Source organism: Quercus robur, chromosome 12 (assembly GCF_932294415.1).
Source record: "Quercus robur chromosome 12, dhQueRobu3.1, whole genome shotgun sequence".
In the NCBI taxonomy this organism is placed as follows: domain Eukaryota; kingdom Viridiplantae; phylum Streptophyta; class Magnoliopsida; order Fagales; family Fagaceae; genus Quercus; species Quercus robur.
Window position 1 is genome coordinate 49,905 of NC_065545.1, and position 72,089 is coordinate 121,993.

At 37.2% G+C, this 72,089-nt stretch overlaps 6 protein-coding genes across 6 annotated transcripts; 5 read left to right on the plus strand and 1 right to left on the minus strand.

Moving 5' to 3' along the window:
• Window positions 1-6,499: 6,499 nt before the first annotated feature.
• LOC126710114 (zinc finger BED domain-containing protein RICESLEEPER 2-like) lies at window positions 6,500-12,666 on the plus strand. The gene is made up of 6 exons (XM_050410489.1): window positions 6,500-6,612; window positions 10,029-10,223; window positions 10,390-10,464; window positions 11,170-11,966; window positions 12,042-12,458; window positions 12,566-12,666. The coding sequence occupies exons 1-6, from the start codon at window positions 6,500-6,502 to the stop codon at window positions 12,664-12,666; spliced, it is 1,698 nt and encodes a 565-aa protein (XP_050266446.1).
• Window positions 12,667-17,278: 4,612 nt separating this feature from the next.
• On the plus strand, window positions 17,279-17,827 carry LOC126710115 (uncharacterized). Its single transcript, XM_050410490.1, has 2 exons — window positions 17,279-17,391; window positions 17,474-17,827. Exons 1-2 carry the CDS (start codon window positions 17,350-17,352, stop codon window positions 17,825-17,827), a joined length of 396 nt encoding a protein of 131 aa, XP_050266447.1. The 5' UTR covers window positions 17,279-17,349.
• A 323-nt stretch (window positions 17,828-18,150) lies between these two features.
• On the plus strand, window positions 18,151-23,550 carry LOC126708698 (F-box/kelch-repeat protein OR23). Its single transcript, XM_050408565.1, has 2 exons — window positions 18,151-19,323; window positions 22,956-23,550. Exons 1-2 carry the CDS (start codon window positions 18,341-18,343, stop codon window positions 23,245-23,247), a joined length of 1,275 nt encoding a protein of 424 aa, XP_050264522.1. The 5' UTR covers window positions 18,151-18,340; the 3' UTR covers window positions 23,248-23,550.
• Window positions 23,551-27,615: 4,065 nt separating this feature from the next.
• LOC126710116 (uncharacterized) lies at window positions 27,616-31,425 on the plus strand. The gene has a single exon (XM_050410491.1). The coding sequence runs from the start codon at window positions 27,616-27,618 to the stop codon at window positions 31,423-31,425; it is 3,810 nt and encodes a 1,269-aa protein (XP_050266448.1).
• A 17,340-nt stretch (window positions 31,426-48,765) lies between these two features.
• LOC126708718 (transcription factor bHLH3) lies at window positions 48,766-51,378 on the minus strand. Its single transcript, XM_050408596.1, has 2 exons — window positions 51,230-51,378; window positions 48,766-51,115 (listed from the first exon to the last, which is right to left on the minus strand). Exon 2 carries the CDS (start codon window positions 50,663-50,665, stop codon window positions 49,145-49,147), a length of 1,521 nt encoding a protein of 506 aa, XP_050264553.1. The 5' UTR covers window positions 50,666-51,115; window positions 51,230-51,378; the 3' UTR covers window positions 48,766-49,144.
• Window positions 51,379-54,046: 2,668 nt separating this feature from the next.
• On the plus strand, window positions 54,047-54,580 carry LOC126710119 (uncharacterized). Its single transcript, XM_050410495.1, has one exon. It carries the CDS (start codon window positions 54,047-54,049, stop codon window positions 54,578-54,580), a length of 534 nt encoding a protein of 177 aa, XP_050266452.1.
• The last annotated feature ends 17,509 nt before the right edge of the window (window positions 54,581-72,089 follow it).

A 72,089-nucleotide genomic window follows, 5' to 3' on the forward strand; every position in this document is an offset into this window, starting at 1 on the left:
TAATATTGGACATCATTTAATATATATATATATATATATATATATAATAATAATAATGTTCAACTCATCATTTAATCAAAGCTATTATGCTAAACATTTTATTTATTTATTTCAACTATTATCACGATTCTTAGACTTTGGGCTTTGTCTATTTGTAGGCTTAAAAATGCACTGAAAGCCATTAGTTTATGCAGTCCAATGTCGAGTTCCAGATTGAACTCCTAAAAATAAATCTGGGTCTAGCAAAGTCACCCCTCCAACGAAAAACATGTGTCTACGCAAAAAAAAAAAGGGCCCATCGACACCCCTAAATCTCAAACCTCTAAATACAGTATCTCTTAAACCTCGTAACCCTTAAATCCAAATCAGGTCTTGGAAAAGTCTACACTCCACCTTATTTAAAATATCTGACTTGCCCCTTGTCATTAGGTATAATAAGACTTTAGATAGTAGAATCGATCACCTTGTCAATGAATCTCCTCCGCTGATTGATAAACTTTGTTATTTTATGTCAAACAAGAGTGACTATGTGCCCAAAAATATGCTATTATCACTTACGAATAAGAGAATGACCTTAACATGTTATTTGAATATATGTTTTTTTGAATGATTGGATAAAAAAAGATTCATCATGCGATGTTAAAGAGGCCACTTTCAAACCGAGTCTATTTTTAGAACTAAATTCTATCAATTCTTCACCCCTACAAATAACGCATAAATGTTTAAGAGAACTAATTTTTTAAATGGGTCTTGGAACGGTCTCCAGTCTTCCTTATGTCGAGGATTTGACTTGCCCATTGCCATTAGGTACAATAAGATTTTGGATGGTAGAATCGATCGTCCTATGAAACTCCTCCTCTGATTGATAAACTTTGTTATTATTATGTCTAATAAGTGTGGTTCCGTGCACAAAAATATGCTGTTATCACTTGGGTGTATAGGAGAATAACCCTAACTTATTATTTACATATATAAAGAAAAATTTCATCAAGCAATGTTGAAGAAACATTTTCAAACCAAATCAATTTTCAGAATTGAATTCTATCAATTCTTCACCCTATTCAACAAAAGTCCAAATTTTCTGTCTCACAAATTGTTCTCTATTCCATACTTCACTAATAAAAACGTGGCATTTGGCTTCTTTTATTAAGTGAGATAATGTGCCATTTTGACATTAACATTAATGCAGTTGAAGTAAATCTCACGTGGCTCCCTTAGTTCTACCTCACACGATTAACCTTTTGTTAAAGGTACAATTTTTTCACTCATGCCACGTGCCTCAATCCTATTTAATCACATTTATTTATTCAAAAAAAAAAAACTAAAATATCAGCCATAAATTATTTTGGGCCTCCATGAATATTTCTCATCCTATTGGCCCACAAATATTTCATATCTCATTATCTAAATTGGGCCACAATATAAACCATCACAAAAAGCCCAAAAAACTCATATCTTATCCAATTTCATTATCATTATCATTATCTAACTAAGCCCAATGCACACATCCCATTCTTTTTAAAGCCCAAGACTACTTATGCTTGGCAATATTTCAAAAGCCCATGATTCAAGTCCATGGCAAGGCAATTTTATCAATGAAATTCAAATCTATAATCAAAACCCATGGCAATTTATTTATCAAAAACTCAATTCTCATTGACAATATTAAAAGCCCAATTCTCATTGGTAATATCAAAAACCCAATTTATATTGGCAACATCAAAAACCCAATTCACATTGACAATATAAAAAGCCCAATTCACATTGGCGCTATCAAAAGCCCAATTTACATTGGTGCTATTAAAAGCCCAAGCTAACTACTTGACACTATTTTATCAAAAACCCAAGGTTATTAATACTTGGCAAAATACTATATCATAATTATTTCACTTAAAGTCTAATGATGAACAATGCTTTAAGTTCTTAAATCTATTACTATAATATTACAAACTAATGAAATCTATAACAATTATCTATTCTCAAAACCCATGGCAAACATATATATATCAAGCCCGTGGAGAATTATGAATTTGTGTTACTAATATAAAAGACCATGGAAAGTTATGATTATTTATTTTAGACCTATAACATTTATTTAATTCATACTATATTATAAACTCATTAAATTTACATAATAAGAACCCATGATCACTATTTATCTTATATCACAACATTCATAAATATTTATTTCCAAAACTCATGATAATTATTTATCTTACAAGCCTATTATGATTATCTATAAAAATTAAAAATTAAAAAAATTAAAAAAAAAAAAAAAACTCATGAGAATATCACATTATTCTATTATAGTGGTTGTTACCATATTTTATTTGTAACACATGGATATTGCCTCTATTAAAACCCATGGTAAATATTATTCACAAGAAACAATTAAGGTTAATATTTAAAAGTCCCAAAGAAAATATCATTTACAAAATAATCTATGGCAAAAATTATGAGAAACTATACAAATTGATATTTAAATCCCATAGAAATTAATACCCAAAACCTATCATAAATACTTATTAAAGCTAAAGCCCATGTGGAATAAAAATCCTTGGCAATATATGGTAGTTTTGTCCATTTTGTAGGGCTCACAATAAGAAAGCAAAAAGATAGGCCCAAATGGAGAGAACCACTAAGTCAAAGGCTCACCAAAGTACTCAGCCCTCATGACTAAGCCTAACATGAAGTCTCATCCAAAACAGCCCATGTGTGCAAACTAACCCAACTAGAGAACTCCCTTTAGTTTCGTCTTCCGCTGGAGAGCATCTCAAGAAGTAACCATGCTCCTAAACCAAATTAGGAGTTGGCCACCTGTCCCATCAGCCTCTCTGCCACTACCAACTTTGATGTGAACAATACCAGAGGCTGGGCTGATACCTAAAAGCTAATGGGCAATAAATACCCTTCTTCTCTAAGTTTTGGTCACAAGTCAGGGAAGCCATAACAAGACCTCCAAGCTCATGAAATCCTTAACTAAATAGTTTATTTTATTACTAAAAACGTGTGTAATTGATTCATGAACCAAGCCCATGAATCCCAAAAGGGGAAAATTAGGAAAAAGTGGTTTGGATGGCATAAGGGAATGTCTAGCAGAGGCATCAATGGTTGACACCTGGCTTGGAGTGTCAACCAACCCTCTTGAACTTTGATCCTAGTTATAGCAAGCAAGATCTCTAGTCCTCATACTTGCTCTAATCCTATTGGATGAAATTAATCTCCAAATCCCAACATTTAATGCCTAGATTAGGAGCATCTCCACCTCTAGCTACATTACCCAAATAAGCAAAACACTCTAAAAGCAAGTCTCACCATTTTTGGCCAAATCTCAGAGGAGATATTCTGAGATTTTGCTGTTGTCTGACCTGGTCCCTTCTAAATTTTGCTAATTAATCCCTTAAGCTTCACTATAAAAGGAACTACCATAAACTCATCAAAGGGACAAGATCTCCTCATAAAATTCCTCACCCATCATGCTATTTTCAACTTATAAATTAGTTATTTAGTTCATACATTAGCTTTTGATCCATAAATACCCATGTATGCTTACCCATAAACATCCCATTCCATCTCCTTAGAAAATCTCAGCACATTAAAAAAGTCATAAACAGCCCCTCTTTACACCATACCCGAAAATGGCTAAACACCCCTTCATCTCTCTTCATATTTCCATATATTCACTCATACTTTCTATAAGTCATTCTCATCATTTACAATACACATATATTCATCATTATGGGCATGATATGGCACATAAAGATCTTATTCAAACATTTGCTGCACTAGATGGACACTCTTTCTCTCCCTTCATTCCATCCTAATTTTTCATCATTTACTTGTAATTATGAAGCCTGTAATCCTTATTTATTGCTATTATAATGAAGGCCATAATGTCTCCTATGGAAGTTTTCCCTAATGTTGACTTAATAATAATGAGGAAAATATATGATTTTTATCATGTAAACACATTTATTGACTAATCAGATGTTACCATTAGACGTCTGTCATATTCACTGCTGGACCATTTTCCTCTTGTGTACTTGTTATAATGGCCCCACTTTTATATTAACTGACTATGGAGGAAATGCATAATTTTTACTATGTGAATACATTTATTAATTTTCTAAACATCTATCGTTGGACATTTCTCGTGTTTATTCCTGGACTATATTTAAGTACTTATTGTGGTGGGCCATCCTTTGTGTTAGATTATCTTTGCAAGAGGTATTTTTGGGGCCTTATTATAATCTTTGTTGAATGCAACCCAAACTTTGAGCAAAAATGGACTTTTCACACTTCATCGATAGCCTTTGGGCCATATTCCAAGCCTAAAGTCAAGTCTCGATCTTGGCTTCCCAAATATCATATTGGCAACAAAATAAAACGCCCCTGACACCTTTTTTCTCTCAACTCTCTTCAACTACCTTTGTTTTTGGTTTATTTTTTCTCTAGCCTCAACTTTTCATCTTCTTCCTTGATCCTTGCTATGCATAGGTCATCAAAAGTTTTATTGTTCGTTGTCACATATTTTTGTTTTGTCTTATAGCTCTAGTTTTTTACTTTTTCTAAGAGATTATGGCTCAAGTTGAGAGAAATAAGCAAGCAAGCAAGTTTGATAAAATAATAATAGTTCTGGCATTCTTAGTAGATAACAATCAACCAAGTCATTCCTTATCAGATAAAGTTTGATAAAATAAATTAATCTAAAACTCAAATCAAATGTTATCTATATATTCAAATTAGATTGTAATCTTTGCATATACAAGAGAACAAGCTCCCAAATTAATGTTAATGGAAACCAATTATTTTCTATCTGTATCGATTGTTTTAAAAATCTATACATGTTGTGGCACATGACACATTAACTAATCATAAGAGATTCTCCTTCTGATTAGTTCACTTTTGATTAAAATGCCTCTATAGTTCTATGGAGGAGCTTCCCTTCCTTAAACTCATTCAAGAATTTCAACAAAAATCTAAAATATTTAGCAACCCCAAATATTTACTGAATACAACCTTTATTGAACATAGAAACTTTTTTCTCTCCACACTTTTCCTAATGGAACAAAAATCAAATACCATCATCACCATAGACAAGTCACTTTTTTTCTCTCCACACTTTTCTTCAACAACTTTGAATTTTCCACAGCCTAGAGAATAGGATTTCAAGAAAATTTCATATCATAAACCTAAATCTCAACTTTCAAAAATCATTACTCCCACATCAAACCCTGAAAACACTTGGTAATGAAAAAACACACTATTTCCTTTCCACAAACCAACAACGTAGAATTGGTTTTCGAAAGAAGCCGAACTTGGATTTGTTGGTTGTGGCGGCAGTGGAGTGAGGCGTTTGTGGAAGAACAAGAAAAAGATTTGAAGAAAGGGAGAGTTGGTGATTGGTGGTTGGTAGAGAGAGGTGTGTCTTGAATTTCCAATCAATACACAATAAAATCCACCATAATGAGAAAATATTTAAAGTCCTAAATACAATACTATTGCAACTCCCTAAAAAAAAAAGGACAGATGTGGAAAATAAATAGCTTATTTAAGTGGGATATACAAGAAAAAAAACAATAGCCACAATAATTATAGAGAATTAATGATCAATTGATAAAATAAAAAAAAAAATACTCCTAATATAATGAACGTTATTAAAAGTATAATACCATAATTATGGGTTGATTATCTAATACCATAATTAAATTACTCCTAAAATAGCTCTTTAAACATGCAAACATTCAAAGGTTAGTGCTTCTTCTCATTCTTTTTTCTCCACTCATCTAATAATATGTTTCTTAGTAAATAATAGAATATTATTATAGAGATATAGTTATACACTTATTAGTAGACCTTTGGATTTTATAATATTTTCTATTATTGCCTATTATTAAGTACAATAAGTACAAAATTAAATTGCATGTCTTTTCGTATATTGGAAGTTACCTTTAGAGAAACAAAAACATAAATGAGCAATGAAGTAACATGTAGGGGAGAGCTCTATTTAAGTTTGTGGAATGTTTTGGCTAACATCCCTTGAGAGATATGCAATAAAGAATTGAAGTCTATAACTCATGCACTATTTTACTGCCCATACATGATGGAGGTGTGGATGGCAAGCAGACTAGACATAAGAGCATTAGCATTAGGAGTTCTAAAACTCCCAATTTGCTATTTTATAGCATCAAACCACACAAAAAAACACGCTTTATCTCGCCTATATCTCTTCTCAATCGTTGGTATCTTTTCTCTTTTTCTCTGTCCTTTCTCCTCATCCTTAGCCTTGAGTCTCTCTTTCTCTCTCTCTCATCTGCCCCTTTAATGTTGGTGTTAGGCCTCTAAGGTAACAATAGAGAAGTAGCAAAGATCAATAGGGATTAGAAGCAAAGATGGTTTGAGGGTTTTAATTTGGTCTCCATCAATTTGTTGGTTGCTGGGTGGTGGTTGTGGTGCAGTTTTGGGTTTGGATTTTGATTTGGTGGTGGTTTTAGATTTAATGGGTTTTGGTGGTGGCATGGTGGTGCTGACTATGTTTGTTGTGGTGTTAGTGGTGGTTTCAGTTTCTATTGGTGGTGGTGGTTGGGATGATATGGGTTTGGATGTTGGGTGGTAGATGGGCTGATTTGAGTATGCATTTAGGTGGTCGGTGGATGAGTTGGTTTTTTTTTTTTTTGGTGTTGGGTGGTTGAGAGAGACAGATAAAGGGGAAGACAGACAATTGGAGAAGAGAACAGAAAGATGGAGAGAAGAGAAAGAGATGAAATATATTATTTTATGGAATAGTGAATTTTATTTTAATGGGTTATATGTGAAAATAGAGTTTGGTATGTTGGGTGTATTGTAAAGTGATATGATATAATAGATAAAATAACTTTTTAGATAATAAAATAGAAACTATTAAGTGAACCGAAGAAGTTTGTGGTTATTAATACCCGATATGTTCTTGGCGGAGTTGAAATTTTTTTTATAGTATTTTTGCATTCTTTATTTTTTTTTTTAACTATTTTTAGTAATTTTTACATGTTTATTATATTGACTTTAACATGGATGGTGAACCGCATATAAACCCATGCAAGACCTAGGCATACAAACTAGTATAAGTTTATGATTAAAACCATGTAAAACTTAGGGCTTTAAACTGAAGAAAATAACTATGATAAAAAAACAAAAATAGTGAAAATAATAATCATTTACATTATATTTTAATTTCCAATTGAATAAAGGAAAAAAAAAAAGTAAAGAAGTTTTGGGCAATACAAGGGGTGTTTGGTAAGGTATTTTAAACAACGATTTTCAATATTTAAACAACATTACACGTATTTTTACACACTTTTTTACCCACACATATTTTCAAAAAAAATACAAACAACGTTACTAGAACAACATTACCAAACTCTCCTAGTTTAGTGAAAAATGGGATTGGCTTAGCACTTATGGTCCGTTTGGTTGGAAGGGTGGAAAAATGGGAGGATAGAAAATGGTGAGAGGATGGAAAAATGAGAGGATAGAAAAATATTTTAATTTCTCTTCTTTTTGTTTGATTGGGAGTGGAAAAGTGGAAAGATGGAAAAAAATGAGTTTATATAAATTTAACTTATACACCCTTGTTAAAAAATGATGTTTAATTAAAATAAAAAAAAGTGAAAAGCAAAAAAAAAAAAAAAAAAAAAAAAGCAATCACCCAATTTATTAAAAAATAAAAATCATGTTCCAAAAAAAAATCATGTCTAGTTAAACACAAAAAAAAAAAAAAAAAAAAAAAAAAAAAAAAAAAACCCAAAACAAAACAAAAAAAAACAAAAAAAAAAAAGAGAGATAAGATCTAAATATGGGTATTTTTGTCCATTAAGCAGTTTCATTTTCTCTTTTCAGTTTTCTCTTCATTTTAGAGAATGGAATGGAAAGGAATGAAAAGAATCATTTTAGAATATTCTTCCCTTCTCTTGTTTGGGAGTTTTAATGGAGGGAATGGAAAGTTCATTCCCTTGTTTGGGAGTTTAAGTGAGAGGGAATGGAATGGGTAGGAGGGAACATTCATTCATCTCTATTCCTTTAAAATCTCAAAATTTATTCCTCCCGAAATTGGGAGAAATGGGAGGGAATGAAATTAGATTTAATGATTTTTTTATTAAAACTCCCAAAATACCCATATATATTCAACCCTTTATTTTAAAATAGGGGTTTAATAGTAATATTGTCATAAAATGATTCCATTCCATTCTCTCCATATTGCTCCCAAACAAGATTACTTAAATTCCATTCATTTTCATTCCTTTATTTTAAAACATCTAATCAAGGTTACTTAATTCCATTACATTCTATTCTTTTCCATTCCTTTCCCTTACTTAAATACAATCCATTCCATTCCTAGGGATGACAATTTTTGCCTGACCCACAGGTACCCGGCTCGGCCCAACCCTAATGGACCGAGTTTTACCCGGTCCAATTAGGAATAGGGTCGGGTATGGGTTTTAAAAAAAAAACCCGAAGCGGGTCCGGGTCGGGTCCAGGTTTTATCAAAAAAACCCGAGACCCGACCCAAAACCAGCCTCGTTTAAAAACCCAGTACCCTAAATTACAAAAATACCCTATATATATATAACACCTATAATCTAACCCTAATCCGGTAATCCCTTATTTCTTCAACCTCATTTCCTCAGCTTAGTCCTACACTCCCCTCCCTCAGCTCAGTCCGTCCGACACTCCCCTCCCTTAGCTTAGTCCGACCCTTCCTCAGCTCAGTTCGACACTCCCCTCCCTCAGCTCAGTCCCCTCACTCCGACCAACACTCCCTCACTCCGATACTTCGACACTCCCTCATTTTGCTTTGTTCTGATATCCTTGGAAGACCCGTCTGGTTTGTGCTCTCACCATCTTCTTCTTTCATTTTCCTTTCTTTTTTTTGTCTTTTTGTGTGTGTGTGTGTGGGGGGGGGGGGTTTAAAGCTTTGTTTGGTTTGAGTTTTTTGGGTATTTCCTTTGTATGAGCTCGATCTGTGACTATTTTCTCGGTTTCTGCTTCTGGAAAGAATCTTCCTTGTTGTGATTTTTTTCATTTTCTTCTTCAAATTAGAAAAAAAAAAGTATTCTTTTTAGGCCTGATAAGAAAGTTTCAGTGACAGAAAGTTTCGTTTAGCTCAGACTTTTTTGTTTTCTGAAAGAAATTAATTTTTTTTTTCTATTTTTTGATCTTGGTTGCAGTAATATTGTTGTGGTCTTATGTTTGTGTCTATTGAAAAATAATGGGTTTTTTTTTTTAAAAGGTTTATTTTGTGGTTTATGGGTTCAATCTGCGCTTATTTGCTCTATTTTGGGTTTTGCTTGCAAAGTTTACTATGGAATCTCCAAGACTTGGGCTTTGAAAAGCCGTTTGTTTTAGCTTTTTTAGGTAATATGTTGTTGTGAATGTACGATATTATTAATGTTCTTGCTTGCATGTCTGTTTGGGGTTATTGTGTTAGCATTTTCGTTATATATTATGTGTTTGGGTAACTCTGTAATTAACAGTGTTTTCGTAAAAAAAAATTTCCCTTACTGGTTTGAGTTTGCTTGCTTTTTCTGTGTTGAGTAAATTTAAGATTGATTCTTGTTATCCTGGGGTTCAGTTAAGGACTATGTTGAAGTTTCTTTTTTGGGTCTTCTTTAATGTTTCAGTTTGGTTTATAATTTTGTAGGCTTAATATGTTATTTTTTTTATTTGTTTATTAGTTCAATATTAATGCTTTTGCATGTTTTATGGTATTTAAAATTTATTTCTTTTAGGAAAAATTATTCCTTTAGGAAAAATTGAAAGTGTGAGGTGTATGTGAATAAACATGGAACAGAGTATATACCTGTTTCTTAATGCATATAATCTTCAAGGAAACAACAGAGTATATACCTGTTTCTTAATGCATATAATAGTGAATTTTTGTACACATATCTTTCACCTGATTCAAGTCTCAAAGCATTCTATTCCCCTGTTTGTTCCCTCATTTCTGCATAGTTTGTTTAATGGAAGAAATTGTTTGTTTTTGTGTTTGTTAGGAATGCAGATCCTAAAACGGAGATGAAAGATACAAACACAGACACAAACAAATCTGGTTCTTCCTCGCCAAGTGGCTCTCCCTTGAGAACCGGACGTTGTCTCTTACCAACTATGCGGTCTCCTTCGCCATTTTCACGATCACCCTCGCCATTGTCGCCTGGCAGCTCACCTTCAGGATCACCATTAAACAACGAGTAAGTGTTTGAATTTGTAGTTAATCATGTTTAATTATGATTGCGTTGATAGAATTTGTGAATCTGTGTAATTATGAATTTGTGCCTATTAATCAATGAGTATGTGTAATAATAAATTTGTGATAATTTGTTTTGATTCTAACTCCCAAACTTTTGAACCAATTAGGAATCCGAAATCCCCAACAGTGGACTTAGTGGGAGAAGACTTAGAGGTAGAGGAACAAGAAGGGACAGAGGGAGAGTAAGAGCCTACAAATGAGGACTTGGATACAAGTAAAAAAAGAAAGACTACCCCAGATGTTTAGTATCATTTTACAAGGAAGAAAGTTGATGGAAAAGTTAAAGCCCAATGCCATCATTGTAACAAACTTTACTTGGGTGAGTCTAACCAAGGTACAACTCATTTACGTAATCATTTAGTAAGATGTCCACGGATGAAGTTTAAAGATATAAGGGATATGTGACAACAAGTCTTAATTAAACAACAGAATAAGGTGGATGGAACTATGAATTTGAATACTTACCAATTTGATCAGGTTAGAGTGAAGAATAAGCTTGCTCGTATGGTCATCCTACATGAATATCTCCTTTCAATGGTTGACCATATTGGGTTTAAAGAATTTGTGGCTGATCTTCAACCTATGTTTAAACTTGTCACAATAAATACTTTGAAGAGTGACATTCTTAAAATCTATGATAATGAGAGAGAGAAAGCTTTGAAGATGACGGACAAGAATGGAAGTAGGATAGCAATTACAACTGATATGTGAACTTCAAGTAACAAAAGGAGAGGGTTTATGGTCATTACCACTCATTTTATTGATCATACTTGGACGTTGCAAAGTTGGGTTTTAAGGTAATTTTTTATCTATAAATTGAATGTTAAAGACTTTACATTTAGAATGTTTATTGAGTTATGTTATAATTATTCATATTATTTTTCTAGATTTGTTTATGTTCCTTCTCCACACACGAAAGATGTCCTTGCTGAAGTCTTTGTTGATTGTTTTTTAGAGTGGAACATTGATAGGAAGTTGTTCACAATAACTGTTGATAATTGTAGTACTAATGATGCCATGATAAGACTTCTCTTGAATAAGCTTGATACTAGTTCTCTTATGTTGGGTAGGTCTATGTTGCATATGAGGTGTGCTGCACATATTTTGAATTTGATTGATCAAGATGGGTTATCTCTTATTGGTGATGGTATTGAAAGGATTCGTGATAATGTGATTTATTGGACTGGATCACCAAAAAGGAGGCAGAAATTTGAAAAAAATGCATGTCAATTGCGTGTTCAATGCACTAAAGAGTTAGTTTTAGATTGTAAAACTCGTTGGAATTTAACTTACTTAATGCTTTCTACTGCATTGATTTATAAAGATGTTTTCTCACGTTTGGCTAAACGTGAAATATCTTATACTTGTTTACCATATGATTATGATTGGGAGTTAGCCAAAGATATTTGTGGGAGGCTGGAGTTGTTTCATAGTGCAACTGAGTTTTTCTCTAGTCGTAAGTACCCCACAACTAATATGTATTTTACTTTGGTGTGTGAGTTGAAAATTGCATTGAATGAATGGAGTTTGTCTTCAAATGAGATGATAAGTACGATGGCAGAAAGCATGCTTGCTAAATTTAATTCTTATTGGGCTAATGTTAGTGTTGTTATGGCTATTGCTGCTATCTTAGATCCAAGATATAAGATGAAATTATTAGAGTTTTATTATCCTAACATTTATGGTGATAATTCTGATTTGAAGATTGAAAAAATTAAGAATCTTTGTTATGATTTGCTTGATGAGTATGGAGATATAGATGAGTCCCCTGTAGATAATGAAGGAAGTTCTCATATTCCTGCAAGTACTTCAAGCCTTGTGGCACAAATGAAGTTTAGGTTGTGTTGGGCAATGTCATCTTTTGATTTGTTTGTGAACAATAGCTCAAAGAAACATGGGAGTGCTAGAATGGAATTTGATCATTTCATTGATGAGGGAGTGTTGAAGAGGAGTGAAGATTTTGATATTTTGGGATGGTGGAAAAGTAATGATCTCAAGTATCCTACTTTACAAAGGATTGTAAGAGATATTTTAGCCATTCCTGTCACAATTGTTGCTTCAGGATCTGCTTTTAGCACTAATGGGAGAATTTTAAGTCCACACCGGAGTAGGCTACATCCCAAGACTATAAAGGCAATGATGTGTGCTCAGAATTGGTTATGGAGTGAAATCAACGGTTAGCAATTGTCTAATTTCTATTTTTAAAATCAAAATTGTATTTGTATATTTGCTAGTTACAATTTAATGAAATTTATTCCATTTTTTAATTCATTGTTGTTGTAGGTTCTTCAACTATGTCTAGAGAGTGTACACTTCAATCAATTCTTGATAATGGGGAGCCTAATGAAGAGAATGGGAGTTGTGTCACAATTGTGGATAATTAGACATTTTGTATTAATTTAGTAGCCTTTTTAATTTCTTAGACTTGTTGGATTAATTTGTTGGTTTGTAATTATTCTAAGCCTTTTTAGCCTTTTGTAATTTCTTAGTCTTTTTAATTTGTTGGTTTGTGGAGGATAAGACATTTTGTAATTTCTTAGCCTTTTTAATTTCTTAGACTTGTGGGATTTGTTTTGTAACTTTTTAATTTCTTGAACTTGTTGGACTTGTGATACTTAGTTCTTGGACTTGTTGGATTTATTTTATTTTTATGTTTAGCTGGTGATTTTAGTTATGATTTATTGATTTAGAGATGTATAATTAACAGATAATTTATTGATTTATGATTAACCTATTATTTGGATTGATTTGGCTGCCATATAACGTGGCCCAAATGCCAAAAATCTTAATACAAAAAATGCCAAAAATCTTAATGGGCTTGAATTGGCTGTCCAAATAATGCCCTGAATGGACTTGAATCTGGCAAAAAATCTTAATGGGTTTAAAACAATAATAAAAATTGGTTGGGCCAGATTTGGGCCCAAGCGGCTAAACGGGGCCCGACGGGGCGAGTCTGGGCCCCAAAAAAAAAAAACCAATTAATAATCGGGCCGGTCCGAGTCGTGGGCCTTGGCCCACGGGTCGGGTCTGGGTATGCAAAAACCCGGCCCGAACCCGACCCGTTACCATTCCTATCCATTCCATTCCCTTATGACCATTTCATTTCATTCCATTCCATTCTCTTATAAACTCCCAAGCGGAGCCTTAGGCTCCGTTTGGGAGGAGGGAATGGAATGGATTAAAAGGAATATTTTTAGACTATTCTTCCCTCCTCTTGTTTGGGAGTTTTAACGGAGGGAATGGAATGTCCATTCCCTTGTTTGGGAGTTTAAGTGGGAGGGAATGGAATGGTTAGGAGGGAATGCTCATTCCTCCCTTTTCCCTCAAAATCTCAAATTTTTGTTCCCCTCAAAATTGGAAGGAATGAGAGGGAATGGATTTAGGTTTAATGAAATTTTTGTTAAAATCCCTAAAATACCCCTTCAATATCAGCCCTTTTTTTCTCATTCAGCCGTAAAAAAATATAGCTATCATTCTATTGTCCGTTCTCTGTAGAGTGAAGCTGCTGCCATTGGTCTTGCTTTTTCTTTTGTCTGCTACAATTTTCGGTTATTGCTCAAACCAAGTATGTGTATCTTTTTCTTTTTCTTGTCCGTTGTTTGCTAGGCTTTTTTTTTTTTTTTTTTAATTTTTATGAACTGTTTGATATGAGAGTGATATGTAGTGTTTTTGTTTGATCAGCCTCCCTCTGTTGAATTTCTCCCTGTATTGTATTCGGATATGAATGATTTGTCCTTTTGTAGGCTGATGAGCGTGTTTGTAAATAGTTAGTTGTTTTATAATATATATCCCTTTTAACCCAAAATATATATATATATATATATATATATGTGTGTGTGTGTATAGTGTTTTTGTACACCTAAAAACCAAAACAAACTAGCATTCTATACACCTAAAAATCTTGAAAGTGAAAAGAAACAAAAATTGCTGTTAGAGTTACCTGTACAACTAAGATTTGAACTTGTATTTAGAAATTTGAAAGTGAGAATTGCTAGAAAAATGCTGTAGAACTACTATAAATTTGAAAGTGAGAACTGCCGGAGAACTCAACTGATTTGTTTTTTACTTTGTTTCCTCTCTGCTTCCTCCGTTATTTACGATCTCTGCTTCCTCTGTTAAGCAAGTGGTGTGTTGAACTTCCAGTTTTAATTCAACCATCCAATGCTAATAATATCTCCAAGGCTTCACCACGTGTATGGTTAAGAGGAAATATCTACAAAAGTTAGTGTACAAGTTTAGACATCAGACAAGTGTGCGGTTAAGAAAAAAACAAGAATAAAAAAATTTTAAAATGAAAAGAAAGTAAAATGAAAAGTATGTTAATTAAAATAATAGTAATTTAGTACTTTCCTTGCAGACAGAGGCACATGCAGCTTATTAAAGCATGTGACCATAACCTTCCAGAAGCAAGCATGGATGCCTTCTAATATAAAGCACTATTGAATACTTCCATAATTTGACGTGTGGTGGCATGTAGTAAATAATTATACTACCAAACTTCCATTAATAGAGTATCTCTCTCTCTCACTCACTCTCTGCTAATTAAACAAGTTCTACCGGTTTCAAAACAAAGCATAACATGAACTACAAAAACTCACACTCATATTTAAAATTGAAAAGGGCCCTTTTAAAGCAACCCCTTTCATTTTGAGCCAATATTTATCTAAAATCTATAAGATTTTTTTGACCATATAGCCTTATACCATACTTTTGTAGACACTATATATGTAACAATGCTTAATAGAGGTTAATTATGGCTAGGGATGGTTAATAACGAAATTGCCTTACAATTGCCATGGTTATTTTACTATTTTTTTTGAGTAGGGTTATTTTACTATTATTCTCTTACAATTGACTTGCTAAAATGCTAGGCACACAAGCAACTATTACAAATAAGGATTTAGTGGTTTTGTCTAAAACCATGGTCTACTAGGATATGGTTTTGTAAATAGGTGGTTTTACGATTATCACATTCTTAAAAAAAAAAAAGAAAAAGAAATTAAAGGATTACCGTATTTATGTTATATTTTATATATTTATTTATCAATGTTAGGTATTTATTTATCAATGTTGAGATACAATACTAAATAATAAAGATGTAAATGTATTTATGCATGTGTGTATATCTGCTTATGATGTGCCCATAATTTTCTAAGTTGGACTAATAACATAACTATTTTTTTACTTAGATGGATTTGAATGATGAGGTACTTAAGACCATAATTTTTTCAGACTTTTTGCGGAAACTAGCCTTGGTTCATGCTGCATGCCGTTATTTGTGTTACATTATCCATCAAAGGCAACGACTAAAAAGAAGACGTGTTCCCCACATCCCTACACAATCAACCATAGAAAGACAAAAAGTTCGTGATGAACTAATGTCTCGACTTAGGAATAGTAAAAAATGCTATGATGTAATACGCATGGGTCCATAAGCTTTTCAAGGTTTGTGTGACATTTTGCGGAGAGATAGTGATCTTCAAGACACATAGCGTGCCACGGTAGAAGAGCAAGTTGGCAAGTTTCTTCACATGCTAGCACATAATTAGACGACTCGTACAATGTCCTTATTTTTTTGTCGTTCTAGTGAGACCATTAGTCGCCATTTTCATAACGTGCTAAGGTCAATAATTATGTTAGAGGATCAATTCCTTTGACAACCTGATGGAACCCAAGTGCCACTTGAAATACTACAAAGTAGTAGGTTCAACCCATATTTTAAGGTAAATATATCATGCATATAATTAATATTTGATAGTAGTTTAGTACAAATATATTTTAAGGTAAATGTTTTGAGAGATAATGTTGAATCTCAGGATTGTATTGGGGCACTTGATGGAACACATGTTCGTGTCAAAGTGTCTAATGAGGATGCACCAAGATATCGGGGTAGGAAGGGTTACACAACACAAAATGTGTTAGCAGCATGCTCATTTGATTTAAAATTCACATACGTATTACCAGGTTGGGAAGGAATTGCGTCAGATTCAAGAATAATAAAGAGTGCTTTAACTAGAAACGATAACTTGAAAATCCCACAAGGTAAATTTAATTCAAATACGTATTAGAGTGTATTCTTTATAATTAAAAAATTTGTAATATATAATTAATGGTTGTTATTGTTTATTAGGTAAATATTATCTTGTTGAAGCGGGATACATGAATAGAAGTCGTTTGATTGCACCTTATAGGGGAGTGCGTTATCATTTGAAAGAGTACTCTGTTCGTCCCCCTGAAAATGCTAAAGAATTGTTTAATTTGCGACATGAATCATTGCGCACTGCTATTGAAAGAGCATTTGGTGTACTTAAAAAGAGATTTCCTATCATAGCAAGTACTACAGAGCCTAATTATTGTGTTGACATTCAAAATGAAATCATTTTAGCATGTTGCATACTTCATAATTATTTAATGGGTGTCGATCCTGATGAAAGTCTAATTGCTGAAGTTGATGAAGAGGTTTTGCATTCTCATCGTGAACGTGTGGCCCCTACTCCAAGAGAAGATGATGAGGATGCTAGGCAAGAAGATATTATAAGAGATTCTATAGCATCAGCCATGTGGCAAAACTATGTCCAAATGTGATAGCTTTTGGGTTTATTGTTGTCATGTCGTTTAAGACTATGCTATATTTCAATTACTTAGACCTAATGTTATGCAAATTTCTCTTTGTTTGCATTTTGATATTGCTCTCTATCTTTTGATAATTAATATTAATATTTACACTATATTTTATATGTATTTTTTGTCCTATTAATTATAGCATGGGTAAGATATCAAAGAAGAATGGTGGAGATCCAAGCAAAGAAGTACAATGGAGTAGTGTTATGGATGATGCTTTAGTGGATGCTTTTTTACATCAGGTGATCATAGGTGGTAGAATTAATGGAACTTTTACCTCTAAGGCATATGATGATATAGTGAAAGAGTTGGTTGAAAAATTTGACATGGAGATTAACAAGGATAAGGTGAAAAATCGACAAAAAACACTGAAGAAGAATTTTCATGAATGCTATGACATATTTAAAGATGGATTGAGTGGTTTTGGATGGAATGATTCTTTAAATATGTGGACAGCTGAACCAGAAGTTTGGGAGCCACTCATAGCGGTAAATTACCATTTTTTGTGAGTTTAATTTTGTGTTACATAATTATATCTGTTGTTTAACCATTTGTCTTGGTTTGTAACAGTCTAAACCTGCAGCCAAGAAGTGGATGACAACACCTATACCTAACTACTCTAAGATGGCACAACTTTGGGCTAAAGATAGAGCAAAAGGTGATCATGCTGAAACTGCAAAGGAGAAACATGCTAGGTATGTTGCATCGACCACTATTGATGAGATTGATAATTTGATATCTCAAAATGAAGTTTCTTTGGAAAACTTTGAAGTGGAAGATGATCAGAGGTCACCAGAAATTAATGTTGCACGTTCTCGAGTGTCATCACAAGATGCAATGTCTTCTAGAAGCAAGAAAAGACGACTGGCAGAAGATGATGAACTCGGGAATGTAATTTCCCAATCATTTGATTTAAAACAATAATAAAAATTGGTTGGGCCAGATTTGGGCCCAAGCGGCTAAACGGGGCCCGACGGGGCGAGTCTGGGCCCCAAAAAAAAAAAAAACCAATTAATAATCGGGCCAGTCCGAGTCGTGGGTCTTGGCCCATGGGTCGGGTCCGGGTATGCAAAAACCTGGCCCGAACCCGACCCGTTACCATTCCTATCCATTCCATTCCCTTATGACCATCTCATTCCATTCCATTCCATTCCATTCTCTTATAAACTCCCAAACGGAGCCTTAAAACTCCACCATTTATTTTCCTTCCTCTCCATCTAACCAAATACATTCAAAAATTTTCCTTCCCATTTTCTTTCTAAAATTTTCCTTCTTGCTTATTTAAGCTCCAAAACAACCATAGAGCTTATTCCTCAAGTCTCCACATGAAAAGGCGTTGAGAAAGTGGAAACGAATAAATAAATAGAATAGTTAAGCTAAAATCCAGATTCATCGTGTTAACACACTAGCGTTGTTTTGTTCTGTTGTTGAAATGAAATGACTGAACCAGAACCTCCTCCATTTTCTTCTGCTTCTTCTTCAGTAGTTGAAGAAGTCGAAATCGTTGAAAGCTTAACCCTAATTCCTGGCCTCCCAAAGGATGTGGCGGCGCTGATCCTGTCGTTGATCCCTTACTCCCACCAGGCGCGGCTGAAGGCCACCTGCAAATCGTGGCGCCTCTTCCTCTCATCGAAAACCCTCCGCCGACTTCGACTCCGAGAACTTTGTTCCCAGTCCCACCTCCTCTGCATCTTCCCTCAAGACCCATCACTGGAGTCCCCTTTCCTCTTCGACAGGGACAACCTGGCCTGGGCCCCACTTCCAACCACACCCCCAAACCCCCACACCTACGGCCTTTGCAACTTCACCTCCCTCTCCATTGGAGCCCACCTCTACGTCCTCGGTGGGTCCCTCTTCGACACCCGATCCTTCCCCATCGATCGCCCTTCCCCTTCCTCCTCCACCTTCCGCTTCGATTTCACCACCCATTCTTGGGAATCCCTCGCCCCTATGATACACGCGCGGGGGAGTTTCGCCTGCGCTGCTGGATCCAACAACCACATCTTGGTGGCCGGAGGCGGGTCCCGCCACACGGTATTCAGTGCGGCTGGGACTAGAATGAATTCGGTGGAGCGATACGATATCGGGAAGAACGAGTGGGTGGAATTGGAGCGTTTGCCTAGTATGCGAGCCGGGTGCGCGGGGTTCTTTGTGGAGAAAGAAGAAAAGAGCGGGTTTTGGGTGATGGGAGGGTACGGGGAGGAGAGGACGATAGGTGGGGTGTTCCCCGTGGATGAGTATTGCAGGGACGCTGTGGTCATGCAGCTCAACAACAGCACTGGGTGTGGGAACTGGAGAGAGGTTGGGGATATGTGGGAACAAGGGGAGAAAGTCAGGGTTGGCAAGATTGTGGTTGTCGAGGATCACGAGAGATCGGGTCATCCCGGGGTCTTTATGCTCGACGGCAACCATATTTTCAGGTTCTTTTTCCAATACAGTTTTTATTTATAGTTAAGTCTTTCAATTACATTTCCTGTTTTTGTTTCTCATTTGTAAATTTGGCTGTGGCGCGTTTGCTTAAATATGTGTGGTAATTATATTGATTTTTCACTTTTGTGTTGCTGAGTTTTAGTGTTTGTAAACTGTGTTCTGGTGTGAACACAGTTTGATATACATACATATACTAGCTTGTTAGCGATTATTTCCTTTTGCTTGAATTAGCTTTTAAATATGTGTGAGTGAAGAGTGTAGAAAGGTGAAGTATGATTTATATGGATTTAATTAGAGAGTTTCTGCTGCTGGAATGCTTCTCTGGTTGGAGGAGTTCATGCTTTGCGTCTTGAAGTCCCTCTGGAGTCTGGACTCTGGGGTGTTCCAAGGATGAGGAGACTGGTTAGGGAGAGCTACTGTTCTAATGATTTCATTCCCCTCTTTTTCTGGTCTATATCATTCACTCCCACCTAAAATATATTGATTATTTGAGTTCAAATGAAAATATATTTTAATTAAATAAATACTCCAGTCCACGTAATTGAGAACGCACAGAGCACATTTTTGAATAATTTCTCAGAAGACCAATTTCTTTACATAACATAGTGAAATGGACTATTTTGGGTGTACCTTTTTTCTTTACCCCCTCCTCGCTTCTGCCATCATTTTGATACTGGATTGGATCTTCGAATTGTTGATAGAAACTGATGTATTGGAACAGATTGCCATAAATCCTTATCTGTTCCTTTTCTCTTATATGTGCCAGAATCTTTGGGCTTGCGAGTGAGCATGTTAAATTTATGTAAAATATTGGGAAATTGGATGGTGGCTTATATTATATGCTCTTAACCATATATTCACATTCATCACATACTTGTACTGTACACTAAGGTACATGTGGTGATGAGGTTATCATTACTACCTATGGTTTTGTAAAAATATGGAAGAAGCAAAAAGAATTTGAAATTTGGAGTTGTAAAGGTGCTTTTGTTTAGCATTAATCTACTATTGTTTCTTCTGTTTATTTATTTATTTTTGAAAAATTTTTATTTTATTTTAAAATGGTGATAATCAAGATTTGTGTTGAAAATGCAAACAACTTTTGAAGTTTGTGAGAATTGAATCATTTTGTTTTAGAGAGGAGTATTGATGTAGGACAAGGGGAACAGGGTTTAACAGGGCTTTAGGAATGAAACAAAGGTGAAATCAAGATTTTGGTTGCTGTGAACAGTGCTGTGAATAGTAACCAGGAATAGTAAATAAAAGATAAATTCCTAAGAATCACTCCTGGGGTTTCTTGGCATCACCCCTAGGAGTAGTCTGCATCACACAAACTGTAACATGCTTATAGCTCTAGAGTCTGAAAATATTATTAGTCTCTACCTCAATAGAAAACACAACTCTTTAAATAGAAGACTAAACCTAATAAGATTTGGACTTGGACCCTTGGGCTTTAATACTAAACCCAAATTAAATAACTAAACTTAAATAAAACCCAATGGACTAATAGCACAGCCCATTCCAGAAAACATAAAATTACTAAAATACCCCTAACACTTAAAACTAATTAAAAGTCTTAGGATGCTTTTTATATGTCTTCAATGGTTGGTGTCATGGTCCTCCATCAAGTATCTACATAAAAATGCAAAACAATAGCTCTCTCTCTCTCTCTCTCTCTCTCTCTCTCTCTCTCGTGCATGTGCACGAGTACATGTGCTTGTTCTCACTCACTATCCCACTCTCTGGATGGTAGAAAGTGAACTATTCTCATAACTGTTACTTAAGTTGCTATTAAAGTTTTAAAGTGGCTTTAATTTAAATCTAATGTTAAATTGACATCCTGATGCCATGAACTTAGTTTCTCTTGAATATAGGAATCCAAGCTTTATGAGTTGCCAAAGAGATAAATGTCATTTCTGAGTTACCTTACCATAAAGGGGTAGTTAATACAAGAAGCTCCATAGTAGTAGTATTCCTTAAAGTGAGTTCCATTAAAGCCCTATAGCTATTCCTATCATTGGTATTCCTATTACAGCTATTGTTAGACTAGTACTACTAGCTCATAACTCATAATGTACTACTAGCTCATAACTCATAGTATGGATTGTTACCCCCATGGTTTTAAAAACTGAACCGGGAACCGAACCTTTTTTTTTCAAAATTTCCGGTTTAACCCGGTTTTTAAAACATAGGTTACCCCCCCTAAGTCCCCCTCAGGGGGATTGAGAGCGGTTGAGCTCCTTAGTTTACTGATAGTTTGGTTAAGGAGTGAAGCTCTTAACTCTATACTGGCTTGCTTTCTGTCGCTTGTCCATGTGAGAGCGTTCGTGCCTCATATTGATGAGTCACTTCACTCCCTTGAAAGCCTATTTACAGGAGTTAAGCGTTGACATCTACCTTTAACTCATTTCTTTATCTTAGCGTAGTTCCCACCTTCCCGGGGGCACATCCCCCGGGGACCCCCTGGTTACATTCCTTGTTCACTACCTGCTTTCACTACCTTTAGGTGAATGAAGCATAAGGATAGAAACGGTAGTTTGGGCCTCATATGGATGAGTCCCTTCACTTCCTAATGTCATAAGTGACAATTGAGCCTTCAAGTGACACTCTTTAAGAAACTAAAGGGATGTTCTTACAGGAAGCATAATCACAGTATGTGGTCATCTCCTTGTATCGCACTTGAAGACAAGACGGCAATAGTTGTCCAAAGAAGCTATAGGATTCATGTGGCCCTTAACTGGGTGGGGGAAGGACTACTGCGGTAGATCCTTTCTGTTTCCTTGCTGCGGACATTGGGTGTGGTTGGTGCTTAGGACGAGCGGTGGTGTCCTCTATAAAGCCTTTTCGCCATTCCACTGCCATACTATACACGACGGTGTGCTCCATACGGTATAAAACTAGGTTAGGAGAGACTTCGAAAGAGTTCTGTGTAAATGCACTTTTCTTAACACGGGCTTTTTCGTTGTGCTCCATACCTATAAGGCCTATTGTGCCTAAGATAGTTTTTTAACTGTATCAATTAGGGTCTTGCATCTGACTGATTAATAAAATCAAAATTATGCAATGGCAATGGAATCTTGCTTGTGATAACCTAAGAAAAGAAGAGGCACATTGTGCCTAAGATAGTTTTTTAACTGTATCAATTAGGGTCTTGCATCTGACTGATTAATAAAATCAAAATTATGCAATGGCAATGGAATCTTTGCTTGTAATAACCTAAGAAAAGAAGAGGCACAATTTTATGGGACTTTATACTACATTATTTGATTAATTTTGCTGAAGGTAGCATTATATATGTAATTAATATACAATTTCTTAAATCATAAGCCATGTACATCCAAATCCATGCATGTTCATTCGGTGTGCTCACTTCTATTCCTTTGCCTTTGCCTTTACCTGATTTTGTGGACTTGCTAGTAATCCTCCAACAAAAGCAAAACTGTGAAGACTTGACTGGCATATGGTAGCCTTAACTATTGCTGTTCCCTTTAATATGTTAATGATCAGTTTAGAACCCTGCATTTATGGTTTTCACTTTTTTGTTAGTTCCACATGATTAACAAAAGTCATCTTTGATCTACTTGGGAACACTCATTTGCTTTTTATCTTTGCTGCATTACAGATATGACATGGCTTCAAACCGTTGGCAGGAGGAGTCGCATGTTCCAAAAAAAACTCCTCATAACTCAGCATTTGGTTTTGTTGTATTGGATGGGGAATTGCATGTATTGACCCTATTGAATGCATTTGATCCACAAGAAACCCGAAGGAAGCAACATCATAAGAGGGCTGGAACACTTTACATCCAGATCTACCATCCCAAGAAGAAGACCTGGAGAACTCTCATTACAAAGTCACCGTTCCCTCACCCTTTAGATTTTAATACTGCAGTAATGTGCAGCATTCGATTGTGAACTATAGTAATTCTCATTTGTGTGCTGCAAGTACTCTTACCAAACCACAAATTTACTCTATCTCAGAAAATAGAAAAGAGGGTAAAGCAAGGAAAAAAGAAGAATGATTCATGTGTGAGTGATTGATGTTAATTGACGTGGTCGTTTGCCTTTGGCTTATTTGTATATAGACCTCAATGTACAGCTTTACGGGTTTGTTTGAATGGATGTAAGTGCTATATAATGTCTCAGTTGTAACCTAAATGGAGTAAATAACTCATTCAGCCCAGGAAAAACAATTGTCTATGTAAATTTTCAGTGCTATTGACTTTCTGTACACACACACACACATATATATATATATATATATATTTTTTTTTTTTCTAGTTATGCTTTTTTTTTTGGTCTAGTTTGGGCCTTTGTTTGTGGTGTAATAAAACAGCCTTAGAAAGCCTAAAAAACTGGCGGTAAGTTTGTTGTGTTGGTCTTGACTGTATAGACATGTCAAGCAGGGGATGCGTTGAGACTTAAGAGAGAGAGAGAGAGAGAGAGAGAGAGAAGGCAAGGACAGTGAGTCGCTGAGGGCAAAGGATGATTGAAATGATAGGAGCAAAAAGCAGGTGGATTTCTACCTGCTCAGTATTTGTTTATGGGTTTTGAGATTAGAGTGTGAAAGAGGGAAGCAGATGATAAAAGGGGATTCTCTGTGGTTCTTGGTACTTTGGCTCAACACAACAGGTGAATCATCTCTTTTTCTTTCCTTTTTTCTCCATCCCTTGCAAGATTTCAGCTCCAGTTTAGGTTCCTTTCTTTCCTTTTGGTGTTTTGGGTTGGAGATATTTTTAAAAGAATTTCTTCTTCGTAATTTATTTGATAATAAAAATGCTTCGTATGAAATAATTTTCTTTCTTGGTTAAATTAAAGTTTGTTTGGTAGCTGAAAAAAGGTAGGGAAAGAAAGGAAATTAAGCTTACAAATTTAGATTTGGATTTAGGAATAGTTTTGAACCTTCACTTATGATCTTCTTGTTCTGGCTTTCAGGTGTTTGTTGTTAACCAAAAAGAACTGTGATGCTTCAGAAGTTTTCAAGTGCATGCATGACGATATTGGTAAAATGCCATTCCTTTGTATGCTACTAGCTGGAATTCCCTGCCGTCATTTCTTTGGTTGTTTTGTTGATAGTTTTTATTTGCCTTTTTTAAAGACTACTTGCTTTTATTTTAATTATGTTATTCAGCCAGAAAGAAAGTTCTTTTTTTTCCTTAATTACTCTCTCTCAAGTCTTCTGTCTTACCTAATTAGCTTCCATTCTTCAACAACAGAGGCTTTGTAGTTTGTACTACCATTACACTAACCTTCAACTTGCATAAGATCAATGCACTTCGCTGTTTCTTTTTATCCATTAGAAGCACGCTTATACATTTGAATAATTTTGAATTTTTGATATCCTCATCTTGAATAAATATTAAGGACAAAGTTTAGTTACAAACTCATTCAATAAGATAAATACTACAACATATTTTGAAAATCTAACCGTTGAATTGTATGTTCTTTACGCTCTTAATACACATGTTGAATTTTGTATTAATAGGATATCATTTACTATATGATCTATAAACTTATATTTTGTGCATAATTTTAAATTACAAAAACTTGTAATTTAAAAAATTTATTGATGACATAGCTATTGATCTTTAATTTTCTTGAAATTTTGCAAGTATGGAGGATGTAAGAAGAAGATGTAATCCAATAGTGGATTTGTCAAAATTCACATCCAATAAAAAGATATTAAGTAAGTTTGTAGCCTAAGATTACAACTAATTTTATAGCTAAACTTTGTCCAAATATTAAACAGTGTTAGTAGTGGTCTATATGTTAATAACCCTAATGAGCCCATTCTTTAGGTGGAAATTTCTCATATGACAGATTGTTCTTATATTAAACTCCTTTCTTGGAAAGAAGCATCAATCTTTGGTCGGATAACATTACTTAATTCCTCTAAGCTTCTCTTTCATGCTTTAATCAGGTACTAATGCAGGGTTTATTAACCCCAAAGCACTTTGTAGTTTATGCTACGGCAATAGCATTAATGAATGATTTGATCTGGTTTAAAATTTTGTTGTATTGGAATGTTTTGTAGGCTGTGATACTTCTATTCATTTTCTTTGTAAGACAAAACTTAGGTACAGTATTTTAGGTGCTGTTCTTTAGGTTCTTCTCTTAAGATTTTGCCATGTGGTTGCTTAACAAAAAAATATACTTCCTTCTCATAAGAAAAAATCTATGTGGCAGAATTTTAAGAGAAAAACTTAAGAAACAGCACCTATGTCTTGCTCTTCCCAATATTATGGCTTTCTTAATTAACTATTATATATTTCTGAATGCAAATCCCAATATATGACAAGCTTATTAGAGAACATGACTAACGTAAACTTATACATGCCACAGTATCTCTTCAACATTCTAACCTATTGTGGTGATACCGAATTGTAATATTCTGAATGCATTCATGATGGAAGGTCCATGACTACACAACAATAATGAATTAAGTCTATTGATTCATGATAAAAAAGATATGTGCAGTGTCTATCGGTCTAATTGATGATGACCATTGCTTTCAATGTTCTTAGAATATTTTTCTTGGCAGATTAATGACTGAATGTACTTAGCTGCATATCGTTATAGAGAGAAAATGGCCTCAAAGCAATTTGGATAATTATATGTTTTTCTTTTATATAAAAAAAAAAAAAAAAAACAAAACAAAAAAAAAAAAACTTTATATGTTTTTCTTTATTTTTCTGTTGAACCAGATTAGGACATCTGCTGATCCTCTCCCTTCCTCAAAACAGAGCTCGGGTTTTGTGGCAATCCCTACATGCGATTGCTTTAAAATAAATTTTAATGGAATTGCTTTTGTTTTTTTTTTTTTTTTTTTTTTTGAGCAAATGATGGAATTGTATTTAAGGAAGAAGAGCGGGCTGGTATAGGGGTCATTGTCCGAGATAGTAGAGGTTTGAATATTGCTTCTATGATTCAAAATGTGCCTTGGAGTTTTCTCTACACTTATAGGGATTACCAAGGTGATAGTTGGGGAGATTCACAGCTTATTATAAATTCCCTGATATCATATGAGGTTTGTCTTGCTTCGCTTGGTCTTTTGATTCAGGATGCTAAGATTTTTGCAAAGTCTTTTGGCAAATTAATTTCTTATATGTTCAATGACAAGATAACTTTGGGGCTCATAACCTTGTTATGCTAAACATGTGACAAGAATATTGGTATGAATGGAAGATGTTCCTTCACACCTTAATTCTATAATCATAATTGATATGGTTTTTCATTAATGGAATTTTCGGCCTTATTCTCAAAAATTAAATTAAATTAAATTTTCTTAAAATAATATTAAGATTTGTAAGAATATCAACACTACATATCTCTATATTTGATCTAAAATATTTAAGAGGTTAGAGTTTATTGCCAAGATGATTTTCATTGCATAATTTTCATTGCATATCTCTATTATCTTCTGGTAACTTGAAGTTGTTTCTAATTTGTGATGCAAGCAGTGTCTCAATCGTACCATAACAATGCTATATTTCTCAATTAGCTCGTCTATTTTTGTATTGTGATTTTTGATACGCCTGACCAAAATGGTAATCGTCCACACAAGGCAAGATAGGGACGATCTTGATAAAATCGTCCCAAGAGAGAAGGTCGTCGCTCAAACATCCGGACACTCGTTCCTACTCCTCGCGGAGCGGTTACAAGACATTAATCAACCTTCAGACCGTTGGGAATGGCAGCTCATCATTAACACCCAGCAAAGACGTTACCAGGCTAGATTAAAGCCTCCATCAAGACTCCACCAACGGCTAGAAGAAAGGACCTACAAACACACGTATAAAAGAGCTAAACCCCGAGAGGGGCAGGGTAAGAAAACACTCTAGAAAATTACTCCCATTGTTCTCCTTTGTCAATCTTACTGACTTTGGCATCGGAGACCTTTTTGCAGGCACAACGCCGGCGAACTACTTCCTTTCGTTCGTTCACGAGTTGCAGAAGATTGGTCTGGCGAGGAACAGTTTCATCTGGACGATCATAAATCAACTGACGATCAAATCATCATCAGTTTGGCGCCGTCTGTGGGGACGATAATAAACGTAATCTGTCCCCAGTCCAAATGGAATCTAGTACAAACCCAGACCCTGCTGCGCTGGCCCTACAAGTCCAGTCGCTGTCAGCAACCGTGGAAGAACTCACAAGACAGAACCAAGAAATGAAACAACGACTACTACAAGAAAGCAATCGTGCGGATAGGGGAGACGATGAAGACAGCAACAGAAGCGGACAAGTACTCCAGAGGAAGCAAGTTCGGACCTATTGAGAGAAATGAGGAAAGAGATGGACGAGCTAAGAAACGCCATAAAAGGAAAGACGGACCAAAGTTTGGAGAGAATCGTCCGGAAGACGGATTCGCCCTTTACCATAGCTGTCCAGGAGTGCCCTGTACCCTCCAAATTCCGTCTACCACAACTAGAACCTTTCGACGGGCTGAAAGACCCCTTGGATCACCTGAATACCTTCAGGACGACCTTAGGCCTCCAACAGCCACCTGACGAGATCTTCTGTCGCTCATTCCCTACGACCCTCAAAGGAGCAGCCAGGGAATGGTTCAACAAGTTGCCAACATTGTCCATCGACAATTTCGAACAGCTGAGCAACTCCTTTGTCCGTCACTTCGTGGGGGGGCAGCGACCAAAGAGAACTGCCGACCACTTACTTACCATCAAACAAGGAGAGAAGGAACCACTGAGGTCCTACGTGACACGCTTCACCCGAGGAATGTTGGAAATAGATGAGACGGATGACAAGGTACATCTCACAACCTTCAAAGCAGGATTGAAGTCCAGGGATTTTGTAGCATCCTTGGCAAAAAACCCCCCTAAGACGATGGCCGAGACACTGTTAAAGGCTCAGAAGTACATGAACGCGGAGGAAGCTCTGGCAGCTATTGATGGAGCAGATAGGAGCAGGGAAAAGAAGAAGGAAAAGGAGGACGATCGAAGAGGGCTAAAACGAGAACGTCATGACAGGAGAAATGACGATCGAAGAAGGGACGATAAAAACCCTCGTCCGTCAAAGTTCACCTCGCTGGCGATGCCCGTAGATCAAATTCTAACAGAAATAAGGGACGAACCATCCCTAAAGTGGCCAAAACCACTCCAGTCAGCACCTGGATTACGCGATAAGAGGAAATACTGCCGTTTCCATAAAGATCACGGGCACTACACGGAGGACTGCAGGGACCTGAAAGAGCAGATTGAAGAGCTCATCCGTAATGGGAAGCTACAACATTATGTAAAAAGGGGGGATTTCAGCAGGTACGGACAGAAGAGCCAGCCAGTGAATGCACGAAGAGACGAAGATCGCCCCCAACCTCGTCCACAGAATGCGCTAGGGGAAATAAAAACCATCGCCGGGGGACCAACCGCCGGAGGGTCATTCAAGTCTCTCAGGAAGTCATACCAAAGACAGGTAAACAGCGTCCACAGCGTACCACCGTCAAAGCAAAGACGCACCAGTGAAGACTTGCATTTTTCTGAGGAGGAGGCCAGAAGTGTGAAGCAGCCCCATGATGATCCACTCGTCATTATGATCATGATCGAGGGGTTCAACACGCGAAGAGTCCTGGTCGACAGCGGAAGTTCTGCAGATATAATCTATCTTCCTGCTTTCCAACAACTAAAGCTGGACCCAAAAAGACTTCGTCCTTTTGAGTCTCCCCTAGTCAGCTTCAGCGGAGACAAAGTGTACCCCAGAGGAATCACGACGTTAACAGTTACAGCCGGGTCATATCCCCTTCAGGTAACCAACCAGCACAATTTTCTAATAGTACACTCACCCTCGTCCTACAATGTGATCATTGGCAGACCAATGCTTAATCATTGGAAAGCGGCTATCTCCACATACTGCCTAAAGGTGAAGTTCCCAACAGAGCATGGAATCGGGGAGATTAAGGGCGATCAAGTGCTGGCCAGGGAATGCTACCATGCCGTCCTGGCCTCAAAGGAAAACCATACATGGACGATTGAGGAGAAGACACCAGAGATTATGGAGAAACTTGAAACGATAGATCTGGCTGAAGGGAACCCTCCAAGGACGACCCAAATAGGGACGAGCATGAGCCAAAAGACGAAAGACGAAATCGTCAGCTTTCTGAAAAGCAACCTCGACATTTTCGCCTGGAGTCACAGGGATATGCCAGGAATCCCAGCAAGCCTCATCCAGCACCATCTGAATGTCGATCCCGAAAAGAAACCTGTCCAGCAGAAAAGGAGAGTATTTGCTCCCGAGCGAAATAAGGCAGTAATGGACGAGGTAAATAAGTTGCTTGCAGCAAGATTTATCCGAGAAGTTCACTATCCAGAATGGTTGGCCAATGTAGTCATGGTCAAAAAGTCAAATGGGAAATGGAGGATGTGTGTCGACTTTACAGACCTGAACCAAGCGTGCCCAAAAGATAGCTTCCCGCTGCCCAGAATCGACCAGCTAGTAGACTCCACAGCAGGACACAAACTTCTCACATTTATGGACGCGTTTTCAGGATATAACCAGATACAGATGGCCGAAGAAGACCAAGAGAAGACCGCTTTTATCACCAGCCAGGGACTCTACTGCTATCGAGTCATGCCTTTTGGGCTCAAAAATGCAGGGGCCACCTATCAAAGATTGGTGAATCAGATGTTCGAGAAGCAAATCGGGAGAAATGTGGAGGTTTACGTTGATGATATGCTCGTCAAGAGCAAGGAAGAAGAAAACCATCTGGACGACCTCAGAGAGACGTTCAACACTCTCAGACGATATAGCATGAAACTAAACCCGTCCAAATGTGCCTTTGGGGTTTCCTCGGGAAAGTTTCTCGGGTTTGTAGTATCGCAGAGAGGGATTGAAGCAAATCCCGAGAAGGTCAGGGCCATCCTGGAAATGTCTTCACCCAGGACGGTCAAAGAAGTGCAGTCCCTGACAGGGAGAATTGCGGCCCTCAACCGGTTCGTCTCAAAGGCAACGGACAAATGCCTTCCGTTCTTCAAAACTTTGAAGAAAGCGTTTTCATGGACGGAGGAATGCGAAGCGGCCTTCCAAGAGCTAAAAAGTTATCTTAGCAACCCGCCCCTCCTGAGCCCGTCCAAAGAAGGTGAAGAGCTATTCCTGTACTTAGCCGTCTCAACCACAGCTGTCAGCGCGGCATTGATTAGAGAAGATGGTGGTTTACAACTTCCTGTGTATTACGTTAGCCAGGCCTTCCAGGGCGCCGAGGCACGGTACCCGCGTATGGAGAAGATCACCTTCGCCCTGATTATGGCCTCAAGGAAACTCCGTCCGTATTTTCAAGCCAATCCCATCGTCGTGATGACGGATCAGCCCATTAAAAAGGCAATGAACAAACCAGAAGCAGCAGGAAGAATGGTACAGTGGGCAGTCGAGCTCAGCCAGTTCGACATAAAGTATCGTCCAAGGGTGGCAATAAAAGCACAGGCACTAGCAGATTTTATAGCAGAGTTCACCGTCCCTGAAAACGTAGAGAACATCTGGACGGTTAACACTGATGGATCGTCCACCCAACACGGAGGCGGAGCCGGCATCGTCCTCACTTCTCCCGAAAAGAATGTTATCAAGTATGGAGTCCAACTTAAGTTCCCGGTGACCAATAATGAAGCAGAATATGAGGCACTGCTGGCAGGGTTAAGAGTGGCTCGAGCACTAGGAGCTGAGAACGTTGTGCTCAGGAGCGATTCCCAACTCGTCATTGGACAAGTAAGAGGGGAGTACGAGGCAAAGGAAACAAGGATGCAGAAATACCTCAAGCTGACAAACCAATTGATCAGTTCCTTCAAGTACGCAGAGTTCGTCCAAATCCCCAGAGAACAGAACACAGAAGCTGATGAGGTGGCCCGAAGTGCCTCAACGAACAGCGGAGGTAAGAAGTCCGATTGGAGGATGGAAGAACAGAACCATCCCAGCATACTGGAACTTCAGATTTCCACCGTCCACACAGACAGTGGATGGACAAATCCGATAATCACCTTCCTTCAAGAAGGACGACTACCGGATGATCCAGAGGAAGCTAAAAAGATTAGAAAACGAGCAGCCAGATTCACAATACTTAATGACGAACTTTATAAAAGAGGCTACTCTTAGCCGTATTTGAGATGTGTTGAAAAGGAGGAAGCCAGGTACATCCTTGAAGAAGTGCATGGTGGGATCTGCGGAGATCACGCGGGGGCAAAGTCTCTCGCCAGAAACATCATGAGAGCTGGCTACTTTTGGCCAACAATGCAACAAGACGCAGCCGACTTTGTGAGGACGTGTGACAGTTGCCAGAGGTATGGGAATGTTCAAAGAATCCCCGGAGAGAAGATGACCACAATATCATCTCCCTGGCTATTTGCGCAATGGGGGATCGACATCATGGGTCCCTTACCTCAGGCAAAGAGACAGGTGAAGTTTCTGCTCGTCGCCATCGACTACTTCACAAAATGGGTGGAGGCAGAAGCTCTGGCGACAATCACCGAAGCAAAGGTACAAAATTTTGTTTGGAAAAATATTGTTTGCAGGTTTGGTATACCAAGGACGATCATATCAGACAACGGTCGTCAGTTCGACAGCCAAAGCTTCAGGTCATTTTGCTCGAACTTAGGTATCAAAAATAAGTATTCATCACCAGGGCATCCCCAGGCCAATGGACAGACGGAAGTAACCAACCGGACCCTGCTGAAGATCATCAAGTCCCGATTGGTGGGGGCAAAAGGAATGTGGCCTGAGGAACTGCCCGGCGCCCTATGGGCATACAGGACGACAGCACGGACACCAACTGGAGAAACACCATTCAGTCTAACATATGGCGCAGAAGCAGTCATACCAGTCGAAGTTGGTCTCACAAGCTTGAGGAGGGAATTTTTTGACGAACAAACCAATAAGAACCAATTGAAGGAAAACTTAGACAGCCTGGACGAGATCAGAGATCAGGCAGCTGAGAAAATGGCGAAGTACCAGCAGAAGATAGCAGAATATTATAATCAAAGAGTGAAGCTAAGAAGATTCAACATTGGTGACCTCGTCCTTAGAAAAGTCACCCCTGCCACAAAGGACCCACCACACGGTAAGTTGGGACCGTCCTGGGAAGGACCCTACAGAGTCGTCCATTATTCGCGACAGGGCAGCTATCACCTGGAGGATTCAGAAGGGAAAAGACTACGTCGTCCATGGAACGTTGAGCATCTAAAGAGGTATTACGAAAAGGAACCATAAACTTCATTGTAAAACCAATTTGATACTTCTATCTTATGTAAGCAATTGTTCGAGTTATGAGTATTATCCAGCATCCTTTGAATATTATCGAGCAAGTCATTCATCACTGTTTCCAAAGATAAGCACAGTACATCGTCCCTAAAAAGCTTAATGACGATAAAATTCCTTAAATGGATGTACATCGTCCCTAAAAAAGCTTAATGGCGATAAGATTCCTTAAATGGATGTACATCGTCCCTAAAAAGCTTAATGACGATAAAATTCCTTAAATGGATGTACATCGTCCCTAAAAAGCTTAATGACGATAAAATTCCTTAAATGGATGTACATCGTCCCTAAAAAAGCTTAATGGCGATAAAATTCCTTAAATGGATGTACATCGTCCCTAAAAAGCTTAATGGCGATAAAATTCCTTAAATGGATGTACATCGTCCCTAAAAAAGCTTAATGGCGATAAAATTCCTTAAATGGATGTACATCGTCCCTAAAAAGCTTAATGGCGATAAAATTCCTTAAATGGATGTACATCGTCCCTAAAAAAGCTTAATGGCGATAAAATTCCTTAAATGGATGTACATCGTCCCTAAAAAGCTTAATGACGATAAGATTCCTTAAATGGATGTACATCGTCCCTAAAAAAGCTTAATGGCGATAAGATTCCTTAAATGGATGTACATCGTCCCTAAAAAGCTTAATGACGATAAAATTCCTTAAATGGATGTACATCGTCCCTAAAAAGCTTAATGACGATAAAATTCCTTAAATGGATGTACATCGTCCCTAAAAAGCTTAATGGCGATAAAATTCCTAAAATGGATGTACATCGTCCCTAAAAAGCTTAATGACGATAAAATTCCTTAAAGAGATGGACGTCGCCTCTAAGGCTAAATTCCCTCGATGTCCATGTACATCGCACAATTTTATCGCTCCAAATTGATCAACACAATTTTATCCAGACAGGACGACCAAAAAGTCAGGTAATGGGAAACATTTCCAAAAATCAAAAGAGCAAGCACAAACATTTATAAATTCAAATATAAAGTTAAATTGTTCAAAAAGGGGCCCCAAAAACAGGAGGGGCATCCAAACAACTACTGTTCTTCACTTGGTGCATAAAAAAAAAAAAAAAAAAAAAAAAAAAATGGAAATTTCCTTAAGGCAAACTAGGCTGAAGGGGGAATTTCATCTGAAAGTTCAAAAACGTGTACAAAAACACTTTTGAACGTTTAGACCCCCAAAAACCAATTTACTCAAAACAGCAATATGTTAAACAACTAGTGTGTGGAAACTTAACATATGCTATAACATGGAATTGATTAAACAACTATCTAAGCCACAACAAAATAAACCACAGCAGATAATGTAAAGGCAGAGATAGAGAGGAAGGAAGATGCAAACACAGCGATAACACCAGATATGTTATCGAAGAGGAAACCGAAGACCTCGGCGAAAAACCTCTCTGCCGCCCTCCAAGCGGTAATCAATCCACTAGAAAATACAGTTGGGATACAAGGACAGCAATAGACCATCCAAGCCTAATCTACCCAATGCACCTAAGCCCTCCAAGCTTCTTGCTCCAACGAGGTTGCGCCGAACCTTTTTCTTTTCTAGCTTTCCGGATTCCGCTACTACACCGTAGCATCCACCAATAAAGATTGGCTCCTTCCTAACTGCTTCCCAGAACTCCAAACGACTGTCTCACAGGGATGATAAGGGTGAGAACCAGGTTTGGTATAAAGTCCTCTCAAGGATTTGACAATGGAGAGGAAGAGAGTGAGGGAATTTGATGAGACTCTAAGGTAGAGATTGTGGGTGAAACAATCTGGTTTTTCTTTAGGGTTTCTCTCTCAAAATTCTCTCTGGAAGCTCTCTTTCAATCGTGGGTTAAAAGGGTATTTATACTGAAGAGGAGTGGAATGCGAAACGTCAGGTTTTTCCAAAACAGGGGTGGCTCGCGGCTTGACCTCGCGGCTTGACTAAGTCGCGAGTTCCAGTCGCGAGTTAACCGTATGGCCAGTTGTCCTGTTTTGTCCTGTAATGCTCCAGCTAGCATGACTGTTCATCTTCCAGCATGCTTGGCACGTGTGCATCTTCTGGCGGGTTGAAGCCGCGAGTCCAGTCGCGAGTCCCAGCCGCGACACTCTGTTTTCTTGCACACTCTTGAGCAATCTTCACACTATCTCACTCACTACCCTTACAACAATCCCACCTAAATACAGGGTTACTAAATGCTGAATTACAAGCAAATTTGGCACGGAATAAAGCCAATTAGATGGTTGAATAAATTCAACCTTACAATCTCCCCCTTTGGCTATTCCGTGACAAAACCCTAAAACAGACTCTAGACTTAACATGTGAGTTGGGAACAGTTGATCAAAACTCACTCACACCTAATTCTAGAAGCTGTGAAACACTTGAATCATATGAACATAAACTCCTGAAACACAACAACACACCATGATCATTGTAAGCAGAAAATTATAAATGCATATGAAACAGGCAATATAAGATCAAGCATAAGATGGAGTTAATGAACAAACCATGGCTTGATCAACCAAGTGAACACCACAAGGTAGTAATCACAGTGTTCATTCACACTTGGAATGAACACAAGGACATACAAGTTAACAAGCACAAGGCAAGATACTTGTATGTACAACACTCAACCAATGCATAGCACACAAGGCATATGCATCTAGGAACAATCCTACAAGGGCACAAGAGTGACAGTACATAAACCACAATGCAGAACATTTAGATTTATAATACTGATTTCAACATAGCATAAAGGCTGCACTTAAGCATGGTACAAACCACAAGGCCTACAAACTATGCATAAAACATAAACCCTCAAAACTTACAAAAGTATATGGGTACAAACTAACAAATACCTGAATAACATCATCAAACATATATAAAAGTTTATCCAAGAGTATATGAAAAGAGTTAGAAACAGTTATACACCAAAACACAGTGTATCAAAACCAAAATAACCATTAGTTTAGAAGATAAGACGAAAACAAAAATATGTGTGTGTGTGTACTCCCCCTATCGCTATGCACACTTCCCTTTGAACTTTTCTCCCCCTTACTGAATGCTCTCCCCCTTTTTGTCACGAATAGCTAAAGACTCTCGTCCAACTTTCTTTGAATCTCATCTAGCTGATTCTCCATAGTCTCGAGTCGCATTTGGACATGGTTGTTTGTGGAGTAGAGAAGTGCCACAAGCTCATCAATCCGTTTCTGAATATGCTCAAGAACACTGCCGACTCTGTCAGTAGGAGAAGCAGTTTGTGCTTGCGGAATACCAGCCGGTGAAGCTTCAGGAACATCACGAGATGCAGATGTGGTATGTGCAGGTGTCTCTGAGTCAGGGGCAAATGAAGGACCCGGAGAGATGTGAGCATGTCTTGGTGATTTGGAGGAGTGACTTCTGCTTGCTTGAAGAGTGAACAAAGAAATGGGACGTTGAAGAGTCAACATTTTACCATCTGCAGGAGGAGTAATGCCTGCATTAAGGATGAGCTTCATGACGAGACTGCAAAATGGAATGATTCCTCGAGCTGTAGATCGACAAGCGGTCTTCCTCAGGTTGTAGTAGATGTGAGCACATATATCAATGGGGGCTCCGGTAATGAGATCACACAGAAATATAGCTCTCCCAAGATTGATGAATGTAGTGTTGGACAGTGGGTAGAGGTTGGTGAACATGATCAACTTCAGTGTGGTCAACTCAGGTGCAAACTTTGCGGTGCTGATTGAAGTTCCTGCACTAGACACCTCATGATCGTGTCCTAGGATTTGTAGAATTTCCCCAACCTCTGGATTTCGTTCATCATAGGGAGTTAAATTCACATTCTGAGGTCTGGTGATGCTGAGAAGATCTGCGATGGAGTCTGGGGTAACACTAAACTCTGTTCCTCTGACCCAGAAAACGAGGACAGGTCCAAGATCAGAGGCATTGGAGAAGCATTCTTTGACCAGCTCATCCATTGGATCATCAAAGTTTCCGAACAAGTTTGCCCAGTCTCGTTTCTCAAAGATTCGAGGGATGAATGTAGTCCCTAAGGTGTTGAACTCTACTACCCGCTCCACTATAGTTGTTGACTTGTCAAACACATTTGAGTAGGCGTGTGAGTTCAGGGGAACTCTGAATCTATCCTCATTGGGATCTTGAGATGCTTGAGATGATAGACGAGTCCTTTTAGCAACTGGGGATGCTGATTCGTCAGCAACAATGTCTTTACCCCTGGAAGATCGACGAGACATCTGCAAGAGAACAGACCAACAGAAAAGAACCAAGCAACAATACCCCACAAAAGATTGTCAACAAGATTCAGTATAAACAATATTTCAATATAAAAACCCAGATTGAATATAGTGCAGACCCAAACAATCCTTCCAACAAACCACAGAAGCTCAAATCAATACGTGCATCAAACTTGGTGAAAGTGCACCAAGACAAAGAGAGACGCAACAACTGTCATTGAGACAGGTTAACACGACCATGATATGCAATAACAAACAGCATATGAACATTTAGAACAGATAGCAAACATCACTCCAACAGAGACATGAACATGGGGAAAATATTTCAATCATGAAGAAACCTAACATCCACACATCAATATTCAGGCAAGAGTAATGAGTAAGTCACATAAACACCAAACCCATTTCAGAAAAGATTCTCAGATTCAATAATCAGCAAAAATTCAGAACAATGAAAAACACATTGACTGCTCAGCATGAAAACGGGTGAGAACAATATCAAAAACAGGATACTCCAAACCCATTACACATAGAGATAAGAATAACGAACACAATACCAGTCCAAACAGTAACAGAAATATGCAGGAAAAAGAAACTGAGATTAAAAAATCAAAACCCATACCTTTTCTTGATGATTTGGAGAAGAAATGAAGCACCAAAAGGGTTTGAAAAATGGATTCACGAAGAGGTTTGGGAGAAAACAGCAGTTTTAAGAGAAGGTGAACAGTTACAAAAGTTCGAGGGAAAACTGAAAGAGGTTTAAAAACTGCTCCTGTTTCTGCAAAACACACGATTTTCGCGACTGGTTCAAGTCGCCACACAGTCGCCAGCTCAAGCCGCCAAAGCACTCAAGAGGAAAATTTTGAAAAATTTTTCTAAGTGTTTTTCGCGACTGGAAGGTCTACCCGCGAGTGAGTCGCGAGCTGAGCCGCGAAAATCTCTGGGTGAATCTCGCGACTGGACCTTCCACTCGCGAACAAGTCGCCAAAACTGACCAGCGAAGATGCGACTGAGGCTCGCGACTTGACACACCCGCGACTGAGCCGCCAAAACAGGGCAAAACTGTATTTTTGAAATTTTCAGATTTTTCCAGCAAAACACTTTCCAAACACACCTAAAACACTCAAAAATCTTTTTGTGCTTGAATTAACAAAGATTGAGCATGTGAAAACACATTTTATCAAGTACAATCACACAAATGAATATGGCATTTATCAAACATAAACTTGTGTGTTGTGTGTGGATATCAACAATGAAATAGTCCTTTGTCTAATGTGAAGCTTCAATGATCAATTCAACCAAGGCATACACAATTAGCACTAGATCATGTGACCAATCTCAATTATAGAAATATGAATATATGACTTCCCACACACCTTGATAACATAACTAGGAGCCTTTCATTTGACTCCACTTTCAGCCATAACATTTGATCTTTTGAGGCAATCATCTCTCATTGTGAGAGGGATAGACAACACTTTTCTTTGAAGAACAGGCCTTTGGCCTTTTTGAAAGAAATTTCACTTTTGATATAAGGTCGCTTACCCTTTTTCCTAGTCAAATACTAGAGTGTGCGACAGGCTTTTGCAGCTCAATATCTCTTTTCATTTGGAGATTTACATTTAGTGAGCTCTTTTTAGCAAAACAAAAAAAATAAAAAATGGGAAGAGATATAGACATAAGACTATGCATGTTTCAAGATCAACATAACCATTCACTAATCATTCATGACAAGTTTGAAGATCTATTTACAACAATCACATAGATTTCAAGATTTTTCCCATAGTGATATGAGTGCATGAAAACAAGTAATGTTCGAAAATGCACAAAGCCATTAGCACAAAGGTACACGGCAAAACGAGTTTTAAGACAAAACTCAACAAAGTCAATCAAGCCTTTTGATTTTCAAATTTTTATGTAATTTTTGGATTTTTGACTCAAGAAACAAAAAGATTGATAAAACACAATTAAGAAAAATTCACAAACAAACAAACAAAATCAAAAGCAACAAGCATATCAAACAACCATAGTCACAAAGCATAGGAAGTATTAATGCATGGACATGTTGTAATGCTTATGCATGAGTACCCCTTTTCACCCACACGACACTTGCGTTTGGGGTGATTTCCTTAGAGGATTGGGTACGGGAGTTAGGGCTTTCAAACCTTCGTGAGAAGCTTTCCAAGCAGTTGGTGAATGCACCAATCATCTTCATCACGTCCATCATTCCGGGATCTCCATGTTGCTCTCTAGGTTGATCACCTGCCCAAGTTCTCCTATCAGCTCTTGGTCCTCCTGACTTTTGAGGAGTAGCACTGTTCATTGCCCTCAGCTTTTGGCAATTTGGTCGAGTGTGCCCTTGAAGTCCGCAATAATGACACACATACATTCCTCTAGGACCTCTTTGTGGTCGTGGACGTGACTTGGCACGAGACTCGGACCTGCCCATAGACTGATTCCGTTGATTCAGCATCCGTTGGTCCACCACATTCTTCTTTTTCTCCACCTCGAGGTTCACACTCGTAGAGTCAGCTACAACTGGATCTTTGGACTTCACAAACTTCACTTCTTTGGTGACATTTCCAGTTGAGCTACTTCCTCCGGTATATCCCAGTCCGGATTTGTCTGAGAAGCTCTTTTGAGATGATATAACATCATCAAGCTTCTTGGTGGTGACCCTTTCTATTTTTGCAGTTGCTTGAACAACCTCATTCTCAAGGAATCTCACTTTAGTGTAGGCTTCGGACAGCTCACCATTAAGAGTTTCAATCTCGCATTTGGCCTCCCTATACCGGATTAGGAGACTTTTGTAGTCCTCCTCAGCCTTCTTCATCTTTCTCACAGCAGCCTTGGCCACCCTTGTGTATTCACCAGATTTCTCCAAAAGTGAGTTGTAATTTTCTTGAAGAGTAGCTGTGCTTTCTTCTTCTTCAGCTTCAGATTCTTCAACAATTCCTAGTGAGTCATCCTCACTATGTTCTCCAAGGTCTTGAACAAGCAAATTCAATTCATCCGAAGACTCAACATGAGCAATAGTCATGAAAGCTGAGTAGTTCCCTTCTCCATCACAGCTCTCTTCAGATTCTGAGTCGGACGAGTCTGAATCACTCAAGGTTGTGGCATACACCTTGCCTTTCGACTTCAAATAATTAGGACATTCCTTCTTGAAGTGTCCATGTCCGTTGCATTCAAAGCAAACAACACCTTGTGTGGATTGGGATTCTTTTCCATCTTTTCTTTTGAAATCCCTCTTCTCCCTTCCAGAATTTTGGAAATTTCTCTTATCATCAAATTTTCCATTGTTTTTGAATTTCAAAAACTTCTTGAAATTTTTAACAAGATAGGCTACATCCTTGTCCACCATATCTTCTCCCGACGAGCCTTGATCTTCCACCTTCTCATTAGTGGTCTTTAGAGCAATGGATTTACCCTTCCGTTGATTTGGCAGCGACATTTCATAGGTCTGTAGAGAACCAACCAGCTCCTGCACCTTGATGTCGTCAAGATCCTTGCTCTCTTCAATGGCTGTCACTTTGGCACGGAAGCTTTCCGGCAATGATCGGAGGATCTTCCTGACAATCTTTGAGTCCTCCATCTTCTCTCCCAAGTTAAACTTACTGACAACCACTTCATTTAACTTCCCATAGAAAGAGTCGAAAGACTCATCCTCACTCATCTTGAGCTCCTCAAACCGAGTGGTCAGCATTTGTAACTTGGTATCTTTCACCTTCTTCGTGCCTTCATAAGTTGTTTCCAGAATCTCCCATGCATCTTTGGCAATAGTAATGTGAGAAATCCTGTGAAATTCGTCTGGAGACACACCACAGAAAATAGCATTTAGTGCTTTACTGTTAGCATTAGATGCAGTAAGTGCTGCCTTATCCCATGTGGATTTGGCTGCTTCAGGTTTGGTCCAACCCATCTCAACAGCATCCCACACGGATTCATCAATAGAGCATAAAAAGGCTCTCATACGAACCTTCCAAAATGCATAATTACTTCCATCAAAATATGGAGGTGCATTAAGGGATTGAGACCTATCCATCTCAAAAGAAAGGGAGTCAAGGATCACACAATGGTAATAAAACCAAACAGATGTGTACCTGCTCTGATACCAATTGAAAGTTCAAAAACGTGTACAAAAACACTTTTGAACGTTTAGACCCCCAAAAACCAATTTACTCAACACAGCAATATGTTAAACAACTAGTGTGCGGAAACTTAACATATGCTATAACATGGAATTGATTAAACAACTATCTAAGCCACAACAAAATAAACCACAGCAGATAATGTAAAGGCAGAGATAGAGAGGAAGGAAGATGCAAACACAGCGATAACACCAGATATGTTATCGAAGAGGAAACCGAAGACCTCGGCGAAAAACCTCTCCGCCGCCCTCCAAGCGGTAATCAATCCACTAGAAAATACAGTTGGGATACAAGGACAGCAATAGACCCTCCAAGCCTAATCTACCCAATGCACCTAAGCCCTCCAAGCTTCTTGCTCCAACGAGGTTGCGCCGAACCTTTTTCTTTTCTAGCTTTCCGGATTCTACTACTACACCGTAGCATCCACCAATAAAGATTGGCTCCTTCCTAACTGCTTCCCAGAACTCCAAACGACTGTCTCACAGGGATGATAAGGGTGAGAACCAGGTTTGGTATAAAGTCCTCTCAAGGATTTGACAATGGAGAGGAAGAGAGTGAGGGAATTTGATGAGACTCTAAGGTAGAGATTGTGGGTGAAACAATCTGGTTTTTCTTTAGGGTTTCTCTCTCAAAATTCTCTCTGGAAGCTCTCTTTCAATCGTGGGTTAAAAGGGTATTTATACTGAAGAGGAGTGGAATGCGAAACGTCAGGTTTTTCCAAAACAGGGGTGGCTCGCGGCATGACCTCGCGGCTTGACTAAGTCGCGAGTTCCAGTCGCGAGTTAACCGCATGGCCAGTTGTCCTGTTTTGTCCTGTAGTGCTCCAGCTAGCATGACTGTTCATCTTCCAGCATGCTTGGCACGTGTGCATCTTCTGGCGGGTTGAAGCCGCGAGTCCAGTCGCGAGTCCCAGCCGCGACACTCTGTTTTCTTGCACACTCTTGAGCAATCTTCACACTATCTCACTCACTACCCTTACAACAATCCCACCTAAATACAGGGTTACTAAATGCTGCATTACAAGCAAATTTGGCACGGAATAAAGCCAATTAGATGGTTGAATAAATTCAACCTTACATCATCGTCCTGGGTAGCCTGAGGTGGTTCGACACCGGTGGACGCTCCTGTTTGAGCCGCCTCGTCCTCCTCAATCTCCTTATCAACGGCTTCAAAGTCCAGATCGTCAAGGCTCACGGCAGGACCATGCTTGACGAGATACCTTCGCAGCAGCTCGAACCCTTTAAAGTACCACTGGAAGAGAAGGGTGTTGTATTCTTCAGAGGATTGGAAGGCAGTGACGGCTTTGGCTACTGCAACCTTCATCTTCTGAGCAGCCGTCGCTAGAAGTTCGTCCTTCTGCTTCACGGTTTGTCTCTCAGAATCCAGCTGCTCCGTCAGCACGCGGACTTGCTCCTTAGAAGCGTTGAGAGAGTCCATAGTTGTGATCAGGTCCTTGCGCAAACCAGAAGCTTCAGCCTCCAAAGCGTCTACCTTCGAGTTGGCCACGACGGCCTTCTCCTCATTTGCCAGGTACTGAGTGGTGATGTGCATGGTCTCCCCCAACACCTATGGACGAATACAAAGATAATAAAAGTTAGCTCAATAAAAAACAACAAAGATGAAAAACGAAGAAAAAAAAAAAAAAAAAAAAAAAAAACAAGATGTATGACGATTCACCTGCACGAGTTTGTGGACGTGGCGGCTCACCATCTCGTGTGAAGGAATGCTCGTAACTTCCCTCATCTCAGCAGGGGTAAAGAGCTCGGTAGCGCGGTCCATGGCCGTCCCTGCATCTGACCAAACGCTGGCATCAGCTTTCCCTTTTCCCTTGCTAGCAGCTTTCTGCTTCTTCGAGGGACGAGCAACCTCCTCGATCGAAACTCCAGGAGATGCAACCAGACCTTCGTCCAGATCAAGGGTAGGTGTGGACGACCCTCTCTCCACTACCTCTTTCTCCTTCTCCCTATCCGTGATCCTCAGCCGCTTCTGGCCTATGCTGGAAAGGGGCTCATTCTTTTTGCCCTTGATTTTAGCATACATCTCCTTGTTGAATTTTGACGTCATTTCTACCAAGGACGAATAAAAAAAGAGGCGTAAGGACGAGTAAAAAGAATGCAAGCAAACACAAAGAAAAAGCGTGAAGTGCAAATTACGTTTTCTCTCTTCACGGTCAAGAGTACTGAGAACGTAAAGTGAAGGTTCTGGCCCCAGGCAGTGACGAGCCAAGGTTCGCGGATCAATCAGCTCTCCAAAATCTTCTATCGTCCTGGCGTATTCAAGAGCAGCCTGCACTCGCTTGGCAAACCTGGCCTCTAGCTCCGGACGGTCTTTCACTGCAAAAGGACGACGTCAAGACACAAGCTAAAAAAAAAAAAAAAAAAAAAAAAAAAAAAAAAAAAAAAAAAAAAGAGAGAGGGCCCAACAACATTGGGAGACACGCACCAATCAACGGGGTCTCCCATCGTCGCAGCAACCTAGGAACATTCCCCCACAGATCGTCGGGCAACGTCTCCCAACCATCCCCAGATACAAAGAAGTATCTTGACTTCCAGTAGCGAAAGGACGATGGAAGGTCAGCTACCAGACGGGCCTTCCTAGACCAAGGGACGAACTCGTAGTACCCAAACTCCCTGGACTCTTTCAGACGATACAAGTAGACAAACTCATTAACTGAGATCATATCCCCGTCAGCAATGGTCGTCCAGATCACCATGCAGCTAATCACTATTCTCCAAGAGTTAGGCATAAGTTGCCCCGGTGCAAGGTTAAAATGGTAAAGAAGCTCCATTATGAATGGATGGATGGGGAATCGGAGGCCACACGAAAAAGCTGCCTCGTAAAAGCAAACTTCTCCGTGGGCAAAGGCACAAGCTTTTTCGCCCTTCCTGGGTAGACGAGCCTTAGTTCCCTCTGGAAATTGAAATCTGTCCTTAAACTTACTAAAAACCTCAACTTTTAAGGAGCAATTTTCCTTCAGGGCATGAAATCGACGGGTCGTCGCCGGAACAGGGGAATGGGAGGACGAAGGAGCACGGGAAGGAGTGGTGGTTATAGCGACGATCCCGGTCTCTTCCTCAACCACATTTGAGGACGAACCCCTCTCTAGATCACCTAACCCTTCTTCTAAACCCATATTTTCCCCTCTTAGTTGCCCCCTAATAGACCGAAACCAAGCCTGAGACTCCAACAGAAGGGGGTATAAAACACCCAACGCCGAACCTAACCCAGAACCCCTATTAACAAATTCCTCCACCACAGGGTACGAACCGGCGAGGGAAGGCGCACCCAATAGGTCACCAGAAAGCTCTACCAAGGAACCTAGGCGGGCAAGGAGAAAGGCTACGGAAGGGAAGCTACGCCTAACTTCGAAGGTGTCCACCATTAAAGGAGAGAAAAAGAAAAAAAAAAAACTAACCCCACCACTCAGTGAGAAGAGAAACCAGTACAGAAAAGGAAAAAGAATTCAAGTGACACAAATACAAAGGAAAACTGGAAAGGAAAGAAAAGCGTAAAATGGGGTGGGCGTACCTGGAAGTTAGGAAGAAAACTGAGGAGTTGAGGAGCAAAATACGCGTAGGAGAGAACAACTGCACAGACAATGGAGAAATGGAAAAAGGAAAAACCAAAAGAGATCAAACGTTTCTGCCTTGGAAAGTGCGGGAAAACTGAAAAGACACTCACCGGAAACGAGACACTCCTACCAGTAGAAACCAAACACGTGGCGCTGAGAGGATTCATAGCCGCCACTACGCAATCAATGCGGAGCAGAATTCCAAGCGCCATTACTGAAAAATAAATGAATAAAAAATGAATGGTCATAACAAACTCTTCATATTCCTATAATCGTCCAAATAATGGACGACCATGGAATAGGGGGCAGCTGATACGCCCGACCAAAATGGTAATCGTCCACACAAGGCAAGATAGGGACGATCTTGATAAAATCGTCCCAAGAGAGAAGGTCGTCGCTCAAACATCCGGACACTTGTTCCTACTCCTCGCGGAGCGGTTACAAGACATTAATCAACCTTCAGACCGTTGGGAATGGCAGCTCATCATTAACACCCAGCAAAGACGTTACCAGGCTAGATTAAAGCCTCCATCAAGACTCCACCAACGGCTAGAAGAAAGGACCTACAAACACACGTATAAAAGAGCTAAACCCCGAGAGGGGCAGGGTAAGAAAACACTCTAGAAAATTACTCCCATTGTTCTCCTTTGTCAATCTTACTGACTTTGGCATCGGAGACCTTTTTGCAGGCACAACGCCGGCGAACTACTTCCTTTCGTTCGTTCACGAGTTGCAGAAGATTGGTCTGGCGAGGAACAGTTTCATCTGGACGATCATAAATCAACTGACGATCAAATCATCATCAATTTTAATATTTAAATTTCTCATGAATAGTCCAAGTGTCCAATTAATTCTTTTTTGCATCATTTAACTTTTCATTTTTCTTATTTTATATCATTTATGATATAGTTTGTATTTTTTTTTTTTTTTTTTTTTTTTTTTTTTTTTTTTTTTTTATAAATGATTTTGATGTTGTTGCAAGAATTATTAGAATTTTTATTTCTATATGGTGATAGAAATGGAAACTTAAGTTAAGGTACAGTAAGGTACAAGGTACATGAACAAAGCATTAAGGAACTATTGCTAGTTAAATAGATCAATACAAAATTGATCAAATTTTTAATCTTGTCAAAACATGTCGACTCATTTTGACATGAATCCATTTACACCTAAAAGTTCTTCCGCAAAAAATTATATCATGTTCGCTTCATGTTCGTATTTCGTGTCAAACATTATAACGTTTTAAGCAAATACCATAAGTTTCAAACTCTATTACTTGTTTATGATTATGAAAACTTTTTAACTAGCAATTGTCACCGAAAACTAATTATATATTAAAAGGAAAAGATTAAGAGTACAAAGAGAAGAACAACACAAATTATGTAGTAAGTCTAGGAGTTGATAGTCCTTGGACTTGGCATAAGTACACAAAATGTATAGATGGGGTAAGTCCAATACAAACAAAAGGATTAAGAAAAGCATGGTTCCCAAGTTAGCTTGACTATCAAGCACATTTATTGGCTTCACAATGTATATACTGGATAGACACTTGTCAAGCTCTAAAGAGAATGTTATTGCAATAGGAAATTAAAGCATTTAGGCAAGAACAACATGTGAATTATTAGGCACCCATTTTGTTTGATCTATAAATCAATCTTTCAATACATTGATTTGTTTCCTAGATACAATCTAAGAGAAGAGCAAAAAGAAATTATAAGGACTTGGTCTTCAGACTCAAGATCTGAATATGAATGCTAGGTTATGAAGGTGGGAAGGGGCCAAAATGGCCAAATATCATCTTTTGCTAAAATATTTAGCAATCCATTATTGTTTGCGAAATATTTAACAATTTACTACTGTTTTGAAACTCAAGTTCATGAAGTTCGCATTCTACATAGAACTCAAGTTTATGAAAATCGAGTTCCATAAAAAAGTGACACAGTAGTAGAAGCTGAGATCTGGCATTTTATAATTTAGAAGTTCAAGTCAAACTCAAGTTTTAAGAATTTGAGTTCCTTGTAATATGAAACTTGAGCCCTTGAAGCTCAAGTTTCTTTAAAAATTTGAACCTCTCCTCTTCTTTTCCCATTTCATTGTCTTTACCCAAGCCTTAGTTGAAACCAGTCAAATCACACCATCCCTCAAGAGCAAGTGTGGTCATTAGAGTCGACAAGTCAAAGACTCATTTAAGGAGCTTGTCTCACAAGCTTTATTTCTTGTCAGAGATGTGCCGTGTGTGCATTGGTGTAATAGAAGTGATTGTAAAGTGTTGTAATTCAAAGAGTCCAGTTTTCAATAAAAGTTCTTTATTCAGTGTAGTTTTATAGTACTCAAGTTTTATAAACTCAAGTAACACATTACAAGGAACTCGAGTTTCACGTGGTATTTTTTAATTGAAACAATCCAGGTCAGCAGGTGCCGTCGTGGCAGTTTTTTATGAAACTCGAGTTTCACGAAATTGAGTTTTAAAAATGTGGTAAATTGCTAAGTATTTCATAAACAGTGATAGATTGCTAAATATTTCAACCAAAGATGATATTTTGTCATTTTGGTCGATGGAAAGGTATAAGACACCCACTCTACCCAATCCATAAATCAGTCTACGAGAAATTGAAGACTATAGTATGTTATGTACTTTTTTAACCTAACGTGTCATTACGATGCAATACTTGAATTTAAATGTGCTTATTGTGTGATATTTATGGAAATTAGGATCTAATATAATGCATGATCATATAGCTATATGCATGGTAATAATAATCATATCATTGAAAATCATCAGGTTAGGATTAGGGATTTATAAATTATAATTTCATGAACAACTTTTTTTTTTTTTTTCAAATGGCATGATGTCATATTTCTTCTATGGAAATGAAATTCTTTAATGTGCTCGATTCCTTAATCCATGAGTCTTCCGCTTGATTGTTTAGGGGAGTTGTGTGTGGTGATGTATGTAGGAGATTGTAGTGTCTGATTTGAGAAAGATGATTGCTGAGATGGATGATTGTGGATGGGATGGAAGTAGACTAAGTTTGTTAGGATTTTTGTAGCTTAAGAATAGTGATCTTGCATGAAGCAACCTAATGTCTCTCTTAAGCTTTCATAGAAATTTTAGCACCACTTTGTTAATATGATAAATGGGTTGAAATTCTCCCTCAAAAAGTCCCCAATTCAGCAAAAAAAAAAAAAGTCCCCAATTTGATGAAGGGGGTATTATTTATAGAAGTGAACGAATTAGAGTGGGTTAATGACTACTTTTGTTAAAAGCCCTACAAGCTCACATGAGGCAAAACCCAAATTTCTTGTGCGCCTAATATCTCTGTGTACAGCATTTTATTTTCATATATTTCCCAAGCCCCTTATATTTGAGGAATTAAAGGAGTGTGGTTTAGAGGGTAATAAGTGAGCCTATTTGGGCTTACCCATGAACCCAAACCTAGGCTTTTCATTGTGAGTTGGAAACACTTGTAAAAAATGAAGGTCCATGAGCAAGCCCATGTGCTGACCACAAATACAAATAAAAACATTGATCTGGCTTGCTGTATTTGCCACAAAATCTAGAATAATTAACCTAAGGTTTGTAGGCTGGCTGCAAGTAATGCTTTCTGAAGAGATCCTACAAATTTAGCAGGTTGGGGTTATTTCGCTTCCTTAAACACAGAAAAAGTAGGATCGATCAAAATAATAATGTTGAGATTTATTGGCTCAATGACAAGCTCAAGATTTTTCACTGTTAGAACGAGAATGATATAGGCGTGACTTACTTTTCTAAAGAAGCCCCACTATTTAAACAAACTAGAACTGTTTTTTTGACATCGCTACCAATAACATTCCAAGTTTAATTTGGTTTGATTTGTTGATATTCATGTTTGTACATGGCATACTCTAAAATGCTGCTCGGATTTTCCAAGCGTCCCCATGTACAAACTTATAAAACTGCTCCATTTCTGGACTGTCCATTTTCTGCATCAGATCTGCAGTGAGATCCATGAAACCACTATGCCTCCCAAGGCGCAAGTATCTTTGCTCGAGTGATTGATGAAACTCCACTAGCAAGATACAGTCCCACAGAGCAAACTGGTTTCTCCCACCACCTCGTTCGTCAGGAGTCATGGTCTGGGCTCTAGATGGTCCCAGAACCACCAAAATTATTAATTTTCCTTAGTTCTTAGCACTATCATGTTCTCGGAATTTATATATACAAATTAAAATACGAGTACAAGAGACTCGGCCAAAAAAATAAAAATAAAAATAGTGTACAAGAGAACTTATCATATATGAGTACAGTGCTATCTTTTAGCTCAGTTTTACACTAGGTTAACATTTGCTATCTAATAGTACACAAAAAAAAAAAAAAAAAACCAAACATTTGCCATCTAATAGTTCGCTTAGCCCGAATCCCCAACCTACTTGACTCGTGGTCTTTATGCAATCAAAAACAAATTTCAGAACATGAATAACTCCATGAATTTAACAAAGCAACATCATTCAGCCATCTGAAGTTAGATTACAGATCATTAATGGCAGAGGACAATCTGACGAGTCAGTCAAGAACAACAAATTCCATTTGTTTCTTCAAAGAGATGCATTGGGTCACCTAAACTCAAACTTAAGTCGATTCACTTTGAAAGGGCGCCCACTAGCTTCTCCTTCAACTGCTCTGCAGCACCACCTTGAGTCTGAATGGAAAACGTATGAACAACCTTGTCATTTTCTGTTGAAACGCTAGACTCTTGAGCTACAATTTGATGTTCCCTAAACATTTTGATGACTCCAGAAACCGGGTGAGCATCTAGTGGGCAGCTCATCCTCACAACTGAATCCTCTGGCCTTTCCTGAAAATCAATCTCTGATGCAGGTAACTGCTTGTGCTTATTTTTTTCTAGTTCCTTTTCAGTTTCCAAAACCCTGATCTTCATCTGGAGATCAGTGATATAGGTGATGGCATCACCAAGCAGAGAGGCCTTGTCCATCTTAGATATATTGGGAACAACAGCTCTTAACGCATAGAACCTCTGGTTAAGCTTCTCACGCCTCTGCCTCTCAGCTTCCACATGGTTCAAGGGTTCTTCTCTCCCATTGGCAGGCTTTCTCCCTCTCTTTCTGGGTTTCCGCTCATCAGGCTGAGGTGATGAGTCATCCTTAGACAGCTCCAAACTAGAAACTCTTGTTTGAGCACTAAAACCCCCAACAACCATTTGGTTCAACTGTGGAAACAGTTTTGCTTCATTATCATCGCTTTGACATCCATTAGAAGAATTTCCATAAACATGATTGGTACCTATTGCTTGTACTTCAAAAGTGTCCGAAGCAAAACCTGTATCATCTTCCAACTTGGGGGAAAAATTAATATTGACTGATCGGGATTTTGTACCAGCCAGACTAAGTTCATGTCCAAAAATCTTCGGAAACACCTTTGACTGTACATAATTAGATTCTCCGAATACAGTTTTAACCATATCCAAGATAGTCTGCTCTTCTGGAATTGATTTGATTGACCCAAACTCCACAACTCCAGATTTCACTGGTACAAACACCACAGTTTGGAATCCAGCTAATCTCGCTAGAAATGACCTCTGTTGATAATTATTTAAAGAACTAGACATATCTGAAGCCCAAATTGATTTACCAGACATATATGACTCCCCAAGGCGACACGGCAAATCACACCGAAAAGTAAAATACATTGAAGAGAGGTAAAGCATCTCAACATCCAACACACCATCTAACCTTGCTGCAAAATTATCCTCATCCAACCCACCAAAACACGCCTGAAGCTTTTGGAGCACCTGCTTCTTCACCTCCTCCTTCTTCTCAACCCCCTCCAAACTGCCATCCCCTCTACTATTCCTGTCTCCAGCTCCTGCACCTTTTGGATCTCGGCAGTGCCCATCACCCCAAATTAAGGCAGACCCACCAGATTTCAAGCTCACAACCCTCCAGAAAATAGCATAATTCCAACAGGACCCTTCAACAAGTTGGCACAAGCCCCGCTGCACACCCAATTCACTGCGCGGTGTAACTAAATCTGATAACACATTTTCAGAAGCTGATGAGACCAAGAACTCACATGCTTCTGTACCCAATACTGACTCCACCATGACCCTGTCTTCTTCATTCACCCAAAATCTGTCACCCATGTTTCTTCTTCTACAACTATCTTCCACTTCCGCAAACCCTCACCCCCAAATTCTCAAACTAACTAAAAAAACTTTAGAGAAGTCAAGTGCAGCCAATTAAATAAATACATGAAGGCCTTACAAAGACAAATCTATAGAGCAAATTCCTACAAACACTTCACTGAGATTATGCAAAAATCAGGAATTGAGGTCTTCCCAGATGGAACATCTTTGAGGGCTTCTGTTAACAAATATTTTCAGTTCTTCTACACATAAAAAGTCTTCTAAATTACAGCAACATATGAAACTCGGCAAATTTCAGAAATTTAGCTCTACCCATCTAGCAGACCTTCGAAACAATCTCTTAAAGACAACAATAAATTCTCTCTGAAGCTCAATTCAAGACAAAGAAATTCAACAAAATTCAGGAATCCGCGTGGTACCCAGTTAACAAATCTTTCAGAAGAGATCCTATATACAAAAACTAGTCAGTTTGTGATTGTTTCAAAGCTCAAGTATTTAAGAGTCCCAGAAATAGTTTACAAGACTCTGAAAAGGGCTCTAACTAGAAGTAATAGACTTTACCTGAAAATTAACGTGCTGGTCGAGATTAAAAACAATCTGGATCCTCCAGTTTCACCTGACTACCACAAACGCACCAGACAAGGAGAATGGATTCTTTTCGTTTCAGATCTGAATGCTTATTTTCTTTCTTTCTTATTTTAGCCCCACATGTCTTTTCCCCTCTTTTGTTTTATTATTATTATTATTATTATTTTTTTAAAAATTTATACATTGTCCTATAAATTCTATTTTATTTTTGAACGTCACATTATAAGTTTGCTTGAAATCTACTTATTTTATTTTATTTTATTGAAGTTAAAATTTTTTTGGTAAAAGTAATATAAATAAAGATAAAAGTTAGTTGAAATAGTATAATAGAATTCATATATAATATTAAAAAGTGCAATGAACCCATGAATAATAGTAAAAATAAAATAAATAATAAAATAAATTGATAAAATTAATTATGCCAAACAGACACTATATGTGTCGCCGTTTTAAGCTGGACAAAATCGGATGTGACCAAAATGAACAGAGGAAGTGCCACAAACCACAGTAATTACAATCGATCTTGTCCTGCTTAAAACGCTGCAGAATGTAAATGGACGAAGGCGTCTATCAACCTCTTGAGCTTTGTCTCGTGAAGTGACTTGTTTATGCGTCTGTTTAGTAAGCAAACTAATCTCTAGTTCAAGTTTATAGTTTATACTCAACTAAGGCTGGTTTGGTAGTAGTATTGGGGTATTAGTTTTCAAAACAATGTGAAAATTGTGATTTAAATTGTATGGTAAAAACATGTATTTTGAGTACTCAAAATGTTTGCTATCATGTTTTTATAACATTTTATCAAAACTGAAAACACAGCATTGGTTATTTGGTATGAATATGTGTTTATTGGAAAGTGTAATTTTTTTACAAAAAACAATGTCTTTTTATTTAAGTACAAAGTTTGACTATAAACTTGATTGTAATCAATGATTACAACCCTATTTCATATCTTTTTACTAGATGTGAATTTTGAGAAATCGACCTTTGGATTGCATTTTTTTCTTACATCCTTTGTGCTTGCAAAATTTTCAGAAATCAAAGATTAATAACTATATTAATACTCAAATGTTTTAATTTCAAGTTTTTGTAGTATAAAATAATGTATAAAAATTACGTTTATGGATCGAATAGTGAATTACATCTAATTTGACAAAATTTGACAATACATGTTCAGAACATAAAAAATATGCAATCCAACGGTTGAATTTTCAAAATATGTAGCCATGTTAATTTTTTTAGTGGAAGTTATAGGCATAGAACTATTGGGTACAACCAAGTTTGTAGTTAAACTTTTTCTTTTATTTAAAGAAAGAAAAATTCCCACACACCCCAAAGTTTCCTCTCACTTATTCCTCTTCTTCCCAAAAATTATAGCATGTGGGTGCATCTAGTTTGTGGTGGGTTAATGGGTTTCTTTTTAGGTAAAAATACATTTTTGGTCCTTATATTTTGGGTCATTTTTTATTTTGGTTTCTAAAAATTGAAAATCGTTTCAATTTAATTTCAACCGTTATCTCACTAACGGAAATATCATACATGACAGATGGAGTGCACTGACAGCACACTAAATGTTGACGTTACCATTAAAAAATTTATTTCGCATTTAAAAATGCCACATCAGATCCACATAAGCTTCTAAATTTAAAATAATTCCTTCAATTTTATTTTTTTAAATAAAAAAATTATTTTTCTTTTTTTTTTTCCTCAGAAACAAACACAAAATTAAACACAAACAAATCCAAAAAATCAAAACCCCACACAACAATCAAGACCATAACACAAATTCTTGTACATCCGGCCTCTTGTAATTAATCTTGCTTCTTCTTTTGATTTCTTCTTTTCTTTTATACTTCACCTTTGAAGTAGCTGGTTCTGAGTGGGTTGCATGTTGAAACCTGAAAAGTTTAAGGATGTTAAAAATAAATAGTGATAATAGAATTATAGAACAATATGAGAAAAGTTTATTTTTAAAAAAAAAAAAAAAAAACAAAGAATTTTAAGGCAATTACATTTCTATCATGTTTTAAATGTTTTAGGGATAAACAGTATTTTAGTAAATTTAAATAGTACATATAAAAAAAATCTTATTCTATATATAGAAAAAAGGAAAGCGGGGAAAAGAATAACAAAAATAGGAATCTAAGATTATGATAATAGACTAATAGTCATCATGTATTCAAGCCTAGGAATCATACCCTTAGCATAAGAATTAGAAGACGTATCCTTTACCAGTCAAGTACTTAACTAAATGTTAATGGCTACGGTCTTTGTAAAATATATATTGTAGGATTCACTTTTCTTGTGATCTTTTGCCATGCGCATTGGCCTTATATATATATATATATATATATATGATTCAATGAGAGGCAAGAGCAGCAAATCTCGCCCAAATTTCTTCTATAGGCCTCCTTTTTCCCTAGCGAATCGGAACCATCCTCAGTGCAATGTGATTGCTACTGCACATAGTTGCAAACACGTTTTGTTATAATGGACCCCTAGTCAGGCATTTTTTTTAAAGTAACCCTACTAAATTTTGATGGATGCTGATGTTCTTATCTCACGTTTCTATAATTCATTCATATTTTACTAGTATTTCCAAAATATTTTCTAGAAAATTCTCATCCCATCTCAGAAACAAGAGAGAGACAAATTGAATCATAAATCATTCATCTTTGTCATTTGGAAAATTTTGTGATAAACAGAATTTAATTTTATTTCCTGAAAATGCATAAAGATTTTTCCTTATTTTATTTTACTATCGTTTGGTCCACTCTTCAAACCTCAAAATCAATGGTAATTTATTATATAGAGACACCTCCGCCCTCCCTATTGAGTTGGACCCCCCCACCATTCAACTGCATTAAGATCAATGTTGACGCTGCACATTCTGATCTCAAAGCTTCCATAGCTGCCGTGGCTCGCAACCATGATGGAGTAGTCATCAAAGTTTGGGCAAAATCTATCCCCTTGTTCTCGCCTATTCAAGCTGAAGCCACAGCTATCCTTTGGGCTGCTCAATTAGCCATTTCTGAGACCTGGACTAACATCATCATTGAAGGAGATGCGAAGCTTTGTTTCGATGCGCTCTCGTCTACACCCTCTTCTGCAAATTGGTCCATCATGAATATCATTGATAACATCAAGAGTCTGACCCCTTCCTTTGTTAGCTGCACTTTCTTGTGGGTGAGAAGACTTTGTAACATCCCAGCACATACTGCTGCTAAGTTAGCTCTAGCTACTGATTTTTCCTTTTGTTTTAGTTCAAACATTCTGCCTCCGCCCTTAAGGCTTGCTTGTATGGCAGATTGTCCTCTTGTTTCTTAGTTCTTTCTTTTTGAATAAAATTGCAGATTATCAAAAAAACAATCATATCTCAGGAAGAAATGTAACATAATCCTTTGCAAAAGAACTAGTACTGCCAAAAGATTTATTTACTTTTTTCAAAAATAACTTTGGAATTAAGAATATGATATAAGTAATTAGTCCCCACAAATGAATCTGCTACTCAGGTCATCAGTTGGGTTGCAGCTTGGAACTATATATCATATATAATAAAGTTGAAGGTGGTCCAATGAGTTGCTTTGAATTAATGATCTGAAATATGGAGCCGAAAAATTGAGTTGATGAGGGACAATGACTAGTGTGTTTTGGGGACAAGAACTTATATGTTAATTAAATTGCTACAATAATAATCCACATTAGATTAATTATTAATTAATTACTGGGATTACTTAAAGGTGCAAGCGAAACTATACGTCAAACTCAGTTCATTTAGTTGGCTCGGCAGGCTAGAAGACTTCTAGACCAGAAAATTATATTCACTGTTCAAGTAGATTAAAGCCAAGCTATCTTCTTTAAAATAAATAGTGAAAATTAAAATTTATCACCCTAAACTATATCTCGATTATACTTTACACCCTAAACTTTTCGAATGCACATTTACATCTTAAATTATGATATTTGTTGCACTTCGCACCCTGACATCAATTTTGCTATTAATTTGGATGAAAATCCAAGTTTTAGGGTGCAAAGTGTAATAGGTAGTATAGTTGAGGGTGTTAATTTGGATGAACAATTGAGTCTTTTTATGTGATACCATACTTTTTCATCCAAGTTAACAACAAACTTGACATTAGAGTGCAAAGTGTAACAAGGGGTGCAATGCATTCAAAAAGTTTAGGGTGCAAGTATAATCTGAAGTATAATTTAAAATGATAAAGTATAATTTTTCCAAATAAATAAATAAAGAAGAAGAAGAAGTAGATGAAGCCAAGTGATTTAACTTAAGAAAAAATTTAGGTACAGTTATTTAATTGAGTGTTGACCTTAGAAATAGTAATTAAATATACATAAGAAAGCCGTATTGAGTAATAAAGTACATATTTGAATTTAATTAATTGAAAAAGAGACACTGAAAGTATTACAAGTTTTATTACATAATTTTTACAAACTTATGTAGTCATATGTCACAAATCACAGAAAAAACAATTTCAAATTTCATTAATTATATTTTGAAATTTACCAATCGTGCATATTCATTGCTACATCGACTTGTAAAAAATATTTAGTAAAATTAAAGTCAAGCGTAATGAATTTTGTCCAAGTAATGTACTTGTGCATTACTTTGAAGTATCTTCTCCAATAAAAATAAAAATAAAAACCTTTGAAGTAGGATTTACAGAATTAGCATAATGGTTAAGATATTACCAAAACTATCTACTGATCAAGACAATGATAATGATAGATGGTTTGTAATGAGTTTGGATTCATTAGGATTATGACACATGTCCATTTTTGAATATATGTTACCATCCTAGTGGGTCCAGTGTACTAGAAACACTGGACCCAAACTGCCCCCATTTGTAATAGCATATTATAACTCCTTTTAATTCTCTTGAAAACTACACATGCAAGCTTGTTTGGAAACTAAGGTAATGCTTTCAGTGCCCAGTAATGACTTTTATGGAAAAAGCCTGTGATATCAAAAATTAGATAAAGCAAATCGTTGGATTATTTTGAAGGAAATAAACGAATGGTGTTTGAATTAATTATTGCCGTCGAATTTTGTACATGTCACTAAAAGTGAGTGATGTCGTTCCAGCTTTCTGTGGAATAGTTCAAGAATTTCATGGAAACAATATATTCTGTGTGTGCGCTCGTTCAGAGAGAGGATGGGTATTAGTTCTTTGACAATAATATTATACCTCTTTTTTTTTTTCTTTTTTCTTTTTTTGCTGGAATTGACAATAATATTATTCATGGTAAGAGCATTGGTATTGGTAGTTCCAAAAATTTAGTAATTTGACACCACAATAATATTATTTTACCACTTCACTCTGAAGGGCTGTGAATAAATTACCAAAAATTGCTTCAGTTGTTTAATTATAAAACTCGACACCACAGTAGTCGAGTATTGATGGGCGAAAAATCAAAAAAGAGTACAGGAAAACTTCTCTGTAAACAACGATTGGTATTCGATTGGTGTTGGACCGGTCCTATATTGAACTCGGCTATCTAAGTAGCGAGTATTGTTACTCGATTATAGGATAACCGAGTACTGTGTGTTGCTTCTCACAACCACGACCAAGTACTACTCGGTCTCAGTGCAAGCGAGTACTAATTTAAAACTCAGTATCAAAATAGTCGAGTATAGATGAAGAATATTTCGATTAGTCGGTCCTGTGTTCGACCCATCGCAAAAACTGCATGAGGACCCAAACTTCTCTATACAAAACGATTGGTGTGCAATTGGTATGTGATCAGTCAGCATTTATAAAACTCGGCTTTAGAGATTGCGAGTATTACTAATGATACATCTTCCCCTCAGAACAGAACCTGGCCTCACGCCTCTCTGAAATTCTCAATCTCAAGACTGTCTCTTAGTTTCCGTCGTCAACCATTACTCTATCTATGTCTCTTCTTCTTCTTCTCCTCAAAACTCCAACCGTGCCTCTTTCATGTACACTACACTACAGAGTGATTCTACACTATAAAATCAAAACCCTAGCCTGAACATGTCTCTCAACCTTGTACTCGCTCTTCCCTTCAAATCCCTAGGCGACCCCTCTAATTTATCTTCTCCTCAAAATCGTGGCTGCCCTCTGTTATTTTTCTTCAACTTTCAACCACCGAGTCCAGTCCAGCAAGGTATATATGTCCATCATAATTTTTGTTTTGTTTAGTTAGTAATGAAATTGATTCATTAAATTGTAGATTTCGTTTACCGTGTTAATCATTATCATCATGTCGATTGTTTAGTACTTATAGCAGACTTTTTCATTTATTTTTTATGTTGATTTTAAAATAATTGAGTCTTGCTCTATGATTTCTTTTCAAATTTCTTTGTATCTGTCATCTTCAAACAAAATAATTGTAGATCTGTTCGTTTGTGTTATTAATCGCTATGATGTTGATTTTAATTTTTTTTTTGTTTGATAAAAGTAGGAAGTTTAATTAGATGCAATTTTTGTCACTTGTAAATATTTAAATAAATTATCATAAAAGAAACACTGTTACTAAAATAAAAAATGACTTATTAATTAGAGTGCTCATTTTCGAGTGAGCTTGGGCTTACACTTATAAGACTTTTAACTACTCCTGATTTCCTCTCAAGTTTTTCCTATTTCTGACATCTTAAGATAAAATAATTTCAGATCCATACTCACCTTAATGTTGACTGTTCAGTACTAATAGTAGATTTGTTTGTTCCTTTTGTTGATTTTAAATTCATTTGTCATTCCTTAATTTTTCTTAGAATTACTAAATTTCTTATCAATAATTTTTCTTTAAATTGGTCTAGATGGAAAGTCATAAGATGATTCCTACTGACATGAAGAAAAAAGGAAAACACAATGACTTAGATGCCCAATTTGATGAAGTGGCTGACCCTCTCGAGCCAAAGAAGGCTAAGACTGAGCTCAAAGTCTACAAGAGGAGGACGACTTCAACTGTTTGGCGTTACTTTTAGATGCTTCCGACAAAAGATGAAGAACAGCCTTCATGCAAATGTAAGCAGTGTGGAAAGGAATATATTGCTGCTGGAGCATACGTTGGGTATAATTTGAAGCGCCATTTGGGAGTTATGTCGAAAGAAATTTGAAGTGCCATTGAGCATTCCTGTTTCTACAGGGGCAGATATAGATATAGGTAATGCATTTTTTATTTATATGTTGGCTGAATGAGTTATAAGTTTATGATTTTTTAAAAAGAAAATAATATATATGTCAAAAAGGCTCTGGATTTCCCATAAAATAAAATAAAAAATGTTTATTTTAAATATTAATCATGAAAAGGTGTAGAGAAAAGTTGAAATGGCATTAAAGTTGCTATATGGACAGAGGATTTGAGTTATCAAAATAGAACATATAGAATGTGCACAATCTTGGTGAGAATTTAAATGGAATAAATTCTAAAAAATTATGCATGATGGTATGGTTGACCAATGTAATACAAATTATATTCATGCATATTCAAAATAGAATCGTTTATAGAATTTGTTGGCAGACTTGGTACACAGTAGACACTACAAAAAAGTTACCAGTAATTTTTGTTCTTACTACTACGCAAATGACTTATTTGTTTAGTTGATTCATTGCTTCAATTGCTTGATTACCCACAAATTTTAAATTTCTGATTTATAATGCATAGATAAGTTTTTAATGTTTCATTAAATTTATTTGATGTAGACCTTGCACAATCACAATTGGAAGAGCTCAGTGAAGATAAAATGAGCATGGATATCAATAACGATGGGCACAAGGAAGACAACTCTTCAATGGAACCCTCTTCAAATCCAGTCTCTTAATCAGTGATGTCTTCTACTTTTTGATATGGCGCTTGGATTTTGCCATGAAGGATAATTTGATATGCCATGTAATTATTTTGGTTTTTTATTATCTTAATCCGTTATGTGTTTTAGTTTTTGATATGGAACTGAAAATGGCATCTAATTTATTACTTGGTTATTTATTATGGAACTTTGACATGGTATTGAATTTTATAGTATGGAGTGTGGAACATTTTGGACTACTAGTTTAATTTTGGAGGAATTGCCAAAGTATTTGCTTTTGTTGTTATTTTGATTTTTTTTACTTGATTTATGGTTGAATTCTGAATGTAGATATATGGGCAACATAACAGGTTATTCAAGTTAAGTACACTGGAATTAATTAAACAGGTTGTTCGGGTCATAATCAAACAGGTTGTTAATAGGTTATTTTTATCTATATTGCACTATCAAATGACAAAAAATAAAAAATAAAAAAAAGGAATAATATATGACAATGTGGGAGTGGAATTCAAACGTGTTAAGTGTATTTTTTTTTTTATTATTATGTTTTGAATTTGAAAAAACAGAGAACCGGCCGAGATAGTTTTTATTTATTTATTGTTTTTTCAAAATATAAACGTGGTAGATAAGTTTTTTTATACAATTTGACTTTTTTCATTAGATTGTTTGTTTTCAATTTTTATCAATTTAAGAGTTTAAACCATTTCTTATGAATTAGAGATAAAGATAAGTTTATTAAATTAAGGGTATTTCATAATTTTCATTAGTTGTTTAGCTTTTTTCCTGAACGTCAGGGGCAATCTCAAAAAATAAAATATTATAAAATTTAGTATTTAGTTGTGTTTTTTCCATTTTGTACTCAACCTGAGGTTTTTTTAAGATTATCTATGCTATTATTTAAGGGGTTTCCCTTGTTTGGATTCCCCATTTTTTAATTCAAAAATGTCCTTAACGTCTATATTTAAGTTGTGACTATTGAATAAAGGATAGTCAGGTAAAAATACATGTCTAAGTTGCACTAAAACATTGCCTACAAAATAGGATTACTCTCCTGATGGTATTCAAATTACTTTATTCATTTATAAAAAAAAAAAAAAAAAAAAAAATTCATTGAAACAAACACGTTTGTTTGTGAATACATCTGCCATGATAATTGATAAAATAAAAATAAAAATAAAAATAAAAAAACCAAAAAAGAACACACACATTTGCCATTATTGAAAAAAAAAATCAATTACCTTTATTTAAAAAAAAATAAAAAAAGAGTAAATGTTAGCACAATTCTTATCTCAATCCAATTATCACAACAATTATCTTTTGAACAATTACAAAAAAAAAAAAAAAAAAAAAAAAAAAAAAAAAAAAAAAACTTCAAAAAATTCATCCACTCTTTTACCTACGTACAAGTTTAAACTCTCCTCATATAAAAAAGAGAAAATAAAATTTAACTCCCCATTATCATGAAACAGTTAGAGTCTAGCAGTTACAATATTATTTGACTCTGTCTATCCTTATCCTCACGTCTCATCTGCAAATTCAAATTAAAAAAAAAAAAAAAAAAATTATTTGCTACGTTAAGAGCCCGAGAGGTCTGGTATCAAACCAAAATAAAAAATAAAAAATTGGTAGAGAAACCTGCAAAGAAGGCCATCGCTAAAAAAAAAACAAAAAAAGGTGGGTACTCTAATCTGTCCTTCTGTATTCTGTTATTGACATTTTAGTTTTATGTGTTGTGGTTTTCTTAGGTTGTGATTTATTTATTTGTTTCAATTTGGTGGGGTGTAGGTGGAAATTTAATGGCAAGGATTTCATACAATTGTTGGTCTATCCCATTTATATGCTACACATCCCTCTTTCCCTCTCATGTTCTTTTTAAATGTTAAGTTTTTTTGTTTACTTCCTTTTGTTTTTTTTTTTCTTTTAGATTTTACAATTTCTTATATAATTCTATCAGCAAATTGTGGCATGTTGATTTTGTCTATTGGTTTTGTGTATTTTGTAGAAGATTTACACGGATAAGGTCTTCTGATATTGGAGCAATGTTTTTGCATTCAAATAAGTGAGAATCACAATTTAGGTGGATTGATATTCATGGCTATATATATACCTTATTGTTTGAGTAATTTTTTTCCCCCTTTTTCCTTTTCGTTTTAGATTTTAGAATTTCTTATATAATTTTATTAGCAACTTAGCAAATAGTACATTCCTTTTTTGTTACTTTGTTATACTATTTTCAACAAGAAAGAAAATTAATTGAGTTCCTTCATTAGGCCCTTAAAGAGGGATTAAAGCTACTAAATACAACATACTTGGAGCAGACACTGAGTCAAATGATCAATTCTGTCAAAGTAAGGAATGAAATGGTCTATTTCTTCCCAAATATCTTTAAATTTATTTGAAAATGTACATTTCTATATGTTAAGGTCGTATAACTGCATATTACATAATGAAACAGTTTGGCAAATGCCCATACATGTTTCATTGCTAGGTGGTGTGGATTTCTGGATTTTATGTTCCAAGATGGCTCAATGTCATACTGCAAAATCATAACCGACAGGGGGTATATTACATTAGCGTTACGACAACCAACCTATTGCTCGTTATATTCGCAACTTCTTCATAACAAGTGTATTTTTTGACCTACGCAAAAAAGATATAGAGAAAGTACTTATTGGCTATCCAAAGCCAAGTACAGTTACCAAAACAACCTAGCCAATCTTAACAACAATACAAGCAATTACAGGCCAATAGGCTAAGACAGATTCCAAATTAACGTTCAAAAGGGAAACGAAAAAGCTATTCAACAACACTTTAGCCCATCTGTACTGCAAACTTGAGGCATAGGGGGCATAAAAACACATGTCATTAGTATTACTAGATTCATAAATGCCACAAGCAAGAGCCATAGTTTCGCCTTCATTTTGCGCTTCCTTGTCATGTCGAATCATGAACTTCCTCATCCCCCATAACATGGGCTACCACTTCACTAAGCATGTTAGTACTCAAGGTTGCAATCCTCCTTGCGTGATCACGCTCCTCAATGGCAACGTTTAACTGATACCTCAACAATCTGTTCCTAACGTCTCCATCGCAATAGCTGGTTCCTTCGCTTTGAGACGCCCCCCCTGGGATTGATATCGACGTGGTAGGAGATGTCCACGATTGGGAAGCACCATACTGCACGTTCCTACCATTACGTTGCATGAACTCTATGTATGCAGATTCTGCTTCCCGTCAATATTTGTATGACTTGTGTTCGGCATTCGCGAATCTATGAACTTGTCTACTTGCTTCTGCCCAATTGTCGAATATGCCAGGAGCACGACCAATGAAAACAACATAGTATCTGCCACCCTAAAAGAGTTCATACAGCAACATTGTATGTTAAAACCATATTAGTTGTGTTGGGGTTAGAACTTACCAAGTTTCGAATCTGAGGTATTAGATAAACATGTACCATGTTGCTTTACCAACAGGTACCAGTGGACTGCAGCAACGTTGACGTTTCTTGTTCAAAGATCTGACAAACAGTTGCATAATCAGCATTTGGTCTATACAGTAGTAAATTGTTTAATGACAACTATAAAAAAAGGTGGGCATGTTTTCCTCTGCCAATACCCCCAACCACAAAGAGAGGAAGCTGTCATTTAATATAAAGCGTAATATCTACAGTACTCGATTATCAACAAATTAAGTAACACAATAGAACTCGCTTGTACCAATGGCGAGTATGAATAACTGTCCTGCCCAACTACTTAGGTGAAGTAAATAATACTCGATCTCCTCAGGGCCGAGTTGTATTAAACTCCATTTCAGGATCACTGTGCGTTCTACTAGCAGTTGTACGAGGTTTTAATAGTACTCGGTGTCTATATAATCGAGTTATATATAACTTGATTTGTGCAGGGCTGAGTACTATTCATGACGTATGAGTTTTTAATGGTACTCGGCGTCTGTATAATCGAGTTATATATAACTCGATTTCTTCAGAGCCAAGTACTGTGCAAGAATGACATCCCCCCCACCCGCCCAACTTTCTAGGACCACTGACCATTTGCTATTGACACTGTCATTCTGAATTTTGAACGTGGACCGATCTGAGATTGCAACCGTTGTGTCACAACTAGTACCAGCTTCAAGTTCAATTAACTAGCCGCACGAAGCACACTAATTGTCTCAAGTTCACTTCTTCTCTGTTCTGTCAACATCTTAGTTGATAGGTAAATAATACTTGATAACACTTTAGAGCAACACGAATTTTTTCAATGTTGTGGGTGTTGAATGGGGGTATCTAAACATAATTATGTGGTACAATTTTTTAGAACACAAATTATTTGAATGTTGTGGGTCTTCAATAGGGGGTATCTGAACATAATAATGTGGTACATGTTGCATGCTAGGAATTATCTCCCTTATTTGCAATGCTTTTGAATTCTCATTTGTTGAACAATATCCTACATGAAACCCCTTGATGACATTGTGCGAACATTTTTCTTCTCCATTCTGTCAACATCTCACCTGATAGGTAAATAATACATGATAACAATTTAGAGCAACACGAGTTTTTTCAATGTTGTGGGTCTTGAATGGGGGTATCTGAACATGATAATGCTATGGACAATTTTTGAGAACACAAATGATTTGAATGTTGTGGGTGTTCAATAGGGGGCATTTGAACATAATAATGTGGTACAATTTATGAGAACACAAATTATTTGAATGTTATGGATCTTCAATGGGAGGTATATGAACATAATAATGTGGTACATATTGCATGGTAGGAATTATCTCCCTTATTTGCAATGCTTTTGAGTTCTCATTTGTTGAACAATATCCAACATGAAACCTGACCACATTGTGCAAACATTTTTATTATCGAAATGAAGTCTGATGGAGTAGACCATACAATTATTCAATAGTATTTTTTAGCATCTTTAGCACAATTTGCTTAGGTTTGTTTACCTACATGAACACCTAAACATAGGGCATGTATAGTTAGCCTATGGTTTCACAATATTATGCAGTATGATACAATTATTACTATTTGTGATTCAGGTCCGTTATGAGTCCACATTACTTCTATGTTTACTACGACGGGGAGGCATATATTAATGATTTGCACGGGCTATCATACCGAGGTCCGAACCAAAAGCAGACGCTTACTGAAGTGAAACGTGGGATACACACGAGAAAACTTAAACGGAAGATAATGTCAACTCTGGGGTTAGACAAGGATACCCACGACATCTCCATTGTATTTCGGGCTCCGCAACAACTAGCTGGTACCCAAGTTTTCCACAATTCAATTCCATTACAATGCAACGATGATGCAAATATAATGTGGGGAGTGATAAAGCGGGCAGGGCAATTCATAGGTTCTGACTTGTATGTAACTGTCCACACTGTTGGGTTCAATGTCGACGGGGGTTCGCAATATGCCAGTAGAGTTGGAGAGCAAGAATCAGTTCCTGTAACCGTTGTGTACCCTTCTGTTACACTCGGGACATCTTTGCCCTACAACTCTCAACCATGGAATGGGGTTGCTATGGACAATACTGAAGACGCCGAAGTGTTAAGGTCTATCCATACCCGTGAGGATCAAAGGTATACTCACAGAAATGAAGATATCCAAACCTACTTGGACAAGGCAACCGAAATGGATGACACTCGAGATGTGCATGAGGAGTTCATTGATAACGATGGACCGGTAGAGAATCCGGAATTGTTAGATGAACTGCAACTAGAAAACAATCCGAACCCTAACCCCGAATGGTTCACGTCAAACACATGGGATGACATTGATGACCCATCACCTTCCCTGGAAACAAGTCTGCTGAGTTGGCGACCGGGGGACGAACCGAGCAAGGGGATGCTATTCAAGAATAAAGCTACGGTTCAGCACGCGTTAACCATGTTCTCCGTTGGGCTCAATAAAAAATTTAAGAACATGAAGTCAGACCCCGAGAGACTGGTTGTAACGCGTGTACACGATGCATGTCTGTGGTCAATTCGAGCTATCTACAGCAAAAGGCACAAGCTGTGGATGATCACAACATGTAAGGGTCCCCACACCTGCTCGTCACTCTAGGTGGATCATGATGGAAGGATGATGGATTTGAAGTTCATTGCCATCACACTTGAGTCATACGTACAGGAAGATATTTCAAGAACAGTAGCAACCCTGCGTAGTCTTCTTCATGCGAAGAACGGCCATTGGGCGTCTCACTATAAGGTTTAGGATGCGAAACAGAAAGCCGTTGCAGCCATCTATGGTGATTTCGATAAGTCATATGCAGAATTGCCTCGGTTCCTGGCAGCGTTAAAAGATGCAGATCCAACCATAGTGACACAGTTGAAGTGCGACCACCGTAGTGTGCCAGGAACTTGCACATTTAACTGTGCCTTTTGGGCTTTTGGTTCGTGTATTGAAGGGTTCAAGTATTGTAGGCCGGTGATAAGCATCGATGCAACGCACCTCTATGGCAAGTACAAGGGGAAGTTGTTGATAGTAATGGCAACGGATGCTAACAACGAGGTTTATCCACTCACGTTTGCCGTTGTTGAGAATGAGAGCAAGGAGACATGGGGATGGTTCTTGGCATGCCTGAAACGATTTGTTACGGACCGGACAAATCTTTGCATCATCTCTGACCGACATTCGGGGATAAAAGCCTGCTTTGATGACACAAGGATGACTTGGTTGTAGCCTCCCCAGGCCCATCACCGGTATTGCCTCCGCCATGTAGCTAGCAATGTTAACACAAAATGGAAAATTCTAGAGTTGAAGAACTTGGTATGGAGGGCAGCAAGTGCAAATCAAGTTAGAAAGTTTCAGGCCACACTGGAATTAATTCGCAATGTCAAACCGGCTCCACACAAGTACCTGGAAACTGAAAACAAAGAAAAGTGGACACTTGCACACGACGGAGGGCGTCAATACGGAGCAATAACAACCAACCTATCGGAGTCTTTTAATGGAGTACTGAAAGGTGCACGCAGCTTGCCAATCACGGCAATGGTGAGGTACACCTTTTTCAAAGTGAACTCCTACTTTGACGCTCATCGTAATCTCACTCTAGAGAAGTTGGAAGCGGGTCAAGAATGGTGCAAGTATGCCATGGACAAGTTCGAAAAAAATCAAGCGAAGGCAAAGGACCATATGGTGACACGGATGTGCACATAAGCGCGGCTATATCAGGTTGACACACCGGGTAATCCTCTAAGTAATGGGGGCGGACAACACACGCACAGGGTTGATCTTCGGGGTATGACATTCACATGTGGGAAATGGGAAGCATACAAGATGCATTGTTCACACGTAATAGCAATTTGTGCTAAGTATAAGCACGATGCGCAGCAGTTTATTGATCCTTGCTATAGCGTGACTCATAGGTACCATAGCTACGAACCGGTATTCCAATCGTTGAAAGACAGATTAGCATGGCTGGATTTGGAAAAAACTAGAGTAGTGATGCCCAATCCGCAACTGATCCGGAACAAAGGTCGGCCAAAGTCCACACGAATCCACAATGAGATGGACGAGAATGATAGGGAGTTGCCGACCTCCCTATGGATCGAGAATGGACCCAAGTCAAGATGTGGGTTGTGTTGCCAAGAGGGGCACAACCGTAGAACATGTCCAACTCGAAATGCGGAGTCAACGAGCGGTGGAGCTGCATCATAGGTAAAGGTCATATATCTGCTACAACTTTTGTCATATAAATTGTTACGTGACTATTAACAACTCAGTAGTAGTGTCTTTGTTCTCTATTGCCATAGTAAGTATTTGGACTAGTCATGAAACAAACATTGGTGTTCATGCATGGATAGGCAAATGAGGTTGTTCAATTGTTTTGTCACACTATTCGTCATAAGTCATGAAAATTTTTCCTGTTGTGGCTATGTTGCGTGTTAATAACTTATATAGGTCTAGTATACATAAAATTTTTAAACTATTTACAGTAGGTACGGCAGCCAAGGTGGATGGTGATAACGGACATACGTTGCGCAGCTAGGATGATCCCTACCTCTTTAATCGAAAGCAACCGAATGACACCAGTTGAACGGGCACATGATGAGAAGACAAATTATATTGGTCATTTTTTGCTTAGAAGTTGATACTAAAGTTTTGTACTTATGTAGTCATGCACTTTGTTAGTGGATTAATGTTATGTACTGGATGGGGTTTCACTAAGCTAGTCAAGCAAACAATTTAGTTACATGTAAATTTCCGTTATTGCAGTGGGGTTTCACTAAGCTGTTTAGTATGATTTCCAACTTCTACAACTTTGTTGCATTCATATTTATAGCAGGGGCAATCTCAAAAGCAACAAGTGTGTTGCATGCAATGCATTTGTTGCTTCATGAACATTGTAATAAACAGAACATAGTTGGTGTATAAAACTGAGCTGCAGCTGACAACAAGAAAAAACATGCAGGCCGAGTTGTAATATGTAGTGGAAGGGTTTTCCACCAGAACCCGATTTTGTTGACATCGAGTAACATTAATAACTCGGTATTGGCAACATCGAGTACTTTGTAGTCGTTTCTGAATCACCACAACAAGATAGTACTCAATCTCCAATAAAGCGAGTTTTACAAGTAACTCGACGTCACTACAGTCGAGTATTTCTGAAGAATAAATGATCAGTCGAACTGGCTGCGACCCATCGAAAATGCATAAGTCCAGCAAAACTTGTTTGTAAAAATCGATTGTTATTCGATTTCTGCGCGACCAATCGAGGAATTCATGAGTCCAGCCATGATTGTCTGAAAAAACCGATTGTTATCCGATTGGTTTCGATCGGTCATATTATAAAACTCGGCTTTACAGGTAGCGAGTTACATTAAGTAACTCGATAAGCTAGTTATCAAGTAGTAACTGGTTTCTGAATCAATATAACCAGCAACTACTCACTCTCCAAGAAAGCGAGTTTTGAAGATGGATCAATCAAATCTGTGCTGCGACCCATCGAAATGCATAAAGTCCAGGCAAAGTTGTCTGTAAAAATCAATCGTTACTTGATTGGTGCACGATCGATCCAAATTATGGAACTCGATTTTATATTTAGCGAGTAATTTACTACTCGATAATGGAAGGATCGAGTTATATGGATCCTTATTTGCATAGTTCAGAGTTAACATAGCTGTTGTTTCATCAAAAAAAAAAAAACATAGCTGTTGTTGGATTGCTGCACTGGACTCCCCACGGTAGTAGCAGTTGATTGCACTCGATTCCTCAGGCTCAAAAGTGGCTTCCCGGGTTCCAAACATCGATCCTAAACTGTAGTAAGACTCTTTTACCCTTGCTTCCCATTCAAATTAATTTCAAATCCTGCATTAATCTCCCTGTAAAAGCTGAAATTTTGAACTATGCAAATTTGGGGATTTTCATGATTTTGGGTGTTGTGGTTTGAAATGGCTCATGGGTTTTTACATATGCATGTTGTTCATACGATTTGTAGCCTTTAATTACATAAACATAGCTGATTTGTACAAGCCCATTCAATTTAGGGTTCATGTGTTCATATGGAATTTGGGGATTTTCATGGATGTGGGTGTTTTGACGTGAAATATGTAATGGGTTTTTTGTATGGATGTTGTACACAAGTTTTCTACCCTTTAATTGCAAAGAACGCATGATTTGTGAGAAATGAGAAATTAGAGTTCATGTCTTCATATTGGGAATTTGGGGATTTTGATGAATTGCTTCATTTGATCTAAACTGGTTAATGGGTTGTTGTGTATGCATGTTGGCGACATGTTTTCTATCGTTTATATTCAAAATTTTCACATCTTGGTATGCATGTTGGTTCATTCGCCAATCTTGTTCTTCGTGGAATTTGGGGTTTTGTTGAATTGGGTATAATTGCCTAAAATTGACCACCGTGGTAAGTTTGATGGATGGTAGTGACTGGTTTTACACCCGCTGCACAATGTACACTGTGGGTGTGCATGTTTTTCAAATAACTTGACTGTATGGGTCAATGTTCATGTACATACAAAAAAATTTTCATTTCAATGCATTCATTCATTGACGCTTATTGTGTATCAATCTCATGCAATCTTTTTGTCATGCATATGTACATTGTGTTTATGTGTCTCTAACGCAGTTCTAAATATTGGTTTTTTGTTGTGCTTTCATTCCCACTTGTAGATCCTAGTTATGGCCCCTAAGAAGTCTAAAACCATTAAAACCAAAGCCAAAAGAGTGTCTGCCTCCTCATATAAGCCTGCAATTGTGTTTGATCAAATAACATTTGAAACGGTTACAAACGAGCAAAGGTTTGAAAATGTAATTCAGTATAGGAAAATTTGGCCGGAACGACAAATCAATCTAGATGAATTACCACTTGCTTTCCATAGGAATCTATAGTGTAGGAACTGGTTGTCTCTATGTAAAGATTTACACCCCCCCTCCAGTTGCCCTGATTAGAGAGTTCTATTCCAATCTCCATATTCGTTCTGATGATAATTTGGGTACTTGGATTCGAGGTCAAAGTTTTGTCATAACTAAGAATGATATATCCATGGCTCTTAATGTACCTCGTGTTAGAACACCTACTTATCCATACTCGGAGCGTCCTCCTATATCTAATGTTATGACTCTTCTTTGTGGAAGATTAATGACATTGGGATCTGACCCAAGAATTAACTCGACTGACTTAACCGAGCTTAATTATATCTTATTTAGGATAGCCTGTCACAACATCTTTCCCATCTCCCATGTCCATACTATTCCTATAGAGAGGTGTTTCTTTTTGTATGCCCTCGTCACTGATGCCTCCATTTGTTTTCCTTCCCTTTTCTATCAACGCTTGTTGGGGCGCATAGGAGTAAGAGTAAGAAGCATGGTCTATTCTTCCCAGTTTTCATCTATAGGGTTCTAGACTATGTAGGGTTAGAAAACTTTCCTTCCGTAGAGTTGATCCACATCACAGCCCCTATAGGAGCCACCTTTCTCAAACAGCGGACTGCACAAAAAAGGAATGTTGGACCAAGTGTTGGGTCATCAAAAAGGCCACGAGTACAGTCCACCACTGGAGACGATCATGTTGAGCAAAGTCCTGTTAATCCTACAAGTACCGTTGCTGACATTAGTGATGATGGGGTACATGCTCACAGCACAGCTGTAGAGCCCATCGTTCCTCCTCCCCTATCTCTTCGTGCTATGATGGAGACCTTTATGATGACTCAAGCAGCTCATGGACAGCTTTTAGATGGGCTTATTACTGAGGTTGCTACGTTGAGAGCGGATTTTTCAGAGTACAGCAGTGCTTTTCCACCTCCGCCACCCTCTGACTCTTGATGATTGCCTTTGGCAATACATAACAGACAAGGGAAGTAGGGATTGTAGCGTAGGAGCTTTAGGGTTAATTTGTAGCTTCCATAGATTACATGAATGTTTTTTAATGTGATTCTCAAGTATTTGTATATTATATGTACTCTTCAAGGTCCACAGACATGGTTTTAATTTTATGATAATATGACCATATTCACAATGTGTGATGACTTTTATATTGAATGATCCTTTTCTTTCTTTTTTTCCTTCAACTAGAATGTTGATAAGGTAACCTCACTGATAACATATGCATATTTGAAGAAAAACTACAATCATTGAAATGATAACAGAAAGGAACCTACCTCATTAGATGCATTATTGATTAGTTATGCAATGGCTACACCAAAAAAATAAAAAGAGATCATAAAAGTAGATTAAACACATACTAGCCTCTGAGCACGCACGTGCGCAGAGGTTGTTCTATTTTTGTGAGTAAGGATTAATTTAAAACATTGATTATAATTTGGGATTACTACATTTTCCAAAAAAAAAAAAAAAAAACTACGGCGTTGTGATTCACCACACATAATACTCATCACACCCATACGTTTTTTTATTTGTTTTAATTTTTTTTTTTTTTTGTGATTGGAAAATGTAATAATCCCAAATTACAATAAATGCTGTAAATTAAACCTTACCCAAAAAATTGAAGAGACTCTGAGCACGCGCGTGCTGAAAGGCTAGTTAATAGTTGTATTTGATAGATTAAATTTGCCGTACTCATACACGTTTATACTTTTGGATGAAGGTTATATAGATTTATTTTAATAATTAATACCTACGTTTCCTGTTTCCGGTCACTGATTTGTTTTGTGTTTCCACTTCTCCATCCATATCCTTATATTTAGGGAAATTTAAAAGATTAAGGTGGGGAATTCGTGTGATCCTATCCTTATTTAAAAGTTTATCAAAATAAGAAAAACTACATGTTTTAAAAAATCCCACTTACTACACATCCATAACAAAAGTGAAAAAGAGTTGAAATTCCAAATATACTTATTTCACCGGTGAAGGAATCAATAATGGTTAGCCACTTACTACACCCCCATAAAAAAACTTAAAAAGAGATTAAATTTCAAAGATATCAATTACCCTTAAAACTGAGAAAATGCACGTAACATTGTTCATGGAGAAGTAAAGTAATAGTTGATAAAAGAGGAAATGTAAATTGAATTTCACATAGAATTATACAAATGATAAATATAATTTATGTTACAAAAGAAATATGTTTACAACAATTTCTTAGATAACAACCACTTCAGGTGAGGGTTAAATTGGGTAACATTATCTAGTAGCTCAAATATATAATATAATAATACCCTCTAAAATAAAGTGGCATAAATTACATTTTAAAAAAAAATACCGTAAATTACATGGAAAACTTGTTTACATAATACCCTCTAAATAAGAGTAGTGTAAATTACTTTAGGGAAAAAGTAGCATAAATTACCACTTCAAGTAGCCTAATTCCCTTAAAACCCAACACCAAATTGGCCAATGATGAACACATTCGCTCCAGCCTGCAATGCCTCCATAAATTCCTTTAGATCTGGTCATAGAGTGTCTTTTTTTTCATTTTTTTTTTCCTGTTTAAATGAAATCAATTTTCAAATAAATTATCTATAATTAAAAATTTTCTAGAAAGTCTTTTATGGTGAATGTTTTAGAATATATACTAATATTAACTCTTCTTGAGCAATTTG

Excerpts from the sequence above, each read along its gene's own strand:
- LOC126710114 (XM_050410489.1), top strand. The coding sequence starts at position 6,500 with ATGGGTTTTGGTGGTGGCATGGTGGTGCTGACTATGTTTGTTGTGGTG. Across the intron at positions 10,465-11,169 it reads CAAGAAGGGACAGAGGGAGA|ATTTGTTTATGTTCCTTCTC; the intron begins GTAAGAGCCTAC and ends TTATTTTTCTAG. Across the intron at positions 12,459-12,565 it reads GTTATGGAGTGAAATCAACG|GTTCTTCAACTATGTCTAGA; the intron begins GTTAGCAATTGT and ends TTGTTGTTGTAG.
- LOC126710115 (XM_050410490.1), top strand. The coding sequence starts at position 17,350 with ATGTGGACAGCTGAACCAGAAGTTTGGGAGCCACTCATAGCG. Across the intron at positions 17,392-17,473 it reads TTTGGGAGCCACTCATAGCG|TCTAAACCTGCAGCCAAGAA; the intron begins GTAAATTACCAT and ends GGTTTGTAACAG.
- LOC126708698 (XM_050408565.1), top strand. The coding sequence starts at position 18,341 with ATGACTGAACCAGAACCTCCTCCATTTTCTTCTGCTTCTTCTTCAGTA. Across the intron at positions 19,324-22,955 it reads GACGGCAACCATATTTTCAG|ATATGACATGGCTTCAAACC; the intron begins GTTCTTTTTCCA and ends GCTGCATTACAG.
- LOC126710116 (XM_050410491.1), top strand. The coding sequence starts at position 27,616 with ATGAGGAAAGAGATGGACGAGCTAAGAAACGCCATAAAAGGAAAGACG.
- LOC126708718 (XM_050408596.1), bottom strand. The coding sequence starts at position 50,665 with ATGGGTGACAGATTTTGGGTGAATGAAGAAGACAGGGTCATGGTGGAG.
- LOC126710119 (XM_050410495.1), top strand. The coding sequence starts at position 54,047 with ATGGTAATTTATTATATAGAGACACCTCCGCCCTCCCTATTGAGTTGG.